Source organism: Oreochromis aureus, linkage group 5 (genome assembly GCF_013358895.1).
Source record: "Oreochromis aureus strain Israel breed Guangdong linkage group 5, ZZ_aureus, whole genome shotgun sequence".
NCBI lineage: Eukaryota > Metazoa > Chordata > Actinopteri > Cichliformes > Cichlidae > Oreochromis > Oreochromis aureus.
Genome location: NC_052946.1, coordinates 38,564,406 through 38,636,494, shown reverse-complemented (window position 1 = coordinate 38,636,494; position 72,089 = coordinate 38,564,406). Strand labels below are relative to the sequence as shown.

General features: G+C 40.4%; 1 protein-coding gene across 1 annotated transcript; it reads right to left on the bottom strand.

Moving 5' to 3' along the window:
* Positions 1 to 27,710: 27,710 nt before the first annotated feature.
* Positions 27,711 to 68,610, bottom strand: LOC120440297 (selection and upkeep of intraepithelial T-cells protein 3-like). The gene is made up of 6 exons (XM_039612620.1): positions 68,440 to 68,610; positions 42,228 to 42,530; positions 40,388 to 40,417; positions 39,404 to 39,676; positions 29,402 to 29,485; positions 27,711 to 29,209 (listed from the first exon to the last, which is right to left on the bottom strand). Exons 1-6 carry the CDS (start codon positions 68,513 to 68,515, stop codon positions 29,205 to 29,207), a joined length of 771 nt encoding a protein of 256 aa, XP_039468554.1. The 5' UTR covers positions 68,516 to 68,610; the 3' UTR covers positions 27,711 to 29,204.
* Between the last annotated feature and the right edge of the window lie 3,479 nt (positions 68,611 to 72,089).

The following is a 72,089-nucleotide window of genomic DNA, read 5'->3' as shown; positions in this document are numbered from 1 at the left end:
TCTCAGCATATGATTGATGAAATCCAATCTGACAGCATCAGTACGGAGAACAATTTATTCTGCAGTAAATTGATGTGGTGTAATTTGATCTGTAGATATTTTAAAACTAATTCTTCATTAATTATTAAACTGTATTAATTTAAAAAATTATTTAGAGAATAAATTAGTTTAACTAATGACTAGTAGGAAATGTAAAAGTACAAACAAGAACAGAGCACTTTGCTTTCGCATTTTAGACTTACTTGTTGTTCCTAGAGTATTTAAAAGTAGAATGGGAGGCAGAGCCTCCAGTTTTCAGGCTCCTCTTCTGTGGAACCAGCTTCCAGTTTGGATTCGGGAGACAGACACTATCTCTACTTTCAAGATTAGGCTTCAAACTTTTAACAAAGTATTTAGTTATGGCTGGATCAGGTGACCCTGGATCCTCCCTCATGCAGTTAGGTCTAGGCTGCTGGGAGATTCCCATGATGCACTAACTGTTTCTGCTTCAGTCACCTTTTTTCACTCTGTGTTTATATATCACTACTGTGTTCATTCATTACTTATTATTAGTCTGGCTCTCTCCCACAGTGTGTCTTTGTCCCGTCTTCCTCTGCTGTCCCCTGATCAGTCATGGCAGATAGCCACCCCCTCTGCCTATCATACAGCACAGTATGCAGGAGTCAAAGAAAATTTCCTCGCTAAAGCACCAACTTGCTTCAAGTGTTTCCAACATGCGGAACATTTAGAAGAAGAAATATTCTCCTCATCAGGTGCCAACAGGAGACATTAAGTATCAAATGCTTTTGGTGATCACTGCAAATCTGCACACTCACTGGAAATCACATTACACTTCCACGAGAACTGAAACAATGATTCCAACATTATTAAAAACTGAACACTGAACATTAACACTCAGAGGAGTCTTTGCATTGCCATTTGTCAAGTAATCTTTTACTAGGACAAATCAGTAATAACAGTGTTTGGCTGACAGTGCAGTCTCACACTGCAGCAGTGCACAGTCCTGTTCCATTGTGTATGTTTGCAGATCAAGAAACAAAAAATTAAAAACATAAAAAACTAAAAACCAGGAAGAAAAGAGAAAGAGAGAAATGATTAAAAAGATAAGTTTGAATTATATTCTATATTCTATGTGTTTCTGAAGAAAAACCTCAAACCCAAACAGTAAGCCAGAGTGCACCCTCAGGCTAATCTTCAGTAGGGATGGGTACCGGTGTCCGGTGCCATGATGGCACCGGTTCTGACATAAACGGTAGTAACCAGACCGAAAAGCAGCGCACATTTCGGTGCTTTATTTCGGTGCTTTCTTTTTTTTTTCCTGAGCCAATTCTAGCCAATCGTTTTACGTTTCCGAGGATAGTAGGCGGGGCCAGGCACGTACGTTCTTTTAGAGCAGAGCTACAGATTAAAAATGCCCAAGGCGAAGCGGTCAAAAGTCTGGCTATACTTCACAGCAAAAGATGCAAACTCAGCAGCCTGCAACAAGTGCTTTAAGCTGATACTGTGATACTGTCAAAGGAGGTAACACCTCAAATCTGATGAAACACCTGGCGGCGCATAGCGTTTTTTTAAAAAGCCGAGAAATGCGCCGTGTTTGATAGCTTGCTGCGAGACCTCACACCGTGCACATCTACTGGGGGTGTGGTGCCTGTTATCGGACCCGGAGTTAGCAACATCCCCCAAGAACCCGAAGAGTAGAGTCCTGGCCCCTAGCTTCATGTTGTTCGTGTGTAATTAACGATGAGTAGGCTAACCACATTATTACATTAATGCATGTAAGGTGAACTAGCAAACACCGTCATAGTTACATGCGGCTGTCTTCTTGTTTGATGGCAGATACTCCCTTCACCCTGGCCAAAAAGGCTAAAATGACCAACGAAAAAGTGGAAAACAGTTAAACATGAGAGGTTTTTGGACAAAGTTTGTGTTTTTTCCATTGTTTAAGCACTGCTTCCAGCTAAGAGTGAGACCATATATGTCCTATAGCTGCAGAAAAGGCTAACATTGTTATCTTTTTACAAAAAAACAGCTGAACATGAGAGGTTTCTGGACCAATTTTGTGTTCTCCATTCTTTAAGCACCGGTTTGAGCACCGTTTAAGCACCGGCACCGTTTCAAAAGTACCAGTTTGGCACCGGTATCGGATAAAACCTAAACGATACCCATCCCTAATCTTCAGACACATCAAACACATAAACAGGAAGTGTACCAACACTTTTTTGTGCTCCTGCAAGTGCGGACACAGCACTGAGGAACTCAAACATTAACACTGCTAACAGCTTCAGAGGTAAAACCTCTACAGTCCCAGGAGTCGTTGCACTTTCTGGAGAAAAATGTTGAAAAAAATCAGTAATTACAGTGTTTCGGTCACAGTGCAGTCACACTGCAGCAGTGCCCAGTCCTGCTTCATCAGGTATGAAGGAAAGAGACAGAGCTGTTGCCACATCGACAGTTTAGTGATTAAAACGAAGATCTGACCTAAACTCTTAAGAAACAGAAACTCACCCTTAAAGAGAGGAACATCTGGTTACAGCAGGATTTACAGTCAGTGCTATTAGGAAATCCAAAATTATAAAACAACAACATCCAGATCAATAAGGAGAGATCATTTTGAAGAACTGAACCCTAACAGAACAGATTAGGACTAGTTATAGTTTCTGAAATCAATGAGCAGACAGACAAGGAAAGTAAAATAAAAGTACATCAAATGTTATTTATTTAGGACCTTTGAAGATAAACAAAGTACTTAACAACAAAATGCTTGAACATAAAACAAAAGTTAACCAAAAGCAAGTTTTAAAAGATGGATTTTAAGGTGTTTTTGGAAAGAGTGCACTGAGTCGACAGACTTCAAGCTCAGAGGGAGAGATTTCCGGGGTCTGGGGGCCACTGTGGCACAAGATCTGCTTCCATTCGTTTGTATGATACACAGATCACATGACCTCAGGGACCTGGGAACATCCAGATGTAAAGGTTCAGTTATGGATGCTGGTGTTCGTCCATGCAGAGCTCAAAAGATCGAAATCTAAATTTTCAAGTTGACTCTGAATTTAACGTGAGCTAGTGCAGCTGAGTCAGCAACTTTTTTGGCATGAGTATAGTTAGAAGCAGCAATATTAATGTGGTTTTATTTCATAAGTGATAAACACAAGAGTGAATCAGTGATTTGAAATAAACTTTAAAAGGTAAAAATTTACTCTGAGGGTCCCCTCACCACACTCCCTGTCGGTGGCTGATGCCCTCAGGCATCAGTGCATTGCTGGTTCTTGGTGTCCAAGGCTGGGCGCTCAGGTATGTACCGGCTGACTCCCTGTGGCTGCTTGGTGGGGCCTGGCGCCTGTGCCTCAGTCAGGCCCCTTCCGGGGGGTGGGGGGCCATCAGGCCTCTGGCCTCTGGTCCTGGGGCTCGGTCCACTCTGGCGGATCAGCAGAGCCCACGGGCACATCACTGCAGCTCCCTCTGGCTTTTGATCCGTGGCTGTTGGGTGACCCCTCATCTGGGGCTCTCCTCAGCTCTTCCTTGGAGGGTGGCACGGTTTCCCCTCGATGGTCCTTCTTGGGCTCTCGCACTCTGGGACCTCTGGAAGTCTGGGGCCTGGATCTCCTCCATACCTGCTTCATGCTCTGAGGGACGGGGCTATGGCTCCCCACGCCCCCTAGAAGATCGCTACATGGAGAAACTTTTTTAATACAAGCACGCTGATCCACACAGGTGTGCACACAGGTTTTCAGTTTTCAGCTTTATTTGTCATATGCAAGTTAGCACAGGGTCAACATTGCAATGAAATGTATTTGACAAGCAGAAGACAGTCACTCAGCAGCATGGTACAGTAGAAAAAAATAGTAAAGAGCAAAATATTAATAAAATATAGTAAAAGAAAAAAGATAAACAGTTAACAGACTAAATATATATATGTATATACAGTGGAACCCTGACTTATGAATACCCTGTTTCACGAAAAATTGAAGTTACGAAGGTACTTCGACTTACGAAAATTTTCGACTTACGAAAGACCCTCGGGAACGAACTAATTTCGTAAGTCGGGGTTCCACTGTATGTACACACTAGTGATTAAATAAGGAAAATCTTAAATAGGAATGTGTGTGTGTGTGTGTGTGTGTGTGGGGGGGGGGGGGGCAAATGGGATATTGCACAGTGGCAGGAATGAGCAGCAGATTGTACAGTGTACTTGTGAAGCTGCAGGGTAGCTTCTGAGTGCGTCCTGTGGACTGTGTTGTGTGTGTTTAGGTGTTGTGGTTGAGGTGTCGTATGGCTTGATGGTAGAAACTGTTTTTAAGTCTTGTAGTCCGAGAGGACAGACTCCTGTAACGTCTGCCAGATGGTAACAAGGAGAACAGCTGACGTGCTGGGTGGCTGTGGTCCTTGATGATGCTGTGTGCTTTGTGGAGGCATCGTTGAAGATAAATGTCCTGAATGGCAGGAAGCCTCGTGCCAGTTATGTGCTCTGCTGCCTTCACTACCCTCTGTGATTTACGGCTGCTGGCAGAGCAGCTTCCGTACCAAACTGTAATGCAGCTCATCAGCAAGCTCTCGATTGCACACCTGTAGAAATTTGAGGTGATGTTAGCGTTCATGCCAAACTTCCTCAGCCTCCTCAGGAAATAAAGCCGCTGGCGAGCTTTCCTGATAGCAGTGTCTGTGTGAAGGGTCCAGGAGAAGTCCTCGGTGATGTTGACTCCAAGGAATTTGAAACTGCTGACCCTTTCGACCTTGACACCGTTGATGTGGATGGGCTGGTGTTCCCTGACTGAGGAGGTGTGCTTACCAACTCTCACCACCTGGGGCCTGTTTGTGAGGAAGTTTAGAATCCATCAGCAGATAGATGTTTCCAGACCAAGGTCGACGAGCTTCGTGGCAAATTTTGAGGGGATGATGGTGTTAAATGCCGAGCTGTAGTCGATGAAGAGCATTCTTGCATATGTATTCCCTTTTTCCAAGTGAGTAAGGGTGGTGTGCATTGCCAGGGCGATGGCATCCTCTGTGGCTCTGTTTATCCGATAGGTGAACTGAAGAGGGTCCAGTGTGTTAGGGAGGGAAGAGCAGATGTGACCTTTGACCAGCCGCTCCAGGCACTTCATGATGACGGATGTCAGTGCAACAGGATGGTAGTCATTCAGACAGGAGACCACTGACTGCCTCAGGGAGAGGTTGAAGATGTTGGTGAACACCTCTGCCAGCTGGTCGGCACACGCTCGGAGAAGCCGGCCTGGGATGCCATCCGGTCCTGGAGCTTTGTGAGGATTGACCTTTTTGAAAGTCCATCTCACAGCTTCTGTTTTGAGAGTTAAAGTTACAGCCTCACTGTCCTCCTGAGGGTGGAGGATCTGCTCTCTGTTGTCTGCGTCAAAACGAGCATAGAAGTTGTTGAGCTCGTCTGTGAGAGACGCTGTGGGCCGAACACTGCCTGTGTTGTCCTTCTTGTAGTCAGTGATGCAGCACAGTCCATTCCACAGTCGCCTGGTGTCAAAGCTGTGGTAGCTGGACTCCATTTTGTTCCTGTAGTCCTTTCTGGCCTTTTTTATGGACTTTCGGAGGTCATACCTGGCTGCTTTATTTGCATCAGCGTCCCCAGAGTTAAAGGCAGAGGTCCGCACTTTTAGCTTAACGTGAATGTCTTTATTTACCCAGGGTTTCTACTCAGGTGTTCACAGACACAAACTACACCTTTCTTGGCTGCTACCTCAAAGCACATTGTGCGCTGTCAGTCTTGCGTACTGCACAATAACATTTAATATTTAGTATTTACTGTTATTTACACTTAGCTACATTATTGCGATCGTGTTGTGTTTATTATGCTGCTCTCTTTTTTGCTTGTTTTCTCTTCTTTTTTTCCTTCTCTCAACAGGTGTTCCAGGTGATTTTTTTTAAAGTGTCCTTTCTCACTGTCCCTCTTTCCCTCTGGTTTTCTTTCCCTCGCTTTCTTTCTTTCTCCATTTCTATCCCTCAGTCATGTCTGTAACAACAGAAAAAAATAATAATAATAATAATAACAAAGGTCAATCAAATGGACCAATACAGCAAGGCCGTGATGATCCACTTGGTGAAGTAAATCGGTTGGGCATCTTTCTTGGCCTTCAGACAATAATTTTGACGGCTAAAGAACCAAATGGGACAGGCAAAAAAATAAATAAATAAATAAAAATAAAAGAACAATTACTCTGTGTAATTTTAATAGTGATGTGAACATGGAATGTTGTGAGTTTGATGGTTCCTAACCTGCCATGGATCTGATGTTGAGTTGGGACTTTCTATTTTTAATTGTTATCAAGTATTCTGTGGATTCTTAGTTTGCCTTTCATGTTCTGTTTTAGAGCTTTCATTTATTACAGGGGTGTCCAACTTCAGGCGTCCAGTGCCAGTGTCCAGCAGGTATTAGATAACACCCTGGGTCAACACAACTGAATCAAATGATTAGTTGATTGCCAGGCCTCTGGAGAACTTCAAGACATGTGGAGGAGGAGGTAATTTATTCATTTAAATCAGCTGTTTTGGATCAAGGACACATCTAAAACCTGCAGGACACCAGCTCTCGAGGCCTGGAGTTGAACACCCCTGATATATTTATTTACTAATGTATATTTTTTGTAGGATTAGTTCTGTCATTAATAGTAATTTTGCATTTTTGTCACTGCTCATGAACAAAAGTGAGGATAGGAGCGTGGACTGATCAGTAAACCACCAGTTTCATGTTTATGCTCAGTTCTCTCTTCACCACAACAGATCACTACAGCATCTCTGAATCACCACCTTATCTTGGTGGAGCCGTTTGTCCTTTCCAGTGATCCTCAGAGCACTGTTGTGGGGGGCAGTTTGTAACTGGTGGGGTGTGCCAAGGCAAATTTGTTTTGAGTAAGGGGCCAGACAAAGAGTGACTCAGACAATCCCTAAATAATCAAAGGTTCAGGCTTTGTTTAAAGGCTTGAGGATGAGTCAGGCCTTATCCCATGGCCCAGCAGGGCTCAGCCTGACGTTACATGGGTCCATCCTCTTGTGGGCCCACCTTCCTCAGGAGGGACCTTGGATCCCCGGCTTCCAGTACTAGCTTGAGTTAGTATCCAGTCCCGAACTAGCAGACTAAGATACAGCTTCTTCCATCAGGCCATCAGACTGCTGAACACTTCATAGATACCTCACCTTCTCTTACTGGAACTTCAACATTATGCACTCCATACTTTACATAAATGCCACTTGTTTTACACATTTCCAACTGCCGACCTCTGTATATTTAATTTTAATTTTAATTTTTATATATATGTACACACACACACACACACACACACGTCGATATACATATTTACTATACATATTCAGTAATGCGCATACACTCTTATATTTGTAAATATACCTATTGTTATAATCCTCAGATTTACCCATTCTTATATTTTGTTTGTTCTTAAGTTATTGTATTTTGCATAATTGCTTGTGCATGTGCTGTACCAGTTTACCTGCACATGTGACGTGACAATAAAAGTGATTTGATTTGAGTTAAATAGAAGCTCAAGCATCAGGCAACAGTATTTAAAAACTTGACACAAACTTCACACTGACACTGATCCTGAGCTCCAACAATGTAAAACAAGCTGGTCGTGTTTTAGCTCCTGATTGACCTCATCTCTAACTGTCACTTATCTCTTTTCAATCTCTAACTCCCCCGTCTTTGTTTTTATGAGCTCAACCTGGTTCATCCTGTCTGCCTCACCAAAAGAGACTGAGAAAAAGTAGTAGTAGTAGTTAGTGGTTGCTGATCTTTGTGCTGAATATCTGTAAATTCAAACCAGTTAGTATGTTTATTAGTTGTGTACAAACTATGGATATTAAAAGTGTCATTGTGCCAATTATATATATATCAGCTTTAAAGTTGGTGATGTTCCTTTGGTGTCCTCTAGTGACTGTTGCTGCTTTGTGCTGCCTGGTGTCGGATTAGTGCTCCTGAATGCTCTAACAGTTTTGTTTTAGGTCCTTACAAATACATAAGGCACATCGCTCAGGTGGTAGAGCAGGTCAGCTACTGATTGGATGGTTAGTGGTTTGATCCCTGGCTCCCCCCGAATACGACAGATACAAGATAATAACCCCAGTTTGCTCTCCGATGCATCCGTGTGAATGTTAACTAAACAGCACTACAGTAGAAGAAAGTGCTTGTGTGATTGGGTGAATGAGGCATGTTGTATAGAGTGCTTTGAGTACTCCTGGAGAGTAGAAAAGTGCTGTATAAGAATCAGTCCATTTACCATAAGGCCAGCCACAGAAATACAACTGTTAGCCACAAAACACTGAGCCATCAGTAAATGCAACAAATTTTTAACATCCAAAGAAGGATTTCTGCTGCTGGAGACGTTAATCTGGCCCTAAATGTTCTTTTTATAAAAATATTTCACAGACTGTTCTCGTTTATTTGACCTCCATAAAAAATGGGGTTAGGACATGTGGTAGCAGTGTAAGATGCGCATTTTGTAGTCCATTTTCTGCATATTGTAGTTTCAACACTGCAGACATCCATCATCATATTTAAGAGAGACGAGCGTAAGGTTGTTCCAGTTCTCAGCACACAGCTCTTCTGTTTCCTAAGTCCTTATCTACTCTCCTACTCACTTTTCCTTGACCTCCATGAAAACGTCATCGAGGTCAAATAAAATATACATATAATTTACAGTATTTTATATATAAATGTAACTGTTCACTGGTTAGGTTTAGCGTTAGGGTGTGGAGGCAGGACGTCACAGTACAAGCATACTCCCAACCTACTAAGATTTTAAGATTGTGTTTACATAATTATACATAATATATCTTTTATTTGTTATGTTTACAAACATCAAGAAGTCACAAACAAACAGAGACCACAGCCCGGTGATGTAAGTTTAAACAAGGAAGGTTTATTCAGCAAATTTATTTATTAATCAAATAAACATTATTTTTTTACATGTTCAAAGCATCACAGCAGAAGCCTGATATCACACAGACTCGTCTCATAGAGTGGCCATCATAAGCTGCTCTTCATATTTTTGTCCACCAGATGTCATCAAAGAGTAATAAACCCTTTTTACAAGCTTACAAAGTTTCATCTGGCCTTCTCTACCAGGAGGCATAAGTTAGACATGAACCACGATGTTGATGCTGTAAATAAAATATTTAACTTCATCAAGGGGAGAAACAGCTGGTTGCACTTTTGATTCATGCTGGATTTTTATTCTCTCAAAGAGGAGAACTTTCCCCACATAAGGAGACAAGTTCAGAAAGATGTTTCCTCTCTTTGGATCTGCCATCATGTGTGAACAAACATTCTCTGTGACGACATTTAACAAATCCACTGATCCTCTCTCAGTGATGATCAGCTGTTCGTTGTCCTTTATATTTGAACCAGCAAATGCACAAAGTGAAAAAAATTATGTGAAAAAAAAGTTTCATGCATGTTTCTTCAGCACAGTGTTGTTTTCTGACTGACGGCTCCTTCTACCTCACATTTATACTGATGTTAAACTAGTTACAGCCAAAATATTTTTAAAAAATGACAAAAGTGGCTGAGATTGAACAAAATGTCATGTTTGAACTTTTTATTCAATCTCATGTTTGATATTAATTTCACACATTACAGACTAACACCCATCGATTTCCTCGGCCAGTTCAGGATAAAAACACTGAAGTGCAACAGCTTCCTGCTAATACTGAGCAACACTTTAGTTTTTTGAACTGAATCTGTAGCTAAATGTCTTGTATCAAAGCACGGCTGCTGCAAAATAAGAATCATTCTGGAATTTGACTAGAACAGTAAAACATCTTCTCACTTTATTAACATTTAGCGAAACACATACACACACACACACACTTAAGCTTTCTGTCAAATGGCATGAATATAAAAAAGTCCATCAACAGTTAACAGCAAAAATATAATTTGAGAAAAAAATCAACTGAACCAAAAACAACATATTATATTAGTTTAAGCATAAGTAAAAATATTCTAAAAATGAAAATCATAATTTTTCTATCTGCTAAATATTCATTTACAGTAAAACATCCCGAGTGCACATGTTTAAGTGAGGAGATCAGTTTTATGTTTAGGTGGGATTTATCTGCATCTCTGTGGAGCAGCCATTTTCTCTTCTTTGTTAACCTGCAGGAACAAGATGAAAATATTCAAGAAACACACAACTACACTGGTCACACACTGAGTGAATAGAAACAAAGTCTTTATCTTCTTTGACATAAATCAAAGGTTAAGCTCTAACATGAGGGACTTATAAAGAATGTGTGATGTTCCTGCCAACAAATGATGAATGTTGATATAGTACATCAGTAAAACTCACCTTTACAGCATGCTGCAAGGATAATCACAACACCAACAATAAGAGCAACAATGAGTGCGGCAGCCCATTCGGGGAGCACTGAAACAGAAGAGAAAACATTGGTGTAACTCAGACTGTGACTGCATGTCAGGAACAAACAGCAGGTTTAAACAGCGAGCTCAGTGATGTCAGCATGGATATAACTTCCTGTTTCCTGCTGCTCGTCTCCACAGCTCACAGGTTGGTTCTGGTTCTGCTCTGAGCTGTAAAGATGATGTTGGAGTTTTGTCTTGTATGAAGGATATTTGAATCTGTGCTGCTGCTCACAGACTCCAGCTTTCTTTTTACTGAGCCTCACATCTGAAAACGTGTGAGTCTGTGTGTAATCGAGGTTTCCTCCACCCTGAGCTTCTTAGCTACACACATCATTAAAGTGAATCTCTTCAGACTGATGATTCCAGAAAACAAGGAATACGAATCTGTCAGTGAAATGACCGCCTGCTGCACTGCCAACAAATGACTCTCTGCACTGGAGAATTTTGGACTGTTAGGATCTATTTTTTATTATGCCAAAAAAATCTTTATGATCCCCAAGACTAATAATTTTTCATTAGTAGTTGTATTCTCAGACACATTTCACTTTGTTTGTTACAGATTCAACAGAGGGAAGTCAATTACTGTGTACATATTTCTCAAACCTTAGGGTCGCTTAGTTTATTAAATTGCTGCCCAATTTTTGAGTAGTAGAAATAATTGGGCTTCAGCTCTGAACTCATCCATATGGAAAAGAAATAGTAAAAACTTATAAAAGACTTGCATAAGATGTGGCCAACTTCATATAGTGAATCATAGAAGGCTTATATGATTTACTCATGAGTGGCCACTTTCTCATTACTTTCATATATTGTTTTAGTAAGTGTCCAAAACATACAAGTTTCATTTATATAATTTTCAAGAGATCTTATATCTGTTTTCACTCTTGTATGCTTTTCATACAAGTTTCACACAAGACAGATACAAACTTTATAAGATTTATATATATCTTTTCCATGTGGGCAGTGTGAGGCCTGAATGCAGAGTTTTAGGACCGAGCCAAAGTTTTGGCATCGCTCACAACTGTGAACCAGTTACGGACTCATAACATCTCTTCTTTTTGCCTTTGGTCTTGTAAAAAAAAAGTTATTGTTAAATCCACAAAAAACATTTGTGCCCATTATAAGATCTAAAATAAGAATACTCTTGTGTTCAGTGTTGGGATTGTTACTCAGAAAAAAATGCATTGCTTTTCTTCTTTATTCCTGGAAGAATGTAATTCATTCAACACAAATCCCATTCTAATATGATTTGTAGCAAATTTTCAAAAACAAGCTGAAGAAAACTTCAGACAAATATATTTTGGCCACAGAGTCTCCACAGAGAAACAGGCGTAGGTAGAAACAGAGCGGACAATCCGACAAGCCTGACTCCTCATGACAGTTTTTGTGTTAAAGTTTAGGCTCTGGATGCTGGGCTCGAGTCAACATACAATCATATTTAAAATCAGTCTCGGTTCTCACTAACTTTATGTGAGCATGAGGCAGATTAATTTGCAGATACTTCCAAAATGTGAATGTCACATTATCAGGATCCCAAAGAGGTTGATTCTGTTCATCTGGACGTAGCGTTTTCAGTGGGAGAAACGTTTCGTCACTCATCCAGGTGACTTCTTCAGTCTCAGCTGACTGCAGGTTTCCCCAAACCTTATAAACAGTACATTATACAACAGTACAACAGGCTGGGAGGTCAGTTCCTTGATCAGATTCTTTAATCAATTTTCAAAATTTTGTGTCACCAAAGATCAGACATAAGAAAAGAAAAAAGCTGGTCAAACTCACACAGCAAACAATTTTTCCAGAATACATGATGAATTTCTTCCAAATTAGTGAGACCATTTCCTCTCCAGCTGTGTAATCATCCATCCATCCACCCATTCGCTTCCGCTTATCCTTGTCAGGGTCGCGGGGGGGCGCTGGAGCCTATCCCAGCTGTCATAGGGCGAAAGGTGGGATACACCCTGGACAGGTCGCCAGTCTGTCGTAGGAGCTGTGTAATCAATTAGTCTAAATTTAAATCTTCGCTGCCCCCACCCCCCAAATCCACAAACACATCCTCCAACCACACACACCCATATTCACACACATTTTTTCTTTTCAAACTCCACTGCAGTTTATTCCACACCTTAAACTTTTTGTAAACAGTTAAACAAGAAATGGGCATAACGTGTGTCTGTTTGACCACATGGAAAATTTCAGAGTTGCGTTTTTTGTTTTTTTTTGTACTGAACGGCTGGTCACACTGGTGCAACCTAGCATTTTATTTAGTCGCACCATCAAGAAATTAAGTCGCACTCTAGAGCCCTCCTACAGTGCTGAAGAGAAACCTGGGGTTGTTCTTATTTTCTTCAATCAGTGACGAATAGTAAGATGTTCTGGCTTTGCGGAGGGCTTTCTTATAAAGCAGCAAACTATTTCTCCAGGCTAAATGATCTTACAGGGAGTGCAGAATTATTAGGCAAATGAGTATTTTGTCCACATCATCCTCTTCATGCATGTTGTCTTACTCCAAGCTGTATAGGCTCGAAAGCCTACTACCAATTAAGCATATTAGGTGATGTGCATCTCTGTAATGAGAAGGGTGTGGTCTAATGACATCAACACCCTATTTCAGGTGTGCATAATTATTAGGCAACTTCCTTTCCTTTGGCAAAATGGGTCAAAAGAAGGACTTGACAGGCTCAGAAAAGTCAAAAATAGTGAGATATCTTGCAGAGGGATGCAGCAGTCTAAAAATTGCAAAGCTTCTGAGCGTGATCATCGAACAATCAAGCGTTTCATTCAAAATAGTCAACAGGGTCGCAAGAAGCGTGTGGAAAAACCAAGGCGCAAAATAACTGCCCATGAACTGAGAAAAGTCAAGCGTGCAGCTGCCAAGATGCCACTTGCCACCAGTTTGGCCATATTTCAGAGCTGCAACATCACTGGAGTGCCCAAAAGCACAAGGTGTGCAATACTCAGAGACATGGCCAAGGTAAGAAAGGCTGAAAGACGACCACCACTGAACAAGACACACAAGCTGAAACGTCAAGACTGGGCCAAGAAATATCTCAAGACTGATTTTTCTAAGGTTTTATGGACTGATGAAATGAGAGTGAGTCTTGATGGGCCAGATGGATGGGCCCATGGCTGGATTGGTAAAGGGCAGAGAGCTCCAGTCCCACTCAGACGCCAGCAAGGTGGAGGTGGAGTACTGGTTTGGGCTGGTATCATCAAAGATGAGCTTGTGGGGCCTTTTCGGGTTGAGGATGGAGTCAAGCTCAACTCCCAGTCCTACTGCCAGTTTCTGGAAGACACCTTCTTCAAGCAGTGGTACAGGAAGAAGTCTGCATCCTTCAAGAAAAACATGATTTTCATGCAGGACAATGCTCCATCACACGCGTCCAAGTACTCCACAGCGTGGCTGGCAAGAAAGGGTATAAAGAAGAAAAACTAATGACATGGCCTCCTTGTTCACCTGATCTGAACCCCATTGAGAACCTGTGGTCCATCATCAAATGTGAGATTTACAAGGAGGAAAACAGTACACCTCTCTGAACAGTGTCTGGGAGGCTGTGGTTGCTGCTGCACGCAATGTTGATGGTGAACAGATCAAAACACTGACAGAATCCATGGATGGCAGGCTTTTGAGTGTCCTTGCAAAGAAAGGTGGCTATATTGGTCGCTGATTTGTTTTTGTTTTGTTTTGAATGTCAGAAATGTATATTTGTGAATGTGGAGATGTTATATTGGTTTCACTGGTAAAAATAAATAATTGAAATGGGTATATATTTGTTTTTTGTTAAGTTGCCTAATAATTATGCACAGTAATAGTCACCTGCACACACAGATATCCCCTAAAATAGCTAAAACTAAAACAAACTAAAAACTACTTCCAAAAACATTCAGCTTTGATATTAATGAGTTTTTGGGTTCATTGAGAACATGGTTGTTGTTCAATAATAAAATTATTCCTCAAAAATACAACTTGCCTAATAATTCTGCACTCCCTGTATAAATTTGTGACACGCCATTTCCTCTTGTCCCGATTCGAAATACTGAGATCCAAAACAAAATACCAAAGGCCCAGAAGGATGCAATCAAACGGAAGAGTTTATTGAATACACATGCGGGGAGGTACAAACTGCCAAACATCAGTTGTAGGACTCCGCCCAAAAATACACTTCAGATTGCTTTTATAACATCAGGGTTGGTTAACACCCCTTCATGCGTTTACAAACATTATGATATGTCAGTTACAGTAAATATTCATTTTAATAAACTAGAATAGACATAGAAGTTCCTGTTTTCTATCACAATTTCCATATAAGGCCACTCGCTGCATCCTCCAGATGGTCCTTGGGGATGGTAGTCATCTGGCCACCTCTTCTGTCACCTGTATCTGGGCAAACTCAACTGCAACAAGAAGCTGAATACATTCAGGCCTTCACTCCAGCCTGTTTCTTGATTAAATGTATTATATGTGTTTTGTAGGCGTGTATGCATTGAACCTTCCATAGCTACAAGCCACTTACTCCATGTTTCGCCGGGACATTCACACCCAACGGAGCTTCCAACCTTTTAATTAATTGACTGAGCCACAACTCATTAATAAGCACCAAATTGCAATGTGTATAACATGATTACAGTTGCGCCTGCAATGAGAGATTATTATGTGATTATGATAACACCTGTAATACAGACTTTAATGTAATGTCAGCAGCTTCAATAACTGCTTCAATGAAGTGATTATTATATGGTTTAATGCAATGATCATGACTTAATGCAAAGTTAATTAATGCAATCATAATGATAATAAGCATAAGTAGCAGTAAAATATTCCTTATTCCACACTCCCTCTCTTGACCCTGTTCACAAACAGGGTCACCCCACTGTGTTGAGTCACTCCTCCTCCCAGTCGGCCACCTCCATGCCCATCAGTGGCATCATGGCCACCCAAGTCACCGATTCAGCGTTTACAGCCCTCGTTATTACCTTCTCCAGCAGTCCTCTGGCACAGGGAATGAAACAACAACCTCAGGTGTTCGAGGTGGTCGACCAGAACACACTTCGTAATAAGCACTAGACTTGTAGTCAAGACCGCCTAATCCGAGACCAAGACAAGACCAAGACCAGAGGGTATCAAGACCAAGACAAAGACCAAGACCAGAGGGTATCGAGACCAAGACAAGACCAAGACCAAGACCAAGTTGAGACGAGACCAAGACCAAAACCAAGACCGAGACAAAAAAAGTCTTTAAACTGCAGCCAGATGCTGCTTCGTTTACGGGTGTCAGGCATATTTATGTGTTTTTGCTTTCGCACAGCCCTCCTCACCGCTGTCTACTGTCTCACTCACTTACTGAGAGGACAGACGCACGCTCCACCTGACTGTCGCGTCTCTCACCCTCTCTGTTTTTCACATAATGATATTATCCTATATCCTCGCATGTGATTGGCAACAATATGGAGGATTGGAGCATAACTGAGCCACTGTGTGAGAGCTGAGCAGCGAAAAGGAATTAAGTGAGGGTAGAAATGACTGAAAGATTATTAGGCTCTGTTTTGAGTTTTGTTCAAAAAGAATGACTTCATATAGGAAAAAAAATAAATATCACATATGCAGGACACCTTAAACTAGTTTTTAATTAAGCAGCAAGGCAGAATAAAGTCGGGCCTGTATCAAGACACAGGGACTAAACCCCAATTCAACCAGACCCAGAACTGATCTGGAATTAAAACAGGACTACAACAGTTCAAAATCAGGACTACTTAGGACTTAACCAAGACGGAACCAGAATCAGAACTAGATGATAGTAGCACTAAAAATCATCATAGACCTGCACTACACTTATTTTTTAATTCTACCAAAGTACACTATTTAGATTCTGAAAAGTTTATATAATTATTTAGCCTTGTTGTGCAAACAAGCCTGCATAACTTAATAAATATAGAATTTGAAAAGTAACAAATGGTATCTAAAAGAAACAGGTACTAGATACATGTTCTGATGAGTTTTGGCAAACAACCATTTGACTGACATGTGTGTCTCACCTGCTCTTGTTCCATCTCTGTTCTGCCCTCATTCTCCATCTCCCTCTCTGTTCCTCTCTCTCCCTCTCTGCTCCTCTCTCTCCCTCTCTCCCTCTCTGCTCCTCTCTCTCCCTCTTTGTGCTGACAATCAAGACAAACACCAACATCATCAAATATACAGTTGAAACCAGATATTTACATACTCTTCAGATAAAAACACAAACACTTTTTAATTGTAACATCAAATCAGACTAAATGTTTATTTTTTTAGATTGATAAATATAAAAAACATATTTGTTAACTTTAAGAGTAAAGAGAAAAACTATATGTATTTCTTAATTGCAAATGGCACCAAATTGTATTCAAAATTGAGCCACACTTATGGAGCTCCACAATTCTGTTCCTGGTGTTTTGGTTGACGTCTCTTGATTTTCACATGTCACAGAAACAGGCTCTGTGTTTTGCCTTGTATGCATCCACAGCTGTGCCACCAATTTACTCACATGGACTCTACTAACCTATCAGAAGCTTCTTCAGCTCAGTCTGGAGTTTTCTTATTAATTAACAATAAACTTAGTGTATATGTACTCCTAAATTTGATGAAAGGGATAAAAATAGACAGCTCTGTCTCTCTTTATTCTGTCATTAAACTAATTCAAAGATATTTCAACATTTATTTATCTAAAACAAAAGTTTACTCTAAATTAATGTTTAACAGTAAAAAATAGTTTTTATGTTTTCTACCTAAAGTGTATGTAAATATCTGGTTTCATCTGTGAATATACTGCTGTGTATTGAAATTCCTCTTGTTTTGTATAGATATACTGAACAACATACAAAGCATAATATATAAAATAACATCTACCTGAGTTTTTCTTTGAAAGAAGCTTCTTATGTCCATTGTTGTGTTCATCAGTACACAATTGAAACCGATTTAGAGAGTTTGTTTAGCCGTGGAGGGTAACAACTGAAAATATGAAATGTAAGCTAAGACTCTCTAAAAAAATCAGCATTGTTGTTGTTCGGCTTTTTATTGATCCATTTGTTGATTCACTCGAAGAGCAAGTAACGCAACCAACTGATCAGTTTGATATCAATCTTTTGTGATACACTGTCATATTTACATTATTAGTTCAGTACGAATGATTTGCTTTGGTACCTGGTCAAACTTAAGCTGTCCTCTGTCTGCAGCAAACTCGCAGGCAGCAGCTTCTACCCTCGCTCACATGCGTGTTGTGCTCAGTCGCCCAGTGCCTGAGCTCGGATCATACCAAAATTAGGGGAATTTACGACGGTGCCCCATGCTTCTGAAAAAAACCGGGCTTAAGCCCAGTAAGCCACCCCCGCTCCGCTGATGGTTGACTCCAAATCTCCCGAACACTATGTCGATTTGAGAACGGAAGACCGAAACAGCGAGACCAAGACCGAGACCAAGACAAAAGTCCGTCGAGACCAAGACAAGACCAAGACAAAAGTCCATCGAGACCAAGACCGAGACCAAGACAAAAGTCCGTCGAGACCAAGACGAGACCAAGACCACGTAAAAGTGGTCTCGACCGGTCTTGAGACATCCAACTCTAATAAGCACTCTGTGTACACAATTATTATAGTTGTCCCGTTCAGTGCTTTCCTCAGTATGCAGAATGCTTCGTAAGGTCCAGCGTGTTTAACATATATGGTTAGATGTACTGATGTGCTTATGTCATGTGCGTTAGATGTGAGTTGTCATGTGTCCATCTCTCTTCTCGGCTCGTGTAGTGTTTTCTGCCGTCTTCCATTGCAGATAGCATGATGAGCAGAGCCGTTGCCAGAAGTAAGTTGCCAGCTTCCACCTGAGAACACTTCATGCTTGGGGTCGGTCACACCCAAATGTATCAGTACATTACAATATACTACTATACTACTAATATACAATAGTCCATTATAATATTTTATTCATATTTCATTTTGTATCCATCAAGGGCTTCGGTGATCTGCAGTTTCACCCTTTCCCAAGCTGGAGACATTTTCCTTTACACATACATCACTCCCTTGTCATCGAACTTCCTGAGCTATCCCTCAACTTCAAGCTTTAAATGTATTTTATTAAACATTCACACCATTCTATCACTCATACAAGTAGCAAGCTGATCTTCATTGCATATGCTTGTGTTCTTAGCCAGGTTTAATCAATGTCTATGCATTACTCCTCATGAGCTTGTCTTTGTAAGGTTAATGCATTCTCTATTTGTATGTGTGGTTTTCCATATGTTTCTTTGCAGTATTTCAGACTCCTTGACAATTCTCCACTTAAGCAGTCAGTTTTTCTTTCCCGAATTACTAACCCAAATTTTGATTTCCCACTTTAAATGACCACCCTCCTGGTCTTCAGCCAGGTGTTAGGGCTTGCTTTTCAGGTTCATGGAGACATCATGCTGTGAACAATTCAACCAGAAACTTGCCTTAACTTATCCATTGATGTTAACCTACAATTTCCTTCCGACTGCGGCATCTGGAGAACTGGTCCGGGTCTGCTTTACTCCTGAAAGTAACAAACTAAGACATTTTCATTATTATCACAAGTGTTTAAACGACCCACTTTTCTCTCTTTCCTGCCACAAATACCAGTTATGTCATGTTTATGTCATGAATATGAATGTAAGCGTGTTCTTCCTCGTTACATTTCATGTTAATTAAGTGTAAGCTGCATCTTCACTGAGCTTTAGCTTCAAACTATCTCACTTCTGATTCATTTCACAAATAATTTCACATGTAACGATTTGTGTCTGTGTGTTTTCTATTCATGTTTACCTCTTTTAAACGTGATGTGGTGGACATCACTAAACAATCATGAGTTCCGGCTTCAATTTTCAGTCCAATCATACCCTGTATTCTTGCAGTCAAACTCGTGTGGCTTCACGTCTCACTGGTCCCTCTCTTCACAGTGTCCTGTTCGGGCTTCAAAGCTCCAGCAAACACAGGCTCAACTCAGCTGTTGTCTTCTTCTCTGTTTCTTTACAGTCTTTTCTTTTAGGTTAAGTCCCAGCATGGCAAAATATCCCATTCAGTGCCATCAAGCAGACATATCACACTGTTCTTCACCAGCGACTGTGCATGTTGCATCACATGCTTTCTTTCATACTGCTGGACTCATCAGTCGTCGTCAGTGTTACTGCTTTCGCTTGCACTGTCTTTTGGCTTCAGTTAATTCTTCAAGTCCACAATGTTCTGTCGGTCTTCATCAGGAGATTGACTGTCCTTTGAGTTTCTTCTCAGTTTCAGGGACAAAGTGAGAGGTGAAGCTATAAATCTTAGCCAAAAAGTGGCCTGTTTTTCCCAATTGTTCCTTTATCCTTTTTGCCGGTTACTCAAAGTCCCATGTTGTGCCAATCCACCTGTATTGGCACACTAAAGCATAGAATTAGTATTATATTCATTTTTTATCTTAAAACCTCCATTCGCTTCGTCTGCCTAGAGTTAACTCTCTCTCTCTTCTCTGGGTGCACACTTGTCACCGTGAGTTTCCCTTTTATGGGCATGTAGTGCCTGTCACACACATACTTCCTGTTACTCTTTCCTGTTTCTACCGGCTAATCAAACTCTTTTTGTTTTGTTTTTTAAATACATTTACAGTCTAAACCCTCTATAATTCTGCTAGGTGTTATCTAAAAAGAATGTACCCTCAGTACACGCACACATACTTAAATATACTAAGCTCTTTGCATTTGCAAGCATTCACATCAAACTCTTCAGCATGCTTAGCGGATCTCTTTCAGACCTCAGGACAATTAACAGTTTTGTTGTTTGTTTTTCCACACATATCACCATTCTTTCAGCCCAATTTTGTAACATCATTCACACAATAGTTTCCTCAGCATTTTGTATCCTTCCCTGAACTTCGTTGTCCCACACACACTTTTCTCTCAGACTTAGTCTGTTCACGCACTCTAAGTCATTCTACTTATTTATTATTTGGTACCAATCACACAGAATCACTCAAATCAAATACTGACAGCATTCACACAGTTAGAATCACTCAAAATATGCTTTCATACAAGTATTTTGGACATGCTTTTCATAATCAGAAAGAGCAAGTCAAAGAAAAACAATTGAAACCTCTAATCATTCTCATAGCACACACAAAAATGGAAACTAGTTCTTTATGCTTTTGGACTGGATTGAGTCGCTACAATCCTTTTAGACAGGGACTTTCAGGTCCCCACAGGTAGCCTTTCCTCCACCCATTGTAATCTGGAAAAGTCACCTTATATTTGTTTGTCCGGAAGTTTTTACAGCGCTGTTATTCACTCTTGCAGGCCTGCTTAGAACAAAAATGAGAAAAAGAGAGCTGATTATTAGCTCATCAAAACACAAAACAAAATCACCCGACAGGATTTCTAAGTGCACTGTTATCATTTTAAAGTGCCCAATTCTAGACATGTCCATGTTTAATAAAACTCCCTCTATTAAAATAAAAACAAAAAACAAAAGAGGAAGTAAACAACACCCAGTAACTGCGTCTGTCCTTTTACAAGAGAAGAAAAATAAACCCATATCGGACAATTCTCCCCATCTTAGACAAAATCTGACCATAAATGTCCTTTTCTAAGTCATGTTCTTCTCTTCACACAACTCTTGGCCTCCAGGGCATAAACTTTGGACTTATAACTGTCATATAAGTCCTCACAGCGCACCAAGCATGGAGAAAACTCAATCTCAGTGCTTCAAAATTCTCACACAAGATTCAAAAACTGTTTCTGTCATTTATCTACCCAAGGACGTCATCAAATGGACCTCGCTGGGTCCAGTAATCTTCAGCACATGTATATCACTGCTGCCAGTGCTGATTTAAAAACAGTTTCTTGTCTCAATGCACCCAGTATTAACTTATCACATGGACTGCAGCCGATCCATCAATATCAACACAATTGTGTATCCCCATGTACACAACTTATTCTTCACTTGTATCACCGCACATCTAGTAATATTTTCACAATTACTTCAACATGGTCAACATTGATTTTCCTTTAAAATCAATTTACCATTAGAACTCAAGATCACAGCTGACTCGATTCTCTGAAATCCTGAGTCATTTAAACACCTTGCTCAACTCAAGGTGTCCTTTTCTCGGACTTCCTCGTCCGAACTCACTCTTTTTACCCCGGCATCTCACCATTTGCTGCTTTCCTTTGTAGCCTGCTGCTTACTTGGCAGCCTCATCTGCTTTCTGGTTCCCTTGTCCCACCAATGTGGTTGCTTGAGAGTATCCTTTGCATTTTATGATACTGACCTCGTTTGGGTCGTCCAGGACCTTTTCCAGTCCTCCCATTTCTTTCTTCTTTGAAATGTGAGCATTTGTTGCCGCTCTGAAGCCTGCTCTCTTCCATTGACCGGGCTCCACGTGTGCTGCCCCAAATGCATAAGCTGAATCTGTGTATATCTTCGCTCTCTTTTCTTTAGCCAGTCTCAGGGCCCTGCTCAGTGCAATTTCTTCTGCTCTCTGAGCTGACTATTGCCCCTTCAAGTCTCCAGGTCTCTCCGACTTTTCTTCAGCTTCAGCTTTCTTGGTGCAGTCATGTGGTTCTCCTGACTGCATCGGCTAGTTGATTCTCCACTGTGTCATATGGTACATCATTCAGGAGCTCCAGTTCCTCTTTGTTTATGGACAGAGTCTGTATCTGTCCCTCTAGTTTCTTATTTTCCTGTTGCAAATCTTGCAAAGACTTTAGGATGCTCTTTACATCCTCTTTCATCCAACCGGATATTCCTTGGCACATGATCAACCATTTGCAACACTCACTGTGGTTCTCTTTCAATGTTTTCATCTCTGCACTGGTCTTCCTGTTCACTTACTGGCCCAGTGTGTCTTCATTCAGCTGCTTCAGTTTCTGTTTTCACTCTAGGGGTGAAACACAATAGTCAACCCAGCAATGTCAATACTGGATTCACCTGGAGTATGCACCAAGCCCACCACAATTATCAGCTCAACAATGTTAATCTTGCATTCACCTCATGAATGCACCAAACCAACCACTTTTGGTGTAAACACGCACAAAGCTTGAAAATCACCCCTCTGTTCTCTCAGTCCTTTAATTCAGCTGCACACAGCTGTTCACTGAGAAAGAGGAAGTCAGCTCAGGCAGTCAAAAGACTGAGCAAATATAAACTCTCTGCTGGTTTTAAAATCAATAAAAACAAAACGTCAAGATCCACTATCTTCAATTCAACATCCAGTATCTCAACACTGTATGTTGTCACAGAGATCACCCACTGTAATTCAATTTTCATAGACCCAAACGCAAGCATATTATTTCCTTAATCACAAGTGAAACCGTGTTTCACCCAGTAATACGTAATCAAACTTTAAAGTGAAACCAAAACTCTTTTTTTTCGAAACTGAAAAGAGGAAGTAACCAGCACCCAATTCTAACTGCGTAGGCTGTTACTCAACAGCTCACACACACAGAGACCCAGGGCAATTCTCCTGGATCATTTATCAACATTTCAAACCAACGCAGTCCGCACTGACTATTCTTCTGGACCTCAGCGGATCCACCAAACTTCAGACCACGCCGATCTGTTACTCCAGCACAATAAACACTGATTTTTCCTTCAAAATCAGTTTACCAAGAACCACAAAACCGTTTCTGACTCTATTTTCTGAAATTCTAAATCCTGTCTCATTCACTGCTGAAGTTCTAGTTCAATGAACACATGTGTCGCAGTTTAAATTTAAAAGAGGAAGTTGTTCACACCCAACAGCTGCAATGAATGTGTGTGTGTGTGTGTGTCTATTCGAACACAGATCGAACACAATCTTTCTCAAATCACACAAAATATAGCATCAAAAAGTCCTTTTCTGACTCCTATTGTCAGGCAATTCATCACCTGGAAATCATGGGATCCGGCACTATTTCAAAACCTGGGTATCTGCCAGGCAGTGATACACGCAACATTCAGTGTCAAATCACTCAACCTTGACGCCTGCACTGACTCAGAGTAGACTCAGAAATATTCACTCAATACTTCTCACAACCAGCAATGTTTCTTTACAGGACCACAGCAGATCCACTGACATTTATCAACATTAACTCAGTAATGTCAACATTTATTCTTCTCAACATTACTTTCTCAGAAAACCTATCAAACACTTGGCTTCCTGAAATTCTGCCTCACATGAGAAAACCTTGCACAACCCAAGGTTTGTTTGTCGGACCTCTATGTCCAAGATTACTTTCTCTATGAAACAATAACTTTATACCAACATGATCCTCTGATCATAACCAATTTTAATACCGCGGTCCCAAGTCGTCGGCAGATGGTCAATCTGGAGTGACCGCAACCTTAGCGGGCTCTAAAGGACGTCTCCGATAGAGGGGGGGTCTCCACCCCTGAACTTTAAAGTTATTTCACCTTCAATATTCTAAAGACACCTTATTGTCTTTCTCACTTTTATCAACAAACATCAAGCTTGACCTTTTCAACATCTTATGAAGCTTCAATTTCTCAACAATTACTCAAACAGACATCCATCAGTAATTTAGCTGAGTAAATTTAGAATATAATATTTCAATCAGCACATTTTGATTTAACAGGCTGTGCCTACCTTTTTTGTCAGGGCCCTGAACACTCAGCCGAACCACTGGGTCCCGTCTGCCTGCTTGACCACCTCTGGCCTCTGTTTTTCTCCACCAGAACCTCAGAACCAGGTCAATGGACTCAGATATCCGGGTCACGGCACCAAAACTGTCCCGATTCGAAATACTGAGATCCAAAACAAAATACCAAAGGCCCAGAAGGATGCAATCAAACGGAAGAGTTTATTGAATACACATGCGGGGAGGTACGAACTGCCAAACATCAGTTGTAGGACTCCGCCCAAAAATACACTTCAGATTGCTTTTATAACATCAGGGTTGGTTAACACCCCTTCATGCGTTTACAAACATTATGATATGTCAGTTACAGTAAAATATTCCTTATTCCACACTCTCCAGCTTACGAGTTATCTGCTTTAGGCTACATGTTTGAGAATTATACCACGGAGTCAGGTACTTCTGATTTGAGACCTTAGTTTTCACAGGAGCTACAGTATCCAGAGTCGTACGTAGTGAGGAGGTAAAATTATTAACAAGATAATCGACCTCTGTTGGAGTAGCGTTCAGATAGCTGCTCTGCTCTATGTTGGTACAGGGCATTGAAGATGATAACAGTGGGTGGATTATATTCTTAAACTTAGTTACAGCGCTTTCAGAAAGACATCTACTGTGATAAAGTATACTCTCCACTGCTGTGTAATCAATTATCGTTAATGTCAATATGCTCAAAGCGCTTTACAATTCCACTATTCATTCACTCTCACATTCACACACTGGTGGAGGCAGCTACAGTTGTAGCCACAGCTGCCCTGGGGCAGACTGACAGAAGCGAGGCTGCCATATCGTGGCATCGGCCCCTCTGGCCAACACCAGTAGGCGGTAGGGTGAAGTGTCTTGCCCAAGGACACAACGACCAAGACAGACAGAGCTGGAGAATGAACCGGCAACCTTCCGGTTACAAGATGAGGTTCCCAACCCCCTGAACCACGATCGCCCCAAATGTTATCAGGACATTTCCTGATAACATTTGGGGCGATCAGACAGGAGAGGGTTTTCAGGATATGTTAAAACAAGATCTAGAGTGTGATTAAAGTGGTGGGTGGGTTCTTTTACATTTTGAGAGAAGCCAATTGAGTCTAATAACAGATTAAATGCCATGTTGAGGCTGTCATTTTTAGCATCTACATGGATGTTAAAATCACCCACAATAATTATTTTATCTGAGCTGAGCACTAAATCAGATAAAAAGTCTGAGAAATCAGAGAGAAACTCTGTGTAAGGCCCAGGTGGACGATAGATGATAACAAGTAAGACTGGTTTCTGAGCTGACTACAGCTGTGAATCTGTGAATCACCACCTAATCGTGGTGGAGCTGTTTGTCCTTTCCAGTGATCCTAGGAGCACTGTTGTCGGGGGCAGTTTGTCCCTGGTGGGGTGTGCCAAGGCAAATTTGTCTTGGGTAAGGGGCCAGACAAAGAGTGGCTCAGACAAGCCCTATGTCAACCCTAAATAATCAAAGGTTCAGGCTTTGTATAAAGGCTGGAGGATGAGTCGGCCTTATCCAGTGGCCCAGCTGGGCTCAGCCTGACGTTACATGGGTCCATCTTCCTCAGGAGGGGCCTTGGGAGTTTGGTGCCTTGTGGATTGGATGGCGCTTGGATCCCCGTCTTCCAGTAATAGTTTGCGTTACATAGAACCTCAAGCATCAGGCAACAGTATTTAAAAACTTGACACAAACTTCACACTGACACTGATCCTGAACTCCAACAATGTAAAATAAGCTGGTCCTGTTTCAGCTCTTGACTGACCTCATCTCTAACTTTCACTTATCTCTTTTCAATCTCTAACTCCCCCATCTTTGTTTTTATGAGCTCAACCTGGTTCATCCTGTCTCTCTCACCAAAAGAGAGAGAGAATGCCAAAGTGTACAGTCAGTGTGGTCTGTGAAGTCTTTGTTGATCGACTTGCTTTCCCAAAACGATCCTCAGGCCTGATTGGCCAGTCCTCTCCTGATCAGGTTCTGTTGTTCAGCTTTAGTGGTTGCTGATCTTTGTGCTGAATGTCTGTAAATTCAAACCAGTAAGTGTGTTTATTAGTTGTGTACAAATTATGGATATTAAAAGTGTCATTGTGCCGATTATATATATATCAGCTTTAAAGTTGGTGATGTTCCTTTGGTGTCCTCGAGTGACTGTTGCTGCTTTGTGCTGCCTGGTGTCAGATTACTGCTCCTGAATGCTCTAACAGTTTTTCTGTAGGTCCTTACAAATACATAATGCATAAGGCCAGACTGTCAGTCACAAAACACTGAGCCATCAGTAAATCCAGCAGATTTTTAACAATTGAACGAAGAATTTCTGCTGCTGGAGACGTTAATCTGGCCCTAAATGTTCATTTTATAAAAGATTTTACAGGCTGTCCTTGTTTATTTGACCTCCATAAAGAAGAACATGCAGTAGCAGTGTAAGATGCACATTTTGTAGTCCATTTTCTGCATATTGTAGTTTCAAGACTGCAGACATCCATCATCATATTTAAGAGAGACGAGCGTAAGGTTGTTCCAGTTCTCAGCATACAGCTCTTCTGTTTCCTGTGTCCTTATCTACTCTCCTACCCACTTTTTCTTGACCTCTATGAAAATGTCATCGAGGTCATTGCAGACATCCAGTCCTTATCTTTTTTGTGTTGTACATTATTATACATAATATATCTTTTATCTATTATGTTTACAAACATCAAGAAGTCACAAACAAAAGGAGGCCACAGCATGGCACATGTTTAAATAAAGGAAGGTTTATTCATCAAATTTATTTATTAATCAAATAAACTTTTTTTTTTACATGTTCAAAGCATCACAGCGGAAGCCTGATATCACACAGACTCGTCTCATAGAGTGGCCATCATAACAAAGTGCTTCATTTTTACTTGTAGATTCAAGCTGCTCTTCATATTTTTGTCCACCAGATATCACCAACGAGTAATGAACCCTTTTTACAAGCCTCAGTGCTTCAGACAGTTTCATCTGGCCTTCACTACCAGGAGGTATAAGTCAGTGCTAACATGAGCCATGATGTTGATGCTGTGAATAAAATATTTAAGTTCATCAAGGGGAGAAACAGCTGTTTGCACTTTTGATTCATGCTGGATTTTTATTCTCTCAAAGAGGAGAAGTTTCCCCACATGTGGAGACAAGTTCAGAAAGATGTTTCCTCTCTTTGGATCTGTCGTCATGTGTGAACAAACATTCTCACTGACGACATTTAACAAATCCAGATACTCATCCTCCCTCAGTGATGATCAGCTGTTTGTTGTCCTTTATTTATGAACATGCAAATGCACAGAGTGAAAAAATTATGTGGAAAAAAAGTTTCATGCATGTTTCTTCAGCACAGTGTTGTTTTCTGACTGACGGCTCCTTCTACCTCACATTTATACTGATGTTAAACTAGTTACAGCCAAAATATTAAAAAAATTACAAAAGTGGCTGAGATTGAACAAAAAGTCCTGTTTGAAATTTTCATTCAATCTCATGTTTGATATTAATTTGACACATTAGAGACCAACACCCATCGATTTCCTCGGCCAGTTCAGGATAAAAACACTGAAGTGCAACAGCTTCCTGCTAATACTGAGCAACACTTTAGTTTTTTGAACTGAATCTGTAGCTAAATGTCTTGTATCAAAGCACGGCTGCTGCAAAATAAGAATCATTCTGGAATTTGACTAGAACAGTAAAACATCTTCTCACTTTATTAACATTTAGAGAAGCACACACACACACACAGTCCCAAAAGTTTTTTATTCAGGTTTGTGCACTCTTAAGCTTTCTGTCAAATGACATGAACAAAAAAAACGTGCAGCAACAGTTAACAGCAAAAATATAATTTGAAAAAAAAAATCAACTGAGGTAACAACAACATACTATATTAGAGTGTAAGCGTACACAACACACCTACTTGGCAAAGAAGTGAAAATCTTCTAAGAATGGAAATCATAATTTTTCTATCTGCTAAACATTAATTTACAGTAAAACATGAGTGCACATGTTTAACTAGGCTGAGCTAAATATGAGCTGAAACATTTCTTCATCATTTGCATGACAGCTTTTAACTGAATATGAAACATAATAGAAACGTGATACTTTAACAAGTCCTGAATTTAGAGTTAAGGTTTTTAAATTTGCTTGTCTCATTATTCATCACATTTTTCTTTTTACTGATCCAGATAACAAACTGTAACGTCTTCAGAGGGGACAGTTTGTTGGAGTTACAATTATTTTAATCTGTTATGATAAAAACAAGCCATGAATAATAATAATAATAATGAATTGCATTTATATAGCGCATTTCCAGGCACCCAAAGCGCTTTACAATTCCACTTTTCCCCTTTGCCCCTAGAACCTCAGAGAAACTTTGTTTAGTGAATTCTTGATAAAGCTGCACACTGAAAATGGGAAAGGAGTCGGGAGGAGCCATTAAACTGCAGCAGGAGAGGAAACACTGAGATGATCAGTAAATGATCAAATTAAGGTTTAAATGATGGAAATGTGACTATGCACTGTATTATTAACATGGGGACAGTTACAGTATCCTCATCATTACACAGTGATTTTAAAATGGTAATTTTTCTATTTTATTTTCAACAACACAGAAACTTTTTAACTTTGGAGGAAAAAAAACATTAAAAGTGATTAATTACAGATCCTAATTTCTTATATGAGGACAACAAAACTCCAGCATCTCTAAATGATGAATAATGATAATGAAATATAAACACAGAACAGTGTGAAGGTAAAACTTGGTGAGGATGTGAAAGATGCAGGTAGAAGAAACAGTCGTGTAATTTTAAACCATGAACATGACGGAGAGTGAAGGTTGGACTGTGACAGTTTGGGTGATCTTCAGGTTTGACTCTGAAATACTCTGTGATGTTGGAGAGAAAAATCGAATTTTTTAACCTTTGATTCAAAACTCTTGACACGTCGTCTCTCTGAGGGAGCGTCCTGAGCCAAGATGAACAGAGTTAACTCAAAATGTTTTTTCATTAGAAACCAGAGAAAAGTCGCACAACAAAAAAAGAGCCAAACTCTGATTAAACTCTGAGCTGAATCAAAGACAAAAAAGCAAAAACAGGTTTGAAATATGACCAATTCACACTTTTTAAGGTTGTTCAGAGGTGAAATTTATCTGCATCTCTGTGGAGCAGCCATTTTCTCTTCTTTGTTAACCTGCAGGAACAAAATGAAAATATTCTGAAACACACAACTACACTGGTCACACACTGAGTGAATACAAACAAAGTGTTTATCTTCTTTGACATAAATCAAAGGTTAAGATCTAACATGAGGGAGTTATAAAGAATGTGTGATGTTCCTGCCAACAAATGATGAATGTTGATATAGTACATCAGTAAAACTCACGTTTCTTACAGTAGCATACTGCAAGGATAATCACAACACCAACAACAAAAACACCGATGAGTATGGCAGCCCATTCGGGGAGCACTGAAACAGAAGAGAAAACATTGGTGTAACTCAGACTGTGACTGCATGTCAGGAACAAACAGCAGGTTTAAACAGCGAGCTCAGTGACGTCAGCATTGATCTAACTTCCTGTTTCCTGCTGCTCGTCTCCACAGCTAACAGGTTGGTTCTGATTCTGCTCTGAGCTGTGACGATGATGATGTTGGAGCTTCCTCCTCTATGAAGGATGTTTGAATCTCTGGGCTGCTGCTCACAGACTCCCGCTTTCCTCCTGCTGAGCCTCCTTTCCTTAACATTACTTCTAAAAACACATTTTTATAGACGTGCTTCAATATGATCTCTTTTTATCATCCTGTAGAAAAATCCAGAATAAATAAAGGCTGTGTGTAAAATGAAACACCAAATTAAACATTTAGTTTAAGCTGTTAGGATTAAACCTGTTTTCAGACACTAACACTTCACACAAATCTGAATTCTTTTGCAATCAGCTTTATTTTGAAAAACTGTTGGTTCTTCTGATGAACACGCTGGCACTGAGCACTAACTCTCAAACTAAACTATTTGAGAGTGCAGTGAAGCGACCCTTCCTGAAAAGATGTTTGACATATTTACCAAAAGCTGAGAGTTATTCTTCAACAAAGACACAGCTGTGATCATCTTCATCAGCAGGATAACAAAACTAAAGGATAATTTAAGGAGTTTTCTGTGTTCTGGTTTCAGATGAAGATGATTTATTTCCTAAATTAGAAACCTGAACTTGGACAGTTTATTTGCTGCTTTCGTTTCCATTTTCTCTTTAAAACCTTAAACCTCTGACTTTATCTTGGTTCTGTTTGTGTTTAAGCTTCATCTGCACAAACATATTTGTGACCTCACTGAAAGCCACAGAGGAAATAATTACAGGTTTATTACAGTTTTATATTATCCTGCAGTCAAAAATCTTCAGAGTGTGTTAAAGATAATAAATTATTAAGCACTAGGACAACTTCTGACCTTTTAGGTAATAAGCGATCATGAAATAACATAACATAATTTCCTTGGAGATTATTAAAGTGTTCTGATTCTGAAAACAAAGTTGTATCTCCCTCATATTAGAGTGTGTAACTGCTCTTATCCCCTGAGACTAAAAAGTGTTTCTTTTGTCTGATCAGCTGTTTTACAGCTAAAACCTTCAGTGAGATTTTGGTACATTTGGCTCAACAGTTATTTTTTCACTGGATGAATGATGGAATTTGGAACAAACTGAATTATTAATAATATAAATGACCCCCAGTTACACTGTGCTGTAAAGGTTACTAACAACACAATAAAATCTGAATGCACTAAATCACAGCAGGAAAATATGAGTAAATCAAAGGCTTTGGGACAGATTTACTCAACTAGACAAATAATTGTGATGATGCAACTGCAGAATGAGCTTCTAACAGTGTGCTACTCAATGTGTTACTCATATATAAATGAGTCAAATTTTATTTGTCATACACAGTACAACATGCAGCGACACGCTTGTGTCCGAACTGCAAACAGGCTGCAGACGTGGCCGCGCCATTCCAATCAGTTTACTTCAGTAATAACCGTCATTCTGTCATGAGCAGCAGAACTCAGGATTTATCCAGTGAAGAGCTGCAATATTACAAAATATTCCACCTGAAATATGCACACCTGACCTGTATGATGTGTGGATGAACACCAAACACAACTTAGTTACTGTGTCACATCGGTAAATGTGTGATTGCTCCAGTAAATAGAGAATACAGAAACAGCAGTTCTGTGTTACAGTCGGCTTCCATTACCATGACTGGCCTGTGTTACTTTTGTATGAGATTACTTTGGAGGCACTCATTTGTCTAAGCCAACACTGCCACCTACTGGCAAAACTCAATATCGCCTTAGCGCCACATCAGGTGAGAGTCAATGAGCTTTTTCGCTCTGTACTGTGTCAAACTACTGTCACAACAAAAACAAAAAAGGATGATGTGGTGTGGGGGCCGACCACCTAAAAACTACTTTGACAAGAACTCTGAAACTTGTTTTTAATGCTTAAAATCCTCAGTCTCTCCACACATTCAGTCCTATTAACAGCTGAATTTGACAGATATTTAAATTTTGGTTTGTTACAGAGTCAACAGAAAGAAGTTCACTGTGTGCATCCTGCTGAGAAAAAGATAAATCAGTTCTCCTCTGCTCAGTTTCATGAAAGGTCCAGTCTGACTGAAGCAAAGTTTCAACACTGCTCTAACCGCACTGAGCCGATTACACACTCATTCTTATAAAATCTCCCTCTCTCCTTCAAAATAAACACTCTTAGAATAAACCTTGACAAACTTTAAAGTTCCATTTTACTCCTGAGATCTGAAAATATAAGGTTAACTTAGGTTTACGTATTGTTTGTTTTCTTCAGGAGCTGAACATGATAAATCTTCTGCAACACTTTACAAGTGTTTTTTACATAAATAACAGATATATATAATAAAATAAAATCTTAATTCTGACTTGGCAAAAGCTTCCAGTCTCACAGAAGAACATAAACAAACTGGAAAACTAAATTATTCTGTCAGTTCCGAACTGACAGTTTATTTGGAACTGTCAGTTCAAATAAATCGTTATGCCGATGACACCCAGCTTTATCTGTCCACTAAACCTGATTCTGCTCTTCCCCCATCCTCCCTCACCCTCTGCTTAGCTGAACTAAATTCATGGTTCTCTTCTAATTTTCTCAAACTCAATAGTAATAAATCCGAGCTCCTCTTGGTAGGCACTAAATCAACATTATCCAGAACCAACAGTTTCTCTATTACTATCAATAACTTGCCGGTCTTCGTTTCTTCCTCTGTGAAAAGTTTGGGTGTCATCCTCGACAGTACTCTATCTTTCAATTCACACATTAATAATGTCACTCGGTCTGCATATTTTCAATTGCGCAACATTAATCGTCTCCGTCCTTTTCTCACCCCACATGCCACTGCCATTCTTGTCCATAGCCTCTGGGCAATAGATACAGTATTATTTCTCCTCTGCTGCACCTGTCTCCTGCGGCGTGCCTCAAGGATCTGTCCTTGGCCCCCTGCTCTTTTCACTGTATATGCTCCCCTTAGGCGCAATCTTTGAGAAGTATAACATTGCACATCATTGTTATGCTGACAACATACAGATGTATTTCGAACTAACCGATGATCCCGCTATGTCTTTGTACGGCTTTCGCGAGTGCATGCGTGAGGTCAAAAATTGGCTCGCAGGTAAATCTTTTATTCTAAACAACAGGAAAACTGAAATTATCGTGTTTGACAGTAGAGTCCCCCGTGGCCAACTCCGTGACGCCCTCGGTTCCTTTAACAGTTTCCTCACTGACACTGTTAGTGACCTGGGTGTATTTTTGGATAGCTCTTTGAAGTTCGACAAACAAGTGTCTTCTGTTGTTAAATCTTGCTTCCATCAACTGCGTCTTATTAGCAAGGCCAGACATTATGTTCCGCATAGGGACTTTGGAAAGCTTATCCACGCCTTTGTGACATCTAGGTTGGATTATTGCAACTCACTTTACTTTGGTCTTAACTCTACTCTTCTCCATAGAATGCAAAATGTTCAGAATGCGTCCCCTTACTGGTAGTGGGCGGCGTGTCTCTATTACCCCTGTCCTTGGTGATCTGCATTGGCTTCCCATCAAGTATCGTATTCAATTCAAAATCCTGCTGCTTACCTTCCGAATTATGAACAATATAGCGCCAAGCTACCTCATCGAGCTACTTAGATTATACACCTCTACTAGAGCACTAAGATCATCTTCCCAGTCAATCTTGGTACTGCCGAGATCCCGGCTGAAGACTAGAGGTGACCGCGCGTTTGCCTTGGCTGCACCCGATTTATGGAATAACCTCCCCATCGCTATACGCGAGTCTGATTCCATCCATTCCTTCAAATCGCGGTTAAATACCCACTTATTTAGCCTCGCCTTTTCTTCCAGTTAACGCTTGCTTGTTAGTCAGCTTAATGCTTATTCTTATCTTCGGCTTATTCTTAATTACTTTTAAACATTTTTAATTTTTTGACTGTTTTATCCTTTACACTTCGTTTTCTTTTATGCTTTTATATGCAATTCTTTTGCTTTGTGTTTTAATGCCATTCAACCTGCTAGCATGTTTTGGTACCTTGCCATAGCCCTAATCCTTCCCCTGTTACTTCATCCTACTGTCTTGCATGTTATGCACTTTGGTACAGCACTGGTTTTTAAATGTGCTATATAAATAAAGTTTGTTGTTGTTGGGTTCCATCCTTAGAAGGCATGGGATCTCATTTCATTGTTATGCCAATGACTGCCAAATTTATTTACCACTAAAGCACAAGGATGGCATCTCCATAAAACCTCTCTTGACATGTCTAGATGACATTAAAGCTTGGTTGGCTCTAAACTTTTTAAATTTTAACAAAAAAAAAAACAGAAGTGTTGGTGTCCCTGTGAGTCCTCCTCTGTTGATTTAGGATCCCTGGAAGTCTATTTTAAACCTGTTGTTACTGACCTTGGTTTTAAGTTGGACAGTGATTTTAAATTGGACAACCAAATCAGAGCAGTGGTGAAGTCCAGTTTTTATCATTTAAGGCGACTGGCAAGAGTAAAATCTTTTCTTTCGAGGCAGCACCTTGAAACAGTGATCCATGCTTTTATTTCTTCCCGCCTGGACTACTGTAACTCACTTTATGTGGGGGTCAGTCAGTCATTGCTCTCACGTCTGCAGTTGGTTGAAAATGCGACTGCACGACTCCTAATACCTCCTAGCACTTCAAGTGAGGAATGAGCTTCGCAAGATCAAGGTGCGGAAGGCTGCAGGTCCAGATGGCGTCAGCTCCAGGCTCCTGAGATGCTGCGCAGATGAACTGTGTGGCATCCTAGGTTATCTGTTCAACCTGAGCCTGTCACTGGGGAAAGTACCACAGCTGTGGAAGACCTCCTGTGTGGTACCGGTACCAAAGACCTCCCACCCCAAGGACCTCAGCAGCTACAGGCCCATAGCCCTGACATCGCATCTGATGAAGACCCTCGAGAGGTTGGTTCTAAACCATCTGCACCCCCTGGTGAGGTCTTCATTGGATCCGCTGCAGTTTGCTTACCAGCCTGGCGTTGGGGTGGAGGACGCCATCATCTACCTCCTGCACCGAGCTCTGACTCACCTGGAGAAGCCTGGAAGCACTGTGAGGATCATGTTCTTTGATTTCTCCAGTGCTTTCAACACCATCCAGCCACGACTTCTGAGAGACAAGCTGGAGCTATCGGGAGTGGACCACCACATGTCCCAGTGGATACTGGACTACCTCACAGAACGTCCACAGTATGTGAGGTGACAGGGCTGTGTCTCTGACACGCTTGTCTGCAGTACGGGGACCCCACAGGGAACTGTGCTGGCACCGTTCCTCTTCACCCTCTACACTCAAGACTTCTCCATCAACTCCCCACGCTGCCACCTACAGAAGTTCTCTGACGACTCTGCCATAGTCGGCCTCATCACAGGTAAGGATGACTCAGAGTACAGACAGTGGACTCTGGACTTTGTTGACTGGTGTCAGCAGAACCACCTGCTGATCAACGCCGGGAAAACCAAGGAGTTGGTGGTGGACTTCGGAGACGCAGACCCCCACACTGACACCGGTGAACATCCAGGGAGTGGACATTGAGATAGTGGACTCAGTATAAGTACCTGGGTGTTCACCTGAATAATAAACTGGACTGGAGCCACAACACTGATGCTCTTTACAGGAAGGATCAGAGCAGACTCTACCTGCTGAGGCGGCTGAGGTCATTTGGAGTACAGGGAGCGCTTTTAAAGACCTTCTATGACTCTGTGGTGGCATCTGTCATTTTTACAGTGTGGTATGTTGGAGCAGCAGTTTATCGGCAGCTGAGAGGAAGAGGTTGGATAAACTCATCAGGAAGACCAGCTCTGTTCTGGGATGCACCTGGACCCAGTGCAGGTGGTGGGAGACAGAAGGACTCTGGCCAAAATAACATCTCTGATGGACAGAGTCTCCCACCCCATGCATGGAAATGTTGCTGAACTGCAGAGCTCCTTCAGTGACAGACTGCTGCATCCTCGATGCATGGAGGAGCGTTTCCGCAGGTCCTTCCTCCCTGCAGCTGTCAGACTGTACAATCAGAACTGCTCCCAACAATCATAGATGTTTACATCTGCACTGTAACTGCAATAAGTTAATCAACCGATTTGCACTACAACCTGGTTTGCCTCTTATCTGTAGTTATTTATATTTAATTTAATAACTGTACAGTACTCTGTTTATAGTAACCATTGTCCTTAATGTAAATATGTAAGAAAAATTGTGTATGTTTCTGTAGGTAGAGTGGTCGCCCCATGATCGGAAGGTCGGGGGTTCCAATCCACTGAACGGCTAGCCTGAGGTACCCCTGAGCAAGGTACCGTCCCTACACACTGCTCCCCGGGCGCCTGCTTAGTTGCTTAGTGGCTGCCCACTGCTTCACTGAGTGAATGGGTTAAATGCAGAGAAAAACAAGTAATTTCCCCACGGGGATCAATAAAGTATACATTATATGTGTCTTTTTGGCTGCTGTTACAACCAAAATTCCCCTTGTGGGACAATTAAAGGATTATTCTGTTCTATTATTCTAACAGGAACTCGAAAAAGAGAGCATATAACCCCCGTGCTAGCCTCTGCACTGGCTGCCTGTGTTTTTTAGAGTTCATTTTAAAATTCTCATGTTTTCCAGTCTATGCGTCCACCTGAGGACCCGGCCCACTTAGATTGCGAACACCCCCGGCCTATTTACGGCCGGACAATAAAAACTGTGACATTTAACTTATTTTATCCGATAAATAAACATTGTAAAATTCAAGTTTTTTGTATAGGTATGTATATGTATACCACTCTTCCTGCCCACCCCCCCAAACAGCCCCTTTGAATGTCTCCCTAATTCTGAGGTCTCGAGGTTGACATCATTTTCAAACCCCCCACGGTCTTTCGCTACTCAGGTTAAATATGATATATAAGTATCTTAGATAATTTAAATATGTTATTGTTTGGCTTTTTTCTGTTTTATTTGTTCCTGAGTAAATTGGTTTATCTGAGATTATAGATTATAGTTTTCACACAGCTGAATAAACATCAAACGGAAAACTGATTAATCAGAAGTGTGAGATGATCGAGAATTTATGCCAGTGTCCTGTTATATTTTAGATAGAAAGAAGCAGACGGCCGAGTTTATTAAACTCCACTGAGACAGCAGTTTGGACACCCCTAAAATCTCTATTGTTGGCCAAATTCATATAGTTTCAACCGTATACCGTTTATACCGCCCACCCCTAGTTCCTATGCAAAATGACTAGCCAGAAGCTACAGTCTCAGTGACCCAAACCTCTTCTTAATTCGTACACACAGGAGTTTTCTTTTAGTTTATAAGTTTTAGTACAAAGCCAACAGCAAATCTGGAAACTAGCTCAAAGACGACTTCAGACAAAAAATATTTTGGCCACAGAGAGACAGGTAGAGTTGGAAATGGGGGATACAATCCTACAAGCCTGCAAGTTGATGTACACTCAGCTGTAACATTACTCTGAGCTCTTGTTAGCTTTATGTTAGCATACTGCCTTTGCAGATGCTTGCAGAGAGTTGTGCAAGTTGCTGTCATTCTTCACCTTAATGCAATAAAAGTTAATATTGCTCCTCCCTGCAATGAAGTCAGTAGATTGCAACGTAGTAGATTGCAACAAAGGGAAAATGTGTATTTAATTTTTTTCCTATCTGCCCATAAGGCAGGTAATAGAAGAACATATCTGGCACAATTAAAAACAGAATTGTTAACTTTAATATGATCACTGACATTAGCATGTCGATGCATAACACATTCCTGTCCAACACTGTTATATATATATTAGTGCTGTCAGCATTAATCTCGTTAATACGACGTTAATGCCAAAACTGCATTAACGCGGCAAATCCCCATTATCGAGTTAACGTGGATTGCACTGTGCGAGGGATGCACAGCGTCAACGCGTTAGCGCGGTAAGCTTGTTAACACATTAATGCTGCGTTAATGCTGTTATGGCATTAACATTGTTTTAATTAGATTAACGCTGACAGCACTAATATATATACATACTGCCTGGCCCACAGGAAAAAAAAACACAAGTCACCATCTGGATTTAACAGAGCAGGAGTGGCCATTGTCCTCTATTAAATTGTAGGTCCAGGTTCAGTAGCGTTTTGTGCTTAAAACACAAAGTCAGCTGACAACCTAAATATACTGAATGTCCTGACATATACATATTAAAGGAAAAGCATAGACATATTCCAAGGTGACGCTACTAGGATTCAATGGACTCAAATTATGAAAGAGTGACTCAGGGAGCTTAAGGGATCATATTCACATTGGCCTCCACAGAGTCGAGACTTCAACCCCACTCTGAATCTTTCCGATGGAGAAGACTTTAGACAGCAGTACGATTCTCCCATCATTTTCATGCTTGTTGAAAGCAGATTCTTTAATGTCTTGTTGCATGCTCAATCATCCAAGCAGTAAATCCCCCAAAGTTGATTCTGTCCATCTGGACGTAGCGTTTTCAGCGGGAGAAACGTTTCATCGCTCATCCAAGTGACTTCTTGAGTCTCAGCTGACTGCAGGTTTCCCCAATCTTATAAACAGTACATTATACAACAGTACAATGGGCTGGGAGGTCAGTTCCTTGATCAGATTCTTTAATTGATTTTGAATATTTTGTGTCACCAAAGATCAGACATAAGAAAAGAAAAAAGCTGGTCAAACTTACGCATAAATTAACCTCCATGAGTTCCATTTTTTCAAATTATGAATTATCTTTGGTGAAGTCCACAATTTGGGAATCATTAACATGTGCGAATTACTCCCTCCTGACTGAAGTGTTATACCTGTATAAAAGTAATAAGTCAAGCTGCACTAACAAATCTCAAAATATTTGGTTCACTTGAAATGGTCTTAACATCGATGCACTGTTTAATGTCAGTTCCTCAAACAGCAATGCTGCAGTCCTGGTTGGTGGGCAGAGTCAAAGTCTTATTTTATCATGTTTGCACTGAATGAACCTGACCCGGAGTAGGTTTGAGTTTACTGCTGTGACTGCAAACATCAAAAGCTGCTTCAAAGAACTGGAAGATCCCAGCATCACACAGAGAATAGGTACCGCTCTCCCTCTCGCGCCCAGTGCGGATGGGCCTGGGCCCCCTGGCCTTGGGGATTTAATTACCTGGATGATTGAGCATGCATCAAGACACAACAAGATGTTGTTTATTATATAAATTATGGTCCTATTAGAATAAAAAAGGACGATAAAGCAGTGTGAGCCTACGTTGTGACTAAAAAGTCAGTTCAGTCGAGTCGTTTTAACGGATTATCCTTCACTCACCACATCTACAGGAAACAGTCCTTCAGCTCACTCTCTGACCTCAGTAAACACTTGTTCATCTTTAATACACAGTATATGATTGGGAGTCCTGTTTCTTTGTTGGTTTTATTGTTTAATTTATTAACATCAATATAGAAAGACTGCTCAGACTTCTCTCTATTATATGTTATTTTAAATTTGCTGCTATGTTTGTATGATTAAGTCTTCTGTGGGTTGCAGCAACAATTAGGCACTTCGTATGTTGGGCTACTCCCATCTCTGGATTTAGGGACCACAACAGGACATAATGACACCTGCAAGAAATCTTATATACAAACAAAATCATTTATGAGTTGAATTCAGACTAAAGTTGCTTTTTGCTTCAGTTTCAGTGAATCTGACATTTTCCAGATATTTGATTGTATTTATGAGAGTATGGAGTGACACATATTTAATCTTTTTTTTTTTCCTTGAAGACATCACTCTTTGCATTGAATCTGAGAATATTATTTACGTTTTTCAAAATCAATAAGAATCGTTTAATGATTAAAATGTCACTCACCATTCAAATGTACATGGATTTCCTTTTGTGCCTGATGGTTGATGTCCCCCTGTGTGGCGACACAGTGATAGCGACCAGTTTTTGTCACAGTAGCTTTGAGGGTGATGTTGAAGCGACCTCCTTGTTCAGAGACCTGCTTCTTAGAATGAATGGTTTGATTGTCACTGTCCTGCCACTCCACTTTAGGTTCGGGATAAGCATTCTTAACATCACACTGAAGCAGCGCCCCGCCAATTATTTGGCTATGACTTGTGACATGAGGCTTTGCTGCTCCTGTGAACACATAACAGACAGACTATGTAAGAACAACAGCAGCTAATTGGTTATTTTTTCCTGTTCAGCTACTCTAAGTGCAGATGTGGGTTATAATGTGTTTGAGAAGAAAAAGCGGAGTACTGCGTTAACTTTTCTAACATCACAGCTCTGATGTTTGATGACAAATTTAGTTTTTACTCTAAACAATATTTTTGACTCACATAAAGAAATTTTTACACAGAAAACGTTTGGACGTCCCAAAGTTTGTCTAAGAGTTATATAAAAGATTTTAAAAAAAAGTTTCAGGCATTCCACAATGTAATAACTATGGAGGTTACAAAAAATATCATCAACAAAAACTCTCCAAAATAAAAATACATTTGAATCCACATAATTTAAATTATTAATTACACTGAGAGGGATGCGATGCAGTTTGAGCATAATCTCATCAGGTAGTTTTCTACTGGACTGAACAGCTACGTCTAACGAACACAGGGCCCGGATCAATGACAGATTTTTGGTTACTGAACTAATAATGAATTAGATAATGTAGCAAAAACCCACACCAAATATTTACATATACACTTACAAATACAGTTAAAACAGTTTTACTTCCCTGAACTGTTTATAAAAAATAATCAGTAAATGCTTTGCAGGGTTCTAACCAAAAGACAGTAAAGTCGTTGATGGATCAGTCTTTAACTGTGCCTCACCACAAACGGAACTCACCTGGGACGTTTCGGTCCTTTAATACGGGCTCTGAAAGGAAAAAGAAACACACATGTTAGAGGTGACTGTGGTCTCATCAATTTAGCAGTCAAATAAAACTGATGAAAATAAACTCAGAAGTGTTATCCTGCTATATTAGACATGTTTTTTATAATCCCAAAAGAAGGCACAGTCACAGATTTATTTTTTTTTTAAAATCCTTAAACATTTAAACTGGAGGCTGGTTTATGGGTGATAATCACACAGTGAGTCACACTTTGAACAGCTGTGTGTCTGAAATATAAGGAGAAATTAATATTTATTCAGTGTTTATAGTTTCATTCGCAGAGATTTTCTTTCCTTTTTTTGAAGACTCCTCAAATTTTTGATAAATTGACATATGCAGGACCAGCATGCACATAGGAGGTTAAGTTCCAAAAGCACCTCATAGCTGCTATTCCTAACCTGTTTTTCAAGGAAAGGTGGGGAATTGACACGGAGTTAGGAAAAGAGAAGAGGCGTGTGCTGACAGTGGGAACGACCTTACATTAATCTGTCCTTAATGATGAAGCACAATTTGTCCTAACTCTGATGTTTGGTCATATAAGCAAGAACAGCCTGTAAAAATATCCCTTCATTACAAGGATTAGAATTTGAAAGAAGGAACATTTAGGGTCAGATTTACAAACATCTGCAGCAGCACAAAATCTTCTTTTGAAGTTGAAGAGCTGCTGGATTTACTGAAGAGGCACGATGTCAGTTTTGTAATTGTTGTGAACAGATGTGGTTTGGGGGCCTTACAGCATATGTATTTGTAAGATTTTACTTTTTAGGAAGAAAATATTTAAACAAATCACACAAATGTGAATTATAAAGTCTGCAGCACACAATTTACTTTGCAAATTGCACAAAATCATGTCTTCTGCCTGTTGTGTTTTCTTTTTGGGGGAGACGTTATGAGATCAGATGGTGCAGTACCAAAACTCTGTCCTAAAACTCTTCATTCAGTCATGCTGAGTGAAGGCGACCCCCACTTATTTTTCCTCATCAATAATATGAGGATTTTCCCCTAACAGCAGAAATGAACTGAACTGAGATGCTGATTTCTCAGCTCCAGGAAGACTTGAGAAACATGTTTAAATTGAACATAGGTGCTGAGAACCAATGTTGTTTTGTATTGTTTTATTTGATCAATACTTTTCAGTTACAGTTTGATCAGATTTAGGAAACAGAATTAGTCACTTATATTTATATTAAATATTATATTATATTTAGTTTTAGGAAATCTTTCACTTTCACAAATGTGAAAAAACCTGTTTAAATAAGTTATCAGTAGTTTTAGGATAATTAGGATAAAGCAAGAGACAATTCAAAACACCAAAATGGGGACGGTGAAACAGTCAGCTTGGGATACCATAACAGGACGTCATTAACCAGTTAGTGATGTCATGTCCAGCTTTTATATACAGTGTATGTTTGGGGCTTAGACGGATTCTGTTCCAGGAAGCATGTTCAACAAAATCTGAGCTGATTAACTCAGTTTGCTGTACTAGAAACACATGTGAGCATCAGACTGGATCATAGCTTCTACATCCACAGGTCCACTGAGGTCTGTGTGATGTAAAGTTCCTCACAGAGTTGAGACGTCACAGAGATTTTACTTAGTTTAGTGACGACTCTGTGAGCGCGTCAGATTTCGGATAAGTAGACAGGAGCAGGACCAGCATGCAGATGGGACGGTCTCAGTTTTGTCCACCAAATATTGCAAATATCACTACAGATGTGCTGTAGGGGTGAGACCCTGATGTGCATGCTGACTGTTTCATCTGTAAATAATCAGCTGATTTATAACAGCACTCACCAACAACAACAAGCTCAATCCTGAATGTTTTTCCACTGGTTGGAAATGAACAGGTGTAGATTCCTCCGTCCTCCAGTTGAACTTTATTTATTCTTATGGAGGCGCTGCCGTGCTTCAGATCAGGAAAATGTGAGACTCGACCTGGGAGGGCAGAACTATGACCCGCCCCATTATCATAGATAAACACCTTCTTTTCAGTTCCTTCCTTCGTCCACTCAAACCGCACAAACTCAATGTTCTCATTGGTGCCGAGGGAACAGGGTAAAATGGCACCATCACCTTCTTTTGCATTCACAGGTCCCCCTGAAAGACAAAACATGAATTAAACAGTGAGTTCACTCTTCAGTTTAGTTCCTCTTCACATTTTTCTGTGGTCCACGCCCCACTGCACAGTTTGAATGACAGGTTTAATGGAGGGTGAAGAAGCTGAAGAGTTTGATTATATTTCTAATATAAACTTGATAAATAGTATTTTGTGTTTTATAGTTATTTTGGCCTCTGGTATTGGTTTCTGATTTTATTATTTGTGCCTTTAATCCTAATTAGTTATTGATGACTTTTGGTTTGTTACTTCCTCTTTGTATTTCCTTTCTTTGCACTCAGTCTTGGTTTGTGTTTGTCTCTTTTTTCCATGTTTGTCTTTCTGTGGACATTTCATACGTTTGAGTTCTTGTCTCTATGTTAGTGATTTCCTGATTTATTTTAGTGATCCTTGTTCAGTGTGTTTAGTGTTCAGTTTGACTTTCCTCAGTTTTATTTTCCCTAATGAGTTTCAGTTGTGTTGCCAGGTGTGTCTGCTGTCTCTAATTACCTGCTGTGGGTTTATAGCTCCTGTCTATCCTCAGCCTTTTTCACATCAAACACGCTGTGGGTAGTTTGTTTGTTTTAAGTTTGAGACCTGCCAATGAGTCTGGATTTGGGGTCCTAGCTCTTCCTGAAATACCACAAGCCCCCCCTGACTATGACATCTAGCATAACATTAGCTAAATATACAAATACAAACAAACATGTCATTAACATCTGTCTTAACCATGGACAGTTTTTAAAGACAATCTTTGGATAAAGTTCATGGTTGTTGTTGTTGTTGTTGTGTCAGTATTTACCTATTAGTGCATTAGCTCATACATTAACACTTGATGATGTAAAGATCAGTGACATCATCACAAGCAGGGCTCGCCCCCGAGATTTTCTCCTGTCACGTCACTAAATTGGATCTCAAAAGGGAAGCAAAACAACCTGCTGTATTAGACTTATTATGATTCTAAATGTGGTCGTGGATGTTTTATAATCACACAGTCAGAAAATCCTTTAAACAGTTGTATGTCTGATATATGGGGAGACGTAAACATATATTTATTTACTTAGTGTTTATAGCTGCATTCACAGAGATTTATTTTGTTTAGTGTAGACTCCCTGGGCATCTCCGAGCTTTGATAAGTAGACAGATGCAGGTCTTATCTTATCAAGTTTGTTTCAGAGAGGATGAACTCAGAGGCTCCACCAAGGCCCAGTATGAGATAAACAAGGATCATAGTGAACTGTGAATCATGCTAAACTGTTCCAGTAGTGTCCAAGGATAAAATATGGAGCTAGAAATGAGTATAATGACTCACCTTTACTGTATTTATTACATTTATGTTTTTAGAAGTCAGTCAGTCTCTGAATACTGATTTCTGCTAATTTGACTGCATCCATATGAACTCTTGGAACTTTTTTTTTTAATCTCTTCTTCACCTTGAGGTAACTGTTGTTAAGATTAAGTTGCTTAGGCTCTTCCCCTTGTTACCATCTGGCAGACGTTACAGGAGTCTGTCTGCTCAGACTACAAGACTTAAAAACAGTTTCTACCCTCAAGCCATACGACACCTCAACCACGACACTTAAACACACACAACACACTCTGGAGGATGCACTCAGAAGCTACCCTGCAGCGTCACAAGTACTCTGTGCAATCTGCACTGGTCACTCCACTTTATTGGTATTTATATTAACAGAAAAAAAATGTGCAATACTGTACTAACTGCAAAAATTTCTTTGTACTGTTCAGTCTATACTGCTGCTCATTCTTGCCACTCTGCAATATCCCATTTGCCCCTGGTGGCATTTAATCACTAGTGTGTACATATACTTATATACATATATACATTTATATATACATAGATATATTTAGTCTGTTAACTATTAATCTTTTTTCTTTCTTTTTCCAAATTAGTGAGACCATTTCCTCTCCATCTTACAATCACAGCTGGACTGGCCATTCCATTTTATTTTATTTTATTTTTTTGGAACGGTATAAAGTGCGAAAGGTGGTGGATTGGCCAATTGGTCATGATTGACTCTGGGCTGGACCAATTACAGCCGGGGGGTCAGATTCACCATCCCCCTTTACTGGCGCAATGGCTCTGAAAGCAATCTTATCACAGTTATCTGCTTTAATCTGCACATTTGAGAGTTATACCAGAAAGCCAAGTACTTTTGTTTTGAGGCTCTTTTTCTACAGGAGCTACAGTATCCAGAGTCATACACAGTAAGGAGGTAAAATTATTAAATAGATATTGACCTCTGTTGGAGTAGCTGAAGATGATAACAGTGGGAGAATTATATTCTTAAACTTAAGAATATAATTCTTAAACTTAGTTACAGCACTTTCAGAAAGACATCTACTGTGATGAAGTCTACTCCCCACTGCTGTGTAATTGATTATTGTAAATTTAATGTTATTATGAAATGATCAGACAAGAGAGGGTTTTCAGGAAACACTGTTGTTCAGTTTCTATGTCATATGTTAAAACGAGAACATATGTGTGGAATTACACAACGTCAATAAAAAAAAAGTCACATGCAGCCACTAAACGCAACAACAACCAGCAGCTAAGTGCACAAAGAAGCCAGAACGCAGTCGAAGGTCTCTGCTTAGTAAACCCTGCAGCAGTTCTGCTCCCGAAGCTGACAGTTTGGAGGCGGAACACAAAGGAAGAAGGCACTCATGTGATTGGTCACTTTCAAAGCAGCCACGCCACAGCCTCTGTGATTGACAGGCCCAGTTACTGCATTAAACCGGGGTACATGATGGCAGTAACAGCGCTGTAAGCGAGGAGGCGGGAGGAAACATCGGGGACACAAACTCTGTGTTTACAGTTTGGAAAATGAACGTTTGCTGAATCAACTGTCAGCACTTATACTGGTGACCATTACTGGATTACTTTAATGATGAAGAAATCTTAAAAACTGACGAATCGAAGGGCTTTTTGTGGGTTTTCAGGAAGCAGCACACAAACCGCTGACACCGACGTCACATCTAAAGACATCTCCAAATGAACCAACGAGTATCAGAAATAATCAAGAGGATACTTTCATTTTATTGATCTGTTACAGTGTAGCCAAAGTAGCTTCTTTATGGTTTCAGAGCTTAGTTTTTCAAAATAATAATAAAATTCCACAAAGTTATAAAATATTTATTTTCTTATCTGATTTTAAATCCAAATTTAGAATGGATTTAATCATGTTATGATTTAATGTTGTCAGTGTTTTGTTTTATGTTATGTTTAAGGATTTGTTCTCGTTTCCTGTTTAATTGTGAAGGTCTGCGTCTCATGTGAATGTGTTCAGTTTTACCTCTGTCTCGTCTTGTTGATTATTCCCAGCTGTGTTCCCCACCTGTGTGTAATCTCCCTGTGTTTCCCTGTGTGTATTTAAGTCGCGTCCTCTGTCTTTGTAGTTTGGCTGGTCCGTCTGTGTATCCACCGTGTCTCATCCGTGTGTTTCCCTGCTGCCCAACCGTCATCTGTTTTCTGCTCGCTGTTATTAGTGTTCAGGTTTGTGTTTCTGTTCAGGGTCAGTAGTTTAGTTTTCCCAGTATAGTTTAGTTCTCCGTTTACCATTTTGTCCATCTCTTTTGTTGTGTTTGCCTTAGTGGCACCAGCCATTTTTTAGCCAACCTGGTTGTCCATTTTAAGATAAAGCCTCTTCTCACCCACAATCTGGTATTCATCTTCTTTTATGTTGCGGCTATGAGCCGGGTCGTAACAATTGTGAGGAAATTTAGTGTCTTCACAAAGTAATTTCACTTCTGATTGATAACATAAACACACCGGCATTTTCAAATCACAAGTTAAATCTGGTGCAAATGATCACAGAATAAAAATCTGAATGTAGAGAGAAAACAGTATATTGCAATAGATTCTTAATGCCTCCTACATTCACCATTTATTAACTTGTTATTTGAACAAAAAAAATTAATGTTTCTTTGGTGAAAGACTTAATTTATTCTTGTTGAGATGACATGATATTATCTAGCAAGAGCGGTTTAATTTCCTGGATTTCAAACCACAGGAGAATCACCGGGTTATAAGAGGCAAATAAACATACACACACCACGTGTATGCTATTGCTATTTATTGTGGTTTAACCTGTCAAGGACTAAAATGTGAAGAACATTTTGCATCAAGCCTTGTAATCATAGCTCAGAGGTTAGCACTGCTGCCTCAGAGCGAGAAGGATCTGAGTTTGACTCCACCAACCAGCCGGGCCTTTCTCTGTGGAGTTTCAGTGTGAGTTCCTGTCTGTGTTAGCCTGTGATAGACTGACGACCTGTCCAGGGTGTACCCGCCTCTCACCCTGTGACAGCTGTCACGACTCTGATAAGAACAAGCTGAAGAGGATGACTAGAGTGGAAAATGCACATGACAAGTTTTATGTTAACCACTAAATATTAAAAAAAAAAAGAAAATATATGCTCAGCACCCTTTATTAAAAAACAACTAACAACCACTAAAGAATGTGAATATCATTATTATATATATATATTTAAAATTTCAGAGGGCTTTTACTTTGAAATCCAACATCAGGCTAACTTGATAATGACTGGGTAAGACTGTGAGGGTTCATGCTGTAGATCAAAATGAAAGCTAGTCCTTGGAAACAAGGAGTTTACTTACTCTCCAGTTTTTTCCCACCAGTTTCTGTATTATGTATCTCATGATTTATTGTGTCATTAAGACTGCTTGTGGTGGTTAATGTTGAAATCTTATTCACTTGATGATTGTTTTTTTTTTTAACCATGTCTTAGTTTGTCTTACCATAATACCTAGTATGCATGAAATACAGAAAACAAAATCGACACAGCAGCCTTAAACGCTGATATCACAGGTATAGATCTGCAGTGATCCACCCACTAAACCAGAGGCCTGAACAGGTTTAAGGCTCCAGACCTGTTCACACACCCTGCATCTGTACCATGACTGTGCTTACACAGATGATCAGTCTAAATAAGTTGTCGAAGCCATTTTTGTGTTTATCGCCTTATGTGTGCCGATAGGTATGTAAATAGCTGTATTTAATGTAGGCACATTTAATTAGGGTCACATGTTTTTGGTCTGAGGGAGCAAACCTTTTGTAGCCGCTGCGCTGTTGTGATTTATTCTGAATGATGTTGGATACTAAGATGAAGTGTGGAACAACAAATGCAACCAATGGTGAGCAATAAACAGACAAGATAAGTACGGCGAGAGTTACTGGACTTACTCTACACCACAAGTTTTATTCATAACAGTGGCATCACTTTACTCCACCCATCGACCACCTTCAAGCGTACTCAGCCTCTACATCAATACGCTTCTTACCGGATTGATCACCAAAGGTCAGTCCGGACAAAGTCATGAAACAGAAGCACATAAGGAGAAGTGGTAGAAACTCCATGTCTGCAGAAATCTGCTGAGGATCAAAAGAGTAGTATCTCTCTAATATAACGCACTCACAGCAACTCCTCTTAAGGCACTGATCGAGTTCTGAGTTTCTTTTCTCTAAAAGCAGTAAGCCTACACTTCTGGTGTGATCTATCACCGTTTTTCAGCGACAGTTACACAGAAGAAGTGACAGGAGAAAGACTAATGACTAGAAATGACTGGTTATGGCAGACCTTCCCAAAGTGTGGGGCCCGTTCCCTAGGGGGGGCGCAGAGCCATTGCAGGCGGGGCGCGGAATGAAAGGGGGGGGCTTGGACACTGCTAGCATAATGGACAGGTTTTTGATGGGGGCTCACACACAAACGCAAAGCAGGAGATGAAGCATCGCTGAATATGTTTCCAAACCAACTTCATTGTAAGCCAAAGACTAGAAAATATCTTCCCTTTGGTTTCACCTGCACAAGTGCCAAGGTAGGTCTCCCCTGCAGAATTGGTTTTCCCTGCGTCGGGAGCACGTGTTGGGCTCTTCAAATCACAGACAAACAGTATCCCACATTCTTGATTTTTAGTTCACAAACACTTGTTGTAATGACTAACTACTCCTGACATTTTGGAGATGTTAGCTCTTTATGCAGTAAAGTTACAGTGGGATACAAATAATATCAGGCTGATCCCGCCACGATTTGTCCCCCCCTGTCTAAATCACGGACAAACAGTATCCCACAGTTGTTTATGTTTTTAAACCCATTTTGCACAGAGAGGCATTTTTTGAAAAAATGTATTGACAGCAATGTTGAATATTATTACACAGGAAAAGAACTACAAGTAAAATAATTACACCGTGATGCCTCTGCCTTTCTAAATGGAGGGACAGTAACTGTGTGTGTATATGTAAGCGTGTAAAACCTGCAGACAGTCAGATTAACAGTATTTTGTCTCTATCTGCCATTCTGCAATTCATCTCATGTAAACAATAACGTGGCGCACAGCGTGACGTGAAAAAAACACATACCTTTGACGTTGCGATGGCGAACTCTGTAATCCTCGTCCACACGTAAACGCAAAAAGGAGTTTTAAAAATCTCTGTTTTCAGTGATTCGAAACGCCGTTTACGTGTGGACGAAACAGCTGCGTTTTCAGAAATACCCGTGTAGGTGTGGACGTAGCGTAAAAAAGTTAGTAGTGTATTTTCTTATTACCTGTAATTTATTGCAGATTACTTGTATTTGCTTAATTGTTTACTAAATGTTTGAGGTGTGAAATAAATCGCAATGAAGTTTGAATACAAAATATGAGTGTGGGGTTTTTTTTGTAAAACAAAGGGGGGCCCAGCAAAAAAAGTTTGGGAACCACTGGGTTATGGTAAAACTCTTTGTGTACAGGCTGTGGTAAAGAGAGAGGATCCACTCCTATCTCCAGAATCAGCAGGTTCTAATGTTAAGGCCAGCCTCAGTTTCAATAAAACTGTTTTTTATAAATATCTTATACAAAATGCAGTAAGTTCATACTCAAGTTTTAAAAAACAAGAGACTGAAACTATTCTGTTATACCTGTATGCAAAAAATACACTCCACCCAAAACATTTTATAGTTCAGCAACACTGATCAGTGTAATAAATTTAAACCTACACCATCCTCCCTATTCTGGTATTTTAAAGAGTACTTGCCTACCTAACTAATAGGGTTGCCAACTCCCAGCAAAAATATTAGGGAACCACCCCCCGCCCTTAATCGATGTAATCAACTTTAATTTAATGCAAGTGTAAAACAAATGAATCAATTATTTTTCTACAATAATTAAATAGATTCAACATCTTTCTTCACCAGAACTGCAGACTACACAGATGGTGCCTTCCCATAGGAAAAAGTACTATAGCTTACTAGGGTGTATATTAGACTTATTAGTTTGATTTGATTTGATTTGATATACCTTTATTAGTCGCACAAGGGGAAATTTCATGTCAAGGCTGCCGACCTATTGCACGCAATGGCGGCGCCATCTTACCCTCTGACCATACATACATTACACAAAACATCACATGGGGAAGACAGGTCAGAGAGGTATAACAATGGAAAATGCACCACATGAGGAAAGATAAGGAGAAAAATAACTCCCCCAGACTGAGCTCCAATAGGGAGATCAGTTTGAGAACAGAAAAACACCTCTGCACATAGCACATGAAAAACTCTTAATACACCAAAGAAACACATGACAAGCAACAGGGGTGGGTAAAGGGTGAGAGACAGCCAATGTAGACAGTACATCCGGGCCTGCAGCCTATGCGCTGGTCTTCTTGATCCACCGTCAGCATCGGAAGGGAATAAGCGTCGAAGGCGTTTAGTAGTTACTATATACAGTACAATAATGGATTTCTATACATTTAATCAGATGACCACTTTTGTTGTAAGATTCAGATAAGTATTTATTCAAGGTTTTTAAATGTCATAACAAAGAACAAGAACAAAAGTATTTCTTTGTGCCCCCCTTTCCCTGTCAATGCCCAACCTGGCCCAACTTGGCCCCCTGGCAAAACTTTGCTAGATCCGCCCCTGCACAGTTACCAGCCGTCAGCTATGTAAAAAAGGATCCTGGTGTTATTTGTCTCTCAGAAACAGTTCATAACTTCCCTTCAACTCATTCATGTCACCTAAAAGGTAAACCTGTTTCTCCATCACCTGTTCAGCTCTGATGATTCAGTAAGGACATCTCCTGGTTTCATCTTCATGTTTCCCTCTCACCACATATCCAGACCGACATCATGACCAGCAGCTTTACAGCTGTGGCTCCAGCAAACATCAGCTGATATTAAATACATTCTAACAACAGATTATCACGCTTAAACGTGCTGCTGTTGTTTATCCGCTGGTCTCCTCTTTCTAGCGCAAAGTGGGCGATAAACAAACAAGAAAGACGGGACCTACGGCAGAAAAGCCAATCAGCTGATCATTTCATGTTTGAAGTAATAACAGGAGAGGAAGGGGGAGTGAATGAGAGAAGTAGATGCAGCTGCGCAGCAAAGACAGAATAACTCCAGCTTTGTGTCTATTTTTTCATTCTAGCTGAAGTACGGGACAAATCGTTCCAACAGACCACAACAGCCGCTCTATCACGTGACACATACTGCTCCGATGCACCGAGCTGGGTTACGCCAAGTAGCACGTTTTGTGAGGTGATTTTGTGATACTTCGGATCGGATTACATTTTTTATTTCTCTCCAATATCCGATCCAGTAATTTAGATCAGTATCGGACCGATACCGATACGTAATATCGGATCGGTCCATCTCTAGTTATAATAACTGTTTATATTACCCTTTAGCTAGACACTGTGCGCACAATTATTAAGCATCTTGTATTTTATTGTTGAACATCTACAGAGCTCTTGGTCAATCCGATAATGTTAATTTATGTCAAGCCTGACTATTTAAGCAAGGAAAAATATGAGAATTCAATTCAATTTAATAAAACTTTATAGGAAATTGGGTTAAGGCTGCCGACCTTTTGCCAGCGCCATCTTACCCTTCCGACCATACATACATTACACACAGTGTTGGGGAGTAACGGAATACATGTACCGCCGTTATGTATTTAAAATACAAAATATGAGTAACTGTATTCCGTTACAGTTACCGTTTAAAAAGGTGGTATTTAGAATACAGTTACTTTGTTGAAATAAATGGATTACATGGCGGTACTTTCCTGTTTCATATTGTTGCGGGTCAGGACTGTTTGGGTTTTGTTTGACAGCTACGTTCTGTTGTTCCAGGCGGCAGCGTTACGGTTGCCATGGTTGCAGGGCGACCCGCGCTCTCTCTGCGACTGTGTGTTTCCTGGGTGAGAGAGCGCCTTTTTGTTGTTGTTGTTGTGCTAAGCTAATAGGCAGAATGCTGCAGGTATAGCTCTAAAGAATATAGCCTCATGGGCAGTGTAGTCCGTGCTGCAGGGAGAATGGACTGCCATACACGTTATGTGTCTGTGAGCGCGAGGAGGGAGAAAAAGGACAAGTACGAGTTGTCATCGAGCAGAAACGGGAGCTGGATGACGCGTTGGAACAGAAATCGAGGGATGAAGAGAGCGTGCCAAGCTCCAAAAGTAACAGCGCAAAGGGAGACCAGCGTTGGAATTATAACTCTGTAAACGGCACAGACACTAGGAGCCATGACTGGGAATGTCCGTCTATTGCTGTTTCACTTTGCCATGCGAAGTACTTTGACACTCCAGAGAAGGCCTTTCCTCTGTATCATTGTTGTTGTCATTTGCATGTGAGAGCTTAGATTGTGGGGAAGATTAAAGATGAACAAAGGGTGGTGAGAGAACAGTGAAGTGAGGATACACAGTGTGAAACTCCTTTAAGTGTAAAATAATGTTGATGTGATTACAGAATGTCAGGAAAGAAATTCTGGTATTAATGTGATTCTTGATTTAAGAATCAAAGGGTGGGATTGTAAAGGAATTTCTTTTACTTATGTACTAATCACATTATTTTATTGTATAATGCCTTGGTGCCACTGGATTTTAACATGTCTGACACCCATACTGTAAGACAAATGGTGGGGGTCTATTTAGGAAGTTGGGGGAAGCAGACCACTCCACAGAGGACCAGTCTTTTGTCTCTTCGAGGACTCTGGGAAGTAGCAATGGAGTGTGAACCTTAAGGTGTGAAACAGCTGTGTACTGCCTTTTGTTCCTGAAGAAGGTATTTAACTGAGAGCCATGCTAGGCTCAGAGAGACTCTGCTGACCTGCCCCGCGGTCATGCAGGCTCTCCACAAGCTTGGTTGTCTGTTCTTTGTGTGCTTTGATTAAAGAATGTTAGACCGCTCGTCTGCAGGCTTTATTTAAATGGAAAACTTCCACAACAAAATATAATAATAACCACTGCAGCCAAGAAGAGTGCCTGACGAGCCCAGTTGTAAGTAAGCTATTAAGACTCGATTGTACACTGTTCGTGTTTTCCTCCGAAACAATAAGTTCCGTTGGAGCAGCCTTTCAACGCCTCTCTCTGTCTCAAACTTGACCCAGACAACAAAGTAAAGCTATTTTTCAGCTACGAGCCCGACACGGAACCCGCCGCATTAGTCAGAGGTCCCTTTACTACGGTTCGGAGCAGGGCTGGACTGGGACAAAAAATCGGCCCGGGCATTTTGACTAGAGACCGGCCCACCAGGATAGAGACTGAAAATGTGACGTCATTCAGGGGAAAAAACACAAAGGATTCTGGGAACTTGTGGCAAGAGGTACTAGCGCACGCAGACTTTCAATTGAACTCAGTCACACAACGATAAAAAGAAACCCAAAAACTGTCAAGAAGCTGTTGTATTATTAACTGCAATAGCCGGTCGCATGACAGCCACAGGAAGCCGACGGGTAAAGAGATCGTTTTTTTTATCGGATTACGTAGTTGAAGAAAAAATTTTTAAGCCATGTTTCCGAAGTAAGAGCAGACGGATGGTCTGGATAAACCAAATATAACGTCTCAGAACACTCCAGCTCACATGTTAGTCTGCTCCAAGCATTCCCACAAAGGTCAGTGTTTTGTAGTAGTTATTACGTCATTTTTCTTAACATAATTGGTGATATAGGGTTACAAGCAAGTCTGGTGCTGAACAGAAATTGTCGCGCTATGCTCCTTTATTTATTGTGCATAAATAGTGAATTGTCCTGACACAATATTGCGTTTCGCTTCTGTTATTACCACGGTACATCGACAAAAACATATACTTTTATTCACAGGATAAAACAGTTTTTTTGTATCACTAATTGTCCAGTGCGATTACAACATACAATATTATTGTCACTGCTACATTTCTGTAATGCCTACCAGAAATTATTTCCACTACTAATTAATTACCGTTGAGCTCAAAGGTTATATTAATAAACGGTTAACGATTGTGTATTTATGACAACGATTTGTGAGACTGGTAAGCTTACCTTTGTTCGCATCGATGGTCTTCGTTCTACACGGTGCATTTCAAGGTCCTGTACCCATCCGTCGGTAAACTGTACCTGGGCTTGTTGCAGTGACCTGAAGTTACTAAAACTTCATGAGTGTATGCACTCACCCAAGAACCGTATAATTATAAATCTGAGCGCAGTGAAAGTTGGGCAGCACGCTAACGCCTTTTGTCCACTCTGTGTGCTCGTAAGGGTCTGACCCTCTCACTCCTTTGATTTTTTCCTCGTATCTTTCTTTGCCTTTTCGTTGAGTCTGTCTTTGTACGGACCGGCATTGTTCTCCTTCGCTTTTGTACATTCCTTTTTGTGCGGCACAGAAAAACCAAGAAGGTATTGGAACCGGAGAATGAACGTTTTATGGGTGCTGCAAATGCTTGCATTTGATGCGGTACTTGGATTGTTTTGCCACGAGTTCCCGGCATGCAATGCGCGAAAGTCACGTGATCTGTCAATCGCTATAGGAAAACCATAAAGGCTTTGCATGAAAACAACTGCTTTGATGTACACTGCCTTATTGGTATATATGTATCAATCTAATAAACTTAAACCTACACCATCCTCCCTATTCTGGATTTTAAACAGTACATAGCGGAAACAAAAAACTGCTTGGTCGAAAGTTAATCTCCTGAACTGTCTACAACACATGGTAGAAACCTTAAATTAAGACCAAGAACACTAGAGGTGAGACATGATCATTAATTAATATTAAAATTAATAAATGGCAGATTTAGTGATATTTTCATAAACACCTCCTTTCCTTTTTTTTGTTCTCCATTTTCTTTAGTTCGCCTATAAGATTGCTAAACAAGGGAGGGTGCATCCGCCCTCGTCGGCTGTAATTGGTCCAGCCCAGAGTCGATCATGACCAATTGGCCAATCCAACACCTTTCATTATATATACCCTTCCTAAAAAAAAAAAATCCATCGACCCATAAAACAAACAATCGCCATGCCCACCGGCAATGCCCGGTATGTCCGATGGCCAGTCCAGCTATGGTTCGGAGCCGCAGACCTTCAGTAATAGTAATAAATCACAGCAATAGTACATTCATGTAGTTGTAAAAAGCATTATAATATATTAAGTAATCCAAAGTATTCAGAATACGTTACTCTCATTGAGTAACGTAATGGAATACGTTACAAAATACATTTTGGGGCATGTATTCTGTAATCTGTAGTGGAATACATTTTAAAAGTAACCTTCCCAAAACTGATTACACAACATCACATGGGGAAGACAGGTCAGAGAGGTATAACAATGGAAAATGCACAACATGAAAAAAGAACTCCCCCCAGACTGAGCTCTAACAGGGAGATCAGTTTGAGAACAGAAAAAAAAACACCTCAGCACATGAATCAGCACATCTCACAACACAGAAGACATAAGCTTCGAAGGCGTTTGGAGGGGGGGTGAGTGTAGGTCTGTGTCAGTGTACATGCGTATGTGTGCGTGTGAGTGTGTGTGTGTTCCGTGTTCAGCCGAGAGAAAGCGGTTAGGCAAAAGTCAACAATCATCGGTCAACGTGGGTGGCCTTGAAGGAGGGGGAAGAGTCACAACACAGTCTTGTTATCTAAGGGAGAGTTTTGTTATTCCCGTTAGCTTTTGCCTTGAGCATCCAGCTGGCGCCAGGGGGGCCGCATGAGATGAAGATGGTAGTTGTTTTGGTTAGTGCGAACAAACTGCTTCCAATTTTACAGTAGGTCTAATGTCCGTCACTGGTCCATCACAAGTCTCTCAATTCCTGTTGTTCTTCTCCAAGATCTTATCCATATAGCGTTAAAAAAAAACACAGTCCGAGTACACACAGCCCTGCCCATCGTCTATCATGTCGGCCAGCCTTGTGGGAATTTGAACAGCTGTAGCTGCTTCTTGTTCTTCGATAAGCCAGCTCCAATCAGCCAGAAATCTGTTATCGTGGTTCCGAATTGGTAGATGTCGTTCAATGTCCTCCATTGAGAGTGTCGCTAGACACACGACGCAACCGACCATCGAGTATCCGGCAACAAACGTCAGTTTTGTTAAGGGACCAGTTGATCAAATCCATAATTCTTCTTTAGGTTTTTAGAGAACAAGTCTGGGAGACTCTCTTAGGGTTAGAGACTAAGCGAGACTATACAAAAGACATGAGAAGCCAAGCAGGAAAGATAGAGAAGGAGAAAGTGCGACCGCCTCCGTCAAGAGCCAAGAGTACTGAATATGTGTGTGTGCATAATTATTAGGCAACTGACAGAAAACCTCCTCCTGGACACTTTTCAGAGAGGTCAGTATAACATAAAGCTATAGTGTCTTTAAAGCTTCACGTAGCGGGCACACACTTAAATTTCATATTCAGAAGCAAACGTTAGACAGTTGGTGTCTCAACAATAATAATAATAATAATAATAATAATAATACATTTTATTTAAAAATAGCACCTTTCAAAGCACCCAAGGATGTGGGTTCATTGTGAAACCTGGCCTGTGAGCTCACCCGAAACTCTGGCTGATTAGGACCCACACCCGCTTTCACACCTCGGCTCATGTGATTAGGTAGAGGATCATCAGGGGGTCCTTTGTCCCCTTTGGGGAAACTCCCACTAGGTTTAAATCTGGGACTCTCCACCACTGATCCTTAGAACTGAAGAAGCTTCTCGGATGAGAGGTGAAACGTCTTCAAGCAACTCAAGAAGTCCAGACGCTTTTCTTTCCAAGCTCCTTAGTCTACGATGACCTGGATGACTGAGAACCTTCACAGACTATGAGAGAGACCAATAGAAGCTAATCTGCTAAGAACATATCCTTATGAATAGTAAGGCCAGTTTTCTTATAAAGACGTTCAAGCCGTCGACCTTTAGCTTTCAATAGTCGGAGTTCAGGTGTGTACCAGGGTGCAGAGCGAGAAAAGAGTACAGTTCTGGTTTTTTGTGGAGCAAGAGAATTCAAAATACTACTAAGGCTATGATTATAATAAAATACTAGATCGTCTTGAATAGCCAAATTGTTAGGAGACAAGCAGCTAGAGAGAGTAGAAGAAAGGATATCAAGATTTATATTCTTGATATTCCGGAAAGAGATAATACGAGGATTGTTAATTATAGAAAAGTCATGTGAACATTAAAGGAGAGAAGTAGATGATCCGAGATTAGCAGCTCGTCAGCTGTGCAGTTGGAGGGTAAGTCCAGAACAACAGACTAGGTCCAAAGTATGGCCCTTAGTGTGGGTAGGGAAGTTTATGTATTGTTTAAGGCTGAAGCTATCAAAGCAGGATAAAAGGTCCTTGGTAAGAGGATGATCACAGTTATCCACGTGGACGCTTGAAGTCACCCAGCAATATTATATTAGGGGAAACAGTAGCTAGGTTAGTCAGCAGATCAGCAAAGTCACTTATAAAAACAGAATTAAATTTTGGGGCGGTAAATGACAGCTATGACAGTTGGAGTGGGTCCTGAAAGTTGACAACAGATTCAAAGGAGCTGTAGGTAGGGGACCGACAGTGGCGAGATTTTCCAGTTCTCGCGATAAATTACCGTGAGGCCACCACCACGACCGACTCGCGAGGTTGGCAGGTGTAAACAAACCCGGGGGTGGAGTCGTTGAGTTGCGAAAAGTCATTGGGCTGTAGCCATGTCTCAGTCAAGCAGAAAAAGTCAAACTTACGGTCTGTTAGGAGATCCTGGATGAGATATCCTTTGTTCGTGTTTAACGGATATTAAGCAGGCCGAATTTGACGGAAGTACTGTCAGACTGGATGAGAGTGTTGGCCGACCTAGGCAGGTTAGCCAAAACATTGTGGTCAACGGACCTGCCGGGGTTCCGTTGAGAGCGACCAGAGGTGGACCAGAAGGACTGAATTGGCTTGGAATTATCCTGATGGAAATACCGACGGGAGCCCGATGGATGTACTTTCGGCGAGGGAGGAAGGCAATGTCCGTGTGGAGATGAAGAGCAGCCAGCGGTGGGGCAGCCAGGGAGAAGCAGAGCCAGAGGAGCTCATCAGCTGTATACTGATGGAGCCCAGTGCCCAGTCGGTAGATCGATGACATAAAGATCCAGACCCACACAGACAGTGCATAGATCCTGAGAGGCCACATCACGGACAGGAACAGCTGGACAGAGACACCGGTGGGCCGCAGAGACAGGAACAGGACAGGAATCCGAGCGACAGAGATAGCGGTGAGTAGCGGTAGCAAGTCGCGCCAGTGTTCACTCAACCGGATGAGTGGTGATAGGGCTCAACAGGAAAGAAAAAGGATCTGCGTTTCAGGAAGCAGCGCACAGACCGCTGTTGATGAGGCCACACCTAAAGTTAAAGACATCTCCAAATGAAACTATGAGTTTCTCTAATAAATGACCATAAATAATCATGATCATGTTTTTATTGTTTAAGATTGTAAATGACCCAGATTATTTGTTCTATTTGATATTTTTCAGATACTTAAATCCCTGAACGAATTATACCTTATAATGTTTATTAGACTCTTATTTTGAAATTTGGAAAGGGCAACTTCCGGGAAGGAAGATCGAACTGCTACTGTTTGCTCACCAGAAAATGTTAATGAGAAAGTTATTGTTTTCCATCCATCTTTAAATTAGCATCTAGCTGGAAGGCGAACAGGTATGTTTGTGTTTTGTACTTGTTTACATTTTGGACAATTTGTAAATTCATTACTTTATTGTTAACAAGTTTCTGAGTGCTCAAGCAGGCTGATGCTGGCACCTCCTTTTTTGTGAATTATTTAGCATACGGGAAACGTAGTTATATCAAGTGAATGTTTATTTTGTTTTATGTTATGATTACAGCTCTTACGATGCGTTTATGGTAACATGTGAATAAATGGGTTGGAATACCCCACCATGGTCCATCCATTATGATCATTGAGTGCATCGTCTGAATAAAGTCCGGCTGGAATGCTACAAAGATCATGCACATTAATCTGTGCTGACTCTCTGTATTTTACAGTCCTGATTTCCAGGAACGCAGTCAAGCGAACCCCACTATCGTTTCTGTTTTGTATGTATGCAAGGTATTACGGTAAGAGAAACCAAGCTCCTGTTTCAAAATTCAAATGATCTTTAGGTGAAGGTGAACGAGATGAACACATGGTCTGGCATGAATGCTAAAACAAATCATGAAATACAAAAACTCCTGAAAGAACAAACCTTATTGCAGCCAAAAAAAAGTGTTCACCTCTCCCAGTGAACCACAAGTGTAATTTTAACTATCTCACTGAATATATATGTCTATATATTACATTTCCAAAGGCTTTTACTTTGAAATACAGTATCATACTGACTTGATATTGGCACTGTGAGGCTGAATATCACTGATCTAAAGTCAAATTAGTAACTTACAAATGTGGTTATTAGTTAGTTAGTTATACTTTGATTGAGTCTGTTAATATTTTGATTTTTTGTTTTACATCTTGTCTGTATTTTTATGTATTTTTATTTCATTACGTCATTAATGGCAGATCACATATTAATTATGGTGAAAAACATGTTGACTTCAGGTCTTTGTCTCGTTTAATCATTTAATAGTCAGTATACTCACATAACGCAAAACGGAATGCGGACAGCTGCGTTAAAAGCTAAAGTGACGGGTACGGATGGTGCAGGTATCCACCCACAAAACCATCAGCCTGAACAGCCTTAAGGCCCCACGCTGCTGCGTGTTCACAGACACTGCATTGTTCCATAACTGCGTGTGCACCTTTGATCAGTCAATTGAACAATTTTCTTACAGGATTAATCACCAAACGTCAGTCCGGACAAAGTCATGAAACAGAAGCACATAAGGAGAAGTGGTAGAAGCTCCATGTCTGCAGAAATCTGCTGGGGATCAAAAATAGTATCTCTCTAATATAACAGAGCTCACAGCCACTCCTCTTAGGGCACTGATCAAGTTCTGAGTTTCTGTTCTCTAAAAGCAGTAAGCCTACACTTCCGGTGTAATCTGTCACCAATCTGTCTTTTCAGTGACAGGAGAAAGATTAATGACCAGAAATAACTGGTTATGGTAAAACTCTTTGTGTCGAGGCTGAGGTAAAAACAGAGGATCCACTCCTGTCTCCAGAATCAGCAGGTTCTAACCTTAAGGCCAGCCTCAGTTTTTCACACACACTCACACACAGCTTGAAGCACAGCTTCATTTGCGTTATAATAATTTATTTTACCCTTTAGCTACACACTGTGTGCACAATTATTTTTGAAGGTTACTGTTATTGTTGAATGTCTACAGAGCTCTTGGTCAGTCCAATGATATTATCCTAAGTCAAAACTGAATATTTAAGAAAGGAAAAATATGAGAATGTGTGTGTGGATAATTATTAGGCTACTGACAGAAAACAGCTCCTGGACACTCTTCAGAGACGTGTACGGTTTTACTTCAACATAATTCTGCTGTTTTAGAAGGACCCACAAATTCTCCACAAGCTTTAGTTCAGGTGATGAAGGGGCCATGTCACTCTGTCATCTTTCAGGTCTTTTCTGGAAAGCTGTGCAGTGCAGTGCTGTAATACATGTGATGCATCGTCTTGCATGAAAATCGTGTCTTCTTGAAAGATGCAGACCTTTTCCTGTACGTCAGCTAGAACAAAGTTTCTTCAAAAACTGTCTGTTTGGGCGTGGACTTTGTGTCCATCTTCAGCCTAAAAAGGTCCAACTGGCTCATCTTCAGTGACACCAGCCAATACCAGTACACCACCTCCACCTTGCTGCTGTGTGATTTAACTGGAGCTCTGCGCCTGTTACTGATCCAGCCACAGGTCCATCCATTTGGTGCATCAAGACTCACTCTTATCTCACCAGTTATTAAAACCTTTGAAAAGAATTTGTTTTCACATATTTTGATGTTTCAACTTACTGCATGTGTATTGTTCAGTGGTGGTCAGGTTTCAACCTTCCTTAGCTTGGCCGTGAACACCTCGTACCTCAGGTTACTCCGGGAAGGCTGTAGTTCTGGAGTATGACAGCGCTGGAGGACAGCGGCTTCCAAGCAGCTTCATGTTTGATTCTTATCAAATCTCTGACATTTTGGTTTGAAATAAAACTCTTCATGACTCTGTGATCACGTCCCAGCATCTTAGCAATTCCATGAGTGCTGCATCCCTCTGAAAGACTTTTGAAAGTTTTGACCTTCAAAGTCAGTTAAATGTCTTTTTTGGCCCATTTTGCCCGAGGAAACGAAGCTGCTTCTTCTTCATCTTGTAAGTATTATTGGTGGTTGGCAAACAACTGCATGGTGCATTATCGCCACCACTGGTATGGAGTGTGGACAGGAATCACGCCCCAAAAAACCAAAAACCTTCATATCCTTCCAAACAACCTTCCTTCTGTCAAAAACTGAAACAAAGCCTGATAACATTTATCCCCCAACTCCTTCTGTAACAACCCAACAAGATCCAATTTCATATTAATGTTACTGAGATTTGGGACCAGTTGTCTCCTCTCTACCATATACTTCTGACACTGTAAAATAACATGCTCCAAATTTTCCTCCTCTCCACAATAATCACATTTCCCTGAATTATGTTTCCCTATCAAGAATACGAAGCTGCTTCATAATTATGCACACCTTAATATGGTGTGGTGATTCCCTTTGGCCACAGCCTCCCTCATTACACAAATACAAATCACCGGGATATGCTTAAATCCAATAAGCATTCAAGTTTATACAGCTTATGTAACCCTAGAGAGTTACAACGGTCTCAGTATATTATGAGTGAAGTTGGAATGTTACTTTCATTATAAAATTTTATATAGTAAAATTATTTTGTTGAGAAGTAATTGAATAGCAGGAGCTTTTGATGTCGGGATCGTATTGAAGTATACAGAAGGGAAGCACCGCCTCCTTGCGTTCACTGGGAAGCAGCTCCAGTGATCAGGAAGGAAGAGGGGAGAGGAAAAAAGGTCCAGTCTTCCAAGTGGCAAACTTGGTTGCTTTTCTTTATTCGGATTGTACGGAGGAAACAAACTGCCTGCCAACTGCTGTTAACTGGAGAAGAGTTTTGTTATTGCTGGGATTCTTCTGGGTCAGTTAACTTGTTGTGAACAAGAATATTTGAAGTTAAACCATCAACGATGATATGCTAACGGTTATCGCGGCTACTGCTAGTAGCCATGTGGTTATAAATGTACAATTGTGAAGATTAAACTTTATATTAGTGTAACAAGTGTCACCTGGCAGTTTGCTGCCCTCGGCCAGGTGATTGGCCGAGAAGCTTTGAAAAGTTAGTGGGTGGGTGGGGCGAGGCCAGCGTTCTTCTGTGGGGCAGTCCAGAGATGATTAACTCACCCTGGTGTGAGCAGGTAAAGTGCCTGGGAAGAGATTTTTGCTCACATGTGTGCTGTTGGACTCTATTTAGTGTGACACATTTTAATGGAGGAACCGATCGAGCTCTAGATTGACTGCACGCGGGGAAACCAATCAATATTGGAGGTGGATCGTGATTTTTTTTTTCTCGATAGTTTAATAAAAATTGATTATTTTTTGCAGCTGTTGTCGTGCTGTCTCTGCTGTCCCTTTTTTGTTATTTGTAATTCTGCTTTGGTTAGTCCGTCCAGCCGTAAAGGCGGTTAATGATTTCTAATGATTTCTTTCTCTTGTAGTTTTGTTTGTTTGTGCCACTTCCCTCAATAACCCAGATTGCAGGTCAGGCATAGCGCTGATTCCCAGCTGTGCTGAGACTCTAATTGTTTGCAGTGCGTGCACAGGTAAATTGATTGCAGTCCCAGATAGCAAGGAAACATTGAAACAATGTTGAGTCAATATCAGGCGACGTCATTGAAGCAACGTTGAAGTGTGACGTTGACCCAACATCACTCTTGCACCCATTTTTAACGTTGAAACAACGTCAGGTTTTGATGTTGAATCAATGTTGAAACCTGACATTGATTCTACGTTATATTTTCTAACACTGTTGACATTGAAACAATGTCAGATTCTGATATTGAAACACTGTTGAGCTATGGTATTGATTTTCCACCTCTTTCGCACAGTTGCTTTTTATTGAAAAAAAAAAAAAAAACAAAAAAGGTCAATAGACATGTATCATTTGCAAAATACTTTATTAAAAGACAAAGTTTCCTATTTACATTTCTGTTTCACGTCACTTTTATTATTTACTCCGGGATGGGGATGGATGATGTGCGTCCTCGCGCGCCACCCGTACGATCTGGAGCATATCTGAGCCATTTCTGGACTGCTTGAGCAAAGACCAACTCAGACATAGAGTTCGCCCCTATCTGCTGCTGCGCCAGGCCATCTAGGACAAAAATAGACACACACAAAAAAACAAAGACAAAAAAAGGGAATTAGAGCACATGAATAAGCTCTTGTTAATTGTCTTCAGCAGGGAGAAAGTATGTAAACTCCTAGGCTGATAAACATGAAAGTCACCAGGCGGAAATCAGCAAACTGCCGCATTTGATTCCCAAAGAGCTATAAGCTGAAAATGTGATATGTCTTAGCATGGTGTGCCGTGTATCCTTAAAAAAAAAAAAAATAGTCCTCGGGCTGTACAAAGTGTACAACCCGAGGACAAAACAAGCCGAAGACCAAAGACTCCATCTCCAGATTAACCGGACATGAAAGTCTTGTTATTAAGAAAGACAAAGTAATATAGCAAAAACCAGACATAGGAAATGTGAAACGCACCCAGCACATCAATTGATCCTTTATTGTTCACTTTAGGCTCATAAAACTACAATAAATGTTAAAACTTACCAAATATGCATCTGCACAGCGCTGTCTCTTTAAATGCCCTTTTTGCTTTGTCTGGTCCTTGGTTTTTTTCCTGCCCAGTTGAGTACAGAGGCCAGCTCCTTTGTAATGGCATAAACCATTACACGGCGGACTCGCACCTCCAGTGTGGTCCAGCAGCACCAATCAACGCAAAGCGTCTCACCTATAGACACATTTTATGAGATGGAATTAGCGTGTCTCATGTCTTAAATGTGTATGCAAGTGCTTGTGTGTTTACTTCATGTAATTGATGATAGAAACATGTCATTTAGTTTTCCTAAAGCCTGATTTTCAAGTCATACAAAGAATAAACCAAAGTATTGGCAGTACAATGTATTTCTATTCCCTTTTGTTGGATATTCATTTGTTAGTTCTTGTAACTGCTAAAAGTGTTTACTAGTTTTTGCCTGTCACATATATTTGTTATACCATGTAAACTGTGAAATTCCAAGATTTTCAAACTTGCCTTGTAATAGTGGCCTCACAGAGTCTCTGGAATCTACAGAAAAAAAAAAAAAAAAAATCACAACAAGATGACATTCAGGAGTATAAATTGTTTTGTTTTTTTTTTTAGATAAGAGTACAATGACATTGTGATGCAGCTTTAAAGCTTTTAAAAGCATACCATCTATAGGGAAGACATCAGACTCTGCATGCTGGCGAGATCGCAAAGCTGTGTCGGTTTGTGCCGGAGTGGCGAAAGGTGCGGAAGCTGGGTGGGGCATTATGATGGTTGCTATCAGTGGGCTGGGGGGAGACTGCGGAGTGATGAGGGCTGTTTAGAAAAGATAATTTTTAAGTATTTAAGAATACAGACAACTTGTCAAAAAAAGTTTCCTCGTGTCAGACACAGATATGTACACAGACACTAGACAGTATTTTATTACCTGGTATTTTCACTCGAAGGGCCTGGGGAAACCGTTTTTTGTAGGCTGCTCATCCTCTGAGTCCGATATATGTGTACAGGGATTTGATCTAAAGAAAAGAAATTAAAACGGTCTTAAGTAATTGTAAATATGCTTTTGGCATATTGTTTCCTAAAGTTAGTTTGATTTCTAACAACACACACAGGAAACAGAGACGTGCAAGAAGGTACAGTATACAATGAATTTTTGAAGTGCACAAGTGTACACGGCTTTGCATTTTTAAAAGTTTACAAACTTCCACTTTTTGGACTATATTATGTGGTGATATTGCAGTATGCAAGCACCACAGATATGTACAAAAGACAAGATTATAAATTCTTAACAATCAAAGATATGTTTGTGAATAAAAAGGTTTTACTTGTGCTTTCTTTTAAGACTGGTCTGGGTTTCTTCTTCGGACTGATGGTCAGACGTATCACAGCGTTCACGTGGATATCTCTGAAGACTGCGTTCTGCTTCGTTAAATGTGCCTGGAAATACAAACACAATGTACGGCCAGACATACATTACGTGTGGACGCATAGAAAAATCAGCGGTTTCAAAAATACGCTGGTACGTGTGGACGTAGCCTTATTCATTATTCAAGGCACAAACGGAAAGTCATGTACGCGTGCAGCGTTACAGTCACGTGGGCATGCTGCGTGAGCATTCAAACTGAGTCTAAAGTTTTCGTGTGCGAATTGAAGCGAGTGCTCTCCAATCATCAAAAGTAACAAAGTCATTGAACACGTTTATACAGTTAACTTTACGTTTATATCAATCATATATCACAGATTTAGAATTTTTGTAGTACTAAGCAACTACAGAGCGAAAGTCGACGGCAAGAACAAAGGAAACCTCGAGCGTTAAAGCTAGCTTTGTAAGGGAATATAACGAAGAAATTATGAAACAAAAATGTTTTCTTTGTTGATATACTTTGTTCGCAGTGCAGTTTATTTGTTGCCGGATTGCAAGAAGTAGACACAATTTCGGGCTCCCACATTTTGTGGGAGCAACATAACGAGTTTTTTACTGTTATTCAAATGCAAACATGGAAATAACGAGTAGGAAAAAAAAAAAATCATTCATTCTTACCTTATACTAATCGTGGTGCAGGCCAGTGCAGATTCTTACTCTGGATGGCATTACCTTGGCCTCCAGTAACACTGTGAGAAACCTTGGAGTCATTTTTGACCAGGACATGTCCTTCAATGCACATATTAAACAAATATGTAAGACTGCTTTCTTCCATTTGCGCAACATCTCTAAAATTAGAAATATCCTGTCTCAGAGTGATGCTGAAAAACTAGTTCATGCATTTATTACTTCCAGGCTGGACTACTGTAATTCATTATTATCAGGAAGTCCTAAAACTCGCTGAGAAGCCTTCAGCTAATCCAAAATGCTGCAGCAAGAGTACTGACAGGGACTAGAAAGAGAGAGCATATTTCTCCTGTTTTGGCTTCCCTTCATTGGCTTCCTGTTAAATCCAGAATTGATTTCAAAATCCTGCTCCTCACATACAAGGTCTTAAATAATCAGGCCCCATCTTATCTTAATGACCTTGTAGTACCATATCACCCTATTAGAGCACTTCGCTCTTGCACTGCAGGCCTACTTGTTGTTCCTAGAGTATTTAAAAGTAGAATGGGAGGCAAAGCCTTCAGTTTTCAGGCCCCTCTTCTGTGGAACCAACTTCCAGTTTGGATTCGGGAGACAGACACTATCTCTACTTTCAAGATTAGGCTTAAAACTTTCCTTTTTGCTAAAGCATATAGTTAGGGCTGGACCAGGTGACCCTGAATCCTCCCTTAGTTATGCTGCAATAGACGTAGGCTGCCGGGATTCCCATGATGCATTGAGTTTTTCCTTCCAGTCACCTTTCTCACTCACTATGTGCTAATAGACCTCTCTGCATCGAATCATATCTGTTATTAATCTCTGTCTCTCTTCCACAGCATGTCTTTCATCCTGTTTTCCTTCTTTCACCCCAACCGTCGCAGCAGATGGCCGCCTCCCTGAGCCTGGTTCTGCCGGAGGTTTCTTCCTGTTAAAAGGGAGTTTTTCCTTCCCACTGTCGCCAAAGTGCTTGCTCATAGGGGGTCATATGATTGTTGGGTTTTCTCTGTATTTATTATTGTGCTATCTACTGTACAATATAAAGCGCCTTGAGGCGACTTCTGTTGTGATTTGGCGCTATATAAATAAAATTGAATTGAATTGAATTGAATTGCATGAACTGATGCCTTCTCCGGTCAATTCCGCTGAGAGTAAAACAAATGTCCCGCTCTACTGTAGAAGACAATGAATACCTGGGGGGATGTACCAATGTGAGAGGGGTGCTGCGGAATAGTCCAAGTGATCGCTGCTTTAATTTCCCGGTCATAAATTGCACGTAGACACGATTTTTTAAAGCTGGTGAACTAGACCAAGTCATTGATAACAAATGAACAATAAATCTACTTTCTCTGGTACTTTATACCCGATCAGTTGCAATGCAATTTAATGCTCAACTACAAATCGATGGTTTTTGATGGTGACCGGAGCCGAATGATCGTCAACTATAAATAGACGTTTTCTCAACGTTGTTGTTGTCACCTGGTCGACTATAAATAGATCAAATATCAATGACAAAAAAACAACGGTGAATCAACATCGTTACAACGTCCCTATAGTAAGACCGTCGGTTTACCACAGTATTTCAATGTTGTTACAACATTGGCATTTCAACCCCGACCATATACGACGGTTCGGATGAAAAATCAACATAGATTCAATGTCGTCTTGCTATCTGGGGAGCTATGCTGTGTGTGTGTGTGTCAGCTCTTTCAGTTTTTGTGAGTCTTGAGTTTTCATTTTGTTGTGGTTGGTCAGTATAACATAAAGCTATGGTGTCTTTAAAGCTTCATGTAGCGGGCACACACTTAAATTTCATTTTCAGAAGCAAACGTTAGACAGTTGGTGTCTCAACAGGAAAGAAAAAGGATCTGCGTTTCAGGAAGCAGCGCACAGACCGCTGTCGATGAGGCCACACCTAAAGTTAAAGACATCTCCAAATGAAACTACGAGTTTCTCTAATAAATGACCATAAATAATCATGATCATGTTTTTGTTTAAGATAATGCACATTAATCTATGTAGCCTCTGTATTTTACAGCCCTCATTTCCAGGAACGCAGACAAGCGAACCCCACTTTGTTGGTTTTGTTTTGTGTGTATGCAAGGTATTACGGTAAGAGAAACTGAGCTCCTGTTTCAAAATAAAAGCCATCTTTAGGTGAAGGTGAACGTGATGAACACGTGGTCTGACTGATATAACAATTCATTAAATACGAAAACGTCTGAAAGAAGACTCCTTAGTGCAGCCATGCCAAGACAAAATGTGTTCATATCTCTCAGTGAACCACAGGTGTTGTTTTAATTATCTCACTGAATATATATGTCCACATTTCCGAAGGCTTTTACTTTGTAATACAGTATCATACTGACTTGATATTGGCACTGTGAGGGTGAACATCACTCATCTAAAGTCAAATTAGTAACTTACAAACGTGGTTATTAGTAAGTTAGTTATACTTTGATTCAGTCTGTTAATATTTTGATTTTGTACATCTTTTCTGTATTTTTCTGTATTTCATGTTTTATTACGTTATTAATGGCAGATCACATGTTAATGATGTTGAAAACACGTTCGCCTGAAAATGTTGACGTCGGGTTTGTTTCGTTTACCGTAATACTCAGTATACTCACATAACGCAAAACAGAATGCGGACAGCTGCGTTAAAAGATAAAGTGACTGGTACGGATGGTGCAGTCATCCACCCGCGAAACCATCAGCCCGAACAGCCTTAAGGCCCCACGCTGCTGCGTGTTCACAGATACTCCATTGTTCCATAACTGCGCGTGCACCTATGATCAGTAAATAAATAATAAATGAACGATTTTCTTACCGGATTGATCACCAAACGTCAGTCCGGACAAAGTCAGGAAGCAGGAGCTCATAAACAGAAGTGATAGAAGCTCCATGTCTGCAGAATTCTTCCGAGGATGAAATACAGTATCTCTCTAATATAACGGAACTCAGAGCCACTCCTCTCAGCGCACTGACGCAGTTTTGAACACTTTCGGTTTCTAGTGCGCGAATGCAGCGGGTCATAACTGCACTTCCGGAGTAAACTGTCACAGCATCAGCGCATTTTAGCCTTAACTTGTAATAATAGTGACAGTTACACTGGCACATTAAAATGTCTAACTGCAGCAGATATAAACAGTTAAAAAGAAAGAAAGAAAGAAAGGTTCGTTATCTTTATGAGCAGTTCCCAATTTCCCAAAATTGTTTGTGTGTGTGTGTGTGTGTGTGTGTCTGAGAGAGAGAGAGATCAGAAACTAAGGAAAATACAGATGATTCTGTGATATTGACATTATGATGCAGCTTTGTTCGGCAGCTGCAGTCACAGCGTACACAGTGTGTGTCTGTTCGCGTCACTGAACAGAGATACTGGGTTTACTATAAAACAGCGACTGTGTGTTTCAGACTGACAGCGTGAGGTGATCTGCAGTAAACTTAAGGACCGCTAAAAGTGATAAAGTTGAAATAAAAAGGAGCAATACGGCAGAAACGAGTCATGTTTTGATTGCAGTGTATTTATTGCAAAACTGTTTCTGTAAAGATTCATAAATATCAAACAAACAAATAAGAAAGGCTTGATACAAACTCTACTTCCTCCCTCTCGGCTCCTGCTGAGAACACAACATCCTGTTTTTAACTATCATCCTGTCCATGTTGACCCCAACGAGTTCCTATAAATAACATTATTGCAGTTCTCTCATTCAGAGTCATTAAAGAATTATTACAGTCACTAATTTTATTACACCTGTTAATTCTAAATACTGCATTTTAAGAAAAATACCATTAGTGCTTTTACAAATATTTCTGAACTCTTTACTTTATCAAGGTTAGAATTTTAAATGTAACATTGCAACACTTTAAAAACTCCGTTTGTATGACCGAAACAGAGTAGAGCTGAGACCTGATTTAACACAGAGTCTAACATAAAGTTTCTTCTTTCTCCCAAATGAGATCACAGGATGGCAAAGGTGTATTTCAAAATTTACTCTTCTGCTTTCATTGAAACAGCAAACTAACACAGTTCCGCATTAGCACTGCTTGCTATGTAGCCTCCTTTATTTATTGATATAATTCATTATTTATTTATTTTGTTTTTACACATTTGGTTCCTCAGAACCTGAAAATCCAGCGTCATAAAAGAAAAACTTTTTTCTGTGCTCATCAGTGCTAAAGATTTTTGATAAATCTTTTTATTCAAATACTCAAAAAAGTTTAAATATTTTATGTATCAAAATGAATTATTACAGTTTCCGAAGGCCAAAGAATAAAACACATGACATATACAATGGACAAAGCTTTATTTAAAAAAGCTTACAAAAAATGGCTTTTATATGAATCAGATTTTTGAAGAGTAACACACGAACAAAACGTTTTTATAACATATTTTACACACTTTTACAGCAGGTGCACACACTTTTCCTAGAGCACCTGTACGCCACCGGAGACTGGCGGCTCTCGGTCGGAGGTGCAGCCGGAGAGGACTCAAGTTTGTCTGCAAAGTTCCATCACATAAAAAAATGGGAAATGGCCTGTATTTGTATAGCGCTTTACTAGTCCCTAAGGACCCCAAAGCGCTTTACACAACCAGTCATCCACCCATTCACACACGTTCACACACTGGTGATTGTAGCCACAGCCACCCTGGGGCGCACTGACAGAGGTGATAAAAACCTTCAAACACTGTTAGAATATTTCTAGTTGTTAATCTTTGTGCTGAGTGTCAATTTAGTTCAGTTAGTTTGTTAGTCTGTTGTGTACAAACTACATGCATGGCTATTAAAAGTTGTGTTGATTATGAGTATGATGCTACTTTATTGGTTGTTCTCTGGCGCCCTCTAGTGGCATTTACTGCATTGTGCTGCCTGGTGCAGGGTTCCTCTTCCTGAGTTCTCTTTTGTTGTTGTTGGTTCTTTAAAAGATTTGAACAGACCTCAGGTGTGTTTGCCTTTACCTGATACCTGTGCTGACTGCAAATGTCCTCGTGTTTTTCTTCTGTTTCGCTCCCTGACAGACAGTTTTAAACGTTAACAAACGAACGAAAAAGCATTTTCATGTACTTGTTTTTGTGAGTTTCTACATAGTTTTCACATGAATGAAATTTGACAATTTCTAAAACTGTAAAAGTTATAAGTTATAAAACTGTATTTCTCAATAAGCAGTGAATATGTTGGGATTGTATTCTGTTGTATTTACCTGTGAAAATGTGGCCTCTATTAAAATCAGTTATTTGTTTTATGTAAAAGAAAACGCACATTTGTGTCACCTTTGCTCAGATGTCCTGAACTAAACCGATCATACTGTCTGTGAAGTTGTTCTTTAATTGTATGCACAGGAGTGTGTAGTGTTGATCACACTGGGAGGTAGTGGTGAAGATGGTTAGAACATTATAGGAACAAACAAAATTGAACCTTATATTATTGTTTAATGAGATAATGTGATATAGAAATAACATCGAAGGACGTAGCAGGGCTCCAGAACTCCAGCTGCTGAAAGCTAAAGGTCCCGTTCACTCATATGCACATGGCCCTCAGTGATGTAGGCGTGCTGACAGTTTTTAATACAAATGTGAAAATTTGTTCAATATTTAGTGTTCATGCGCCCATGTTATACAGGCTGCTTTTAACCATGAAACCAACAACCAACTAGATCTTTTTAAAATAAATTTGAAGTGAAAATTACCATAAAGGAACACTTTACACAGCCCACCTTTAAAGAACAAGTTAAAAATAGCAAATAGGAAATCACATACGTGTCTTGTTTTATATCATTGTTTAATCTCATGTGACCTGTCCAGGCACTAAAGGAGCAGTTTTTGTAAATTCCACAGTTACATATTACATTTTTCTGTTGATGTCCAATAACACGCACTGTTATTTCACTATGTCAGAAGTCAGAGTGAATTAAAAGGCAGTTACTCTGCAGCAGCTCGCTTCCATTAATAATTTGAGAAGAACAGCATAGAAACATCACACGCTCACTCACGTGCACACACATGATTGACCGATGACACGGCCGATCTGTTGGCCCTTTAGCTTGGTCACAGACATTTATGTGACCCTTTAGTTCGGTCAGGTGGAGCAGCACCCCGGTGGTCATGTGAACTAACTCTCCTGCAGAGAGCCATCAAGAGAGTGTGTTTATCACAGCAAAATGTGTGTGTGTGTCGTGGGAAAGGTCAAAGTCAGCAGTGGGTTGGGTGTCAGGGTTCACCTCACAGCATCGCTTCTAATCTCAGAACCTGAAATCATTCCTGGTTCTTCCTGAACTCATGTGAGCAGCTCGCACACAGCTGCCCTGCTGCACCTTTGATTTCACTGCAGGGTGGAAAAAGGAAGAAAGTGGTACAGCCTGAGATCTAGTGTCTACTGAATCACATGAAGAGCTGTAGTTTAAAGACTCTGCATGGATAAAATAATGCCTTCAACAACAAGTACTATTTATTAAAACTACCAATGAGACAAAATGTCTTCT

Bases quoted from the DNA above. Each gene is read 5' to 3' on its own strand.
- LOC120440297 (XM_039612620.1), bottom strand. From the start codon at position 68,515: ATGGAGCTTCTATCACTTCTGTTTATGAGCTCCTGCTTCCTGACTTTG. The intron at 39,677-40,387 runs GTGAGTTCCGTT...ATGTGTTCACAG, and splicing joins AAAGGACCGAAACGTCCCAG to GAGCAGCAAAGCCTCATGTC. The intron at 29,486-39,403 runs GTGAGTGACATT...CTTCTGTTTCAG, and splicing joins AATCCATGTACATTTGAATG to TGCTCCCCGAATGGGCTGCC.